At 47.4% G+C, this 71,423-nt stretch overlaps 1 protein-coding gene across 3 annotated transcripts; it reads left to right on the top strand.

The window, feature by feature from the left end:
- The first annotated feature begins 33,077 nt into the window (after positions 1-33,077).
- On the top strand, positions 33,078-66,997 carry SLC25A33 (solute carrier family 25 member 33). 3 transcript variants are annotated; one of them, XM_039508943.1, is made up of 7 exons: positions 33,078-33,262; positions 51,753-51,933; positions 57,943-58,020; positions 60,160-60,260; positions 62,642-62,708; positions 64,220-64,503; positions 66,543-66,997. In XM_039508943.1, exons 1-7 carry the CDS (start codon positions 33,214-33,216, stop codon positions 66,743-66,745), a joined length of 963 nt encoding a protein of 320 aa, XP_039364877.1. In that variant the 5' UTR covers positions 33,078-33,213; the 3' UTR covers positions 66,746-66,997. The 3 variants fall into 3 exon arrangements, with proteins under 3 accessions (XP_039364877.1, XP_039364880.1, XP_039364879.1); XM_039508946.1 differs by lacking the exon at positions 33,078-33,262 and adding an exon at positions 41,754-42,010 and having other exon boundaries at positions 51,754-51,933; XM_039508945.1 differs by lacking the exons at positions 33,078-33,262; positions 51,753-51,933 and adding an exon at positions 55,106-55,227.
- The last annotated feature ends 4,426 nt before the right edge of the window (positions 66,998-71,423 follow it).

The following is a 71,423-nucleotide window of genomic DNA, read 5'->3' as shown; positions in this document are numbered from 1 at the left end:
GGGAAGAATGGCAAGCGGTCCCCCACGCAGTTAAAAAGGCACAGGGCACAGAATGAGCAGGAGCTGGTGCCTGCAGCAGGCAGAAGAGAGGCCACTGAAGGAAGAGCAGCAGAGCACGCCCCAGATTCCATGCACGTGAGGCACTTCTGCAACCGAGAGAGCTTGGCAGCTTTCCGGTGGGAGTCCTGCAAATTCCTGCTGCTTCTCTGCAGCGTGATTATTAGCGAGAATGGCTCCGCCCTTCCCTCCTACCAGCACAATGTTAAAATAACATTAGAAAAGGGGAAATAATAGGGAGAGGGGGCTGGGAACCACTGTACATCTCACTGCACTGAGTCCATCACTGGACAGCGGGAAATGTAGCTGATTGCAGCTTTCAGGGGTGATGTTAATGTGGTGAGCTCCCACGCCCTGCATCCTCCTAGCTGCAGAGGACAAAAGACCTGCCGCTGCCAAACTGTCCTCCCTCGTTCCCAGAGTAAAAGGTAACCATACTGGATACTGACAGCACTAGGCAAACGTACCCTGGTTGCTTCATGCTGCAGTCCCATGTACAAGGTCACCCACTGGGGCTTCCAGACAGACGCGGGGCAGAACAGAACTTCTGCAAGGGGGATCCCAGCGCAGTGGGGCATAATTAGTCTTTTATGAGCTAGTCGAATTCAAGGCAAGAATTTATGGGCCACGGAGGGTTCTGCTAGGAGTGTTTATAGTGCCCCGTTGCATACAGCTGGGCTGCTGTACAAACAACATTTAAAGGAAGCTGTCCCAAAAGTGGCCACGCTGCTTGGATCAAACAAACCCACAAAGGCAGGCGTGGTGGAGAAAGAACCAGAGAACCAGAAAAGGGGAGATGTGAATGGTCAGAGAGAAACTCACCCAAATAGAAAAGCCTCAGAGACAACTGTAGAGAGATTTCCCAGCTGCACAGGGCCACTGCTGGGCCATGCTCAGGGCAGCAGCACGACAGATGATGTTCCTGAACGGAGAAGGGTCTGATCACCACTTCATCCTGGGGCAAAGCGGAAGGACGTCCATGTCTGCAAGGGCTTCAGCTGAGGCGGAGGTGTGTCCTTGTGGTTAGGGGACTGGCCTGGGACTCTGGAGCCCTGAGCTTAAGGGCAAGTCCTCACTGCAGCCCTCCCTTTGACATGCGTTTAGTGGTGTTCTCAGCCCAGGTTAGCTGCGGGGGCTATAGGCTTAAAGCCAGTTACGTGTTTCAACTGGGCTGGTAACACGCTCACTTTCCAGGCTAAACCATGGAGTGCTCATAGTCCTCCAGTGTGTTCCCACAATTCCCCATGTGCCCAGACGCATTCTCATGCCATTCACTAGGAAAGAATCAGAGCATCTCCGTTGACTGCAGCACAAGGACCCCTGGGAGATGCCCCCAGAAGCCCTAGTGACATGCAGGGGAGAGCAGCACCAGTGAACACGCAGTAACGGGGCCTGGGTTTGCAGTGCGGCTGCTCTTACCCAGACTGGGTTGACCTGGGTGCCAATCACCCAGGCAAAAGCTCCATGGGCAGAAGAGGCCCAAGTGTCACTCAGGCACCTTTTGGGTCTGGTCTCGGTTGCTGAGAGGGTCTGGACTAGAGTCACTGTTATGCCCTGATGTGCCCCAGAACAGCAATCCCAAAACACAAGGAAATTGAAGCCAGACACACAGGTAGATGGTCCATCAAAACATATAATAACCATAAACCAATTAAGTCACCAACAGCCTGAACAAAACATAACAACAGGCCTGATGGCAGGTAGGAAGCAGCAGGCCCTGAATAACCAACCCCCACCCCCCTACACACACACACACACAGGAAGAGGACTTGGAACACTGAGTTCAGGGAGCGGGAACTAGGCAACATACAGGAACAAGAACAGGGAGCAGGAAGCAATAATCAGGAAGGCAAGACACACACCAGTCATCACAATCACCCTGACTCCTCCGTCTGAGCAGGGGAATAGCATGTCAGTGAGTCAAAATGGCTCTCTTCCCCTTTAAACATGGGGGTTTCTCTGCCCGGCTCTGCAGGAGTTTCAGGCTGAGTTAGTTACAAAGCCTTGCACATGAGCATTCAGTCTGGAAGCACTTACACCTCCCCACATGCCCGCAGACACGCTGCGGGTCGGTGACTCACTCAGTCGCCCTGTGGTGGATAATTGTGGCTCAGTGTGCAGGTGCACAAGAGCCTCGGCTGACACGCTCCCAGCACAGCTGCTCTCTTGGGGATGGGAGCTCCCTACAAACGTCTCTCTGTGCATCCCTGACTTGGCACATATGCAATGCTAAAGGCGGCATGTGGTGCCCTCTAGTGTATGTAGCAAAGTGTCACAGTGCCTAAGCGGCATGGCCAGGGCTGGTGATTTCTGGTCCACGGATGGGGTTGCCAACCCTCCAGAATTCTCCTGGAGTCTCCAGAAATTAAAGATTAATCTTTGATTAAAGATTATATCATGTGATGAAACCTCCAGGAACACATCCAACCAAAATTGGCAACACTATCCATGGGCCAGAGGCCGCCTCTGCCCCATGAGATGCAGGGTTCCTGTCACTAATCGCGAAGAGTCTCACTAGTTTGAGATGACCCAAGTGATGCTCATGGTTATACTCAGCTGCCACCATGCCTGAGCTCCTCACAGACGTTCACGGTGCAGCTGCGTGTTCACGTCAGGGGGCGATGAGGAGTTGGCTGCAGTGTGGCTACAAGTTTGACACAGTACCTATAGGGAATGCCAGCTGTAACGGGATATTCACCCGTAGAGATGTACCCCTGTATCTGTCCCTGCATCCTCGCAGGAATGCAGGCTATTTGGCCTAAGATACGTAGCTGAACAGTGGTTAAATGATGCCATTCGCAGGTATGGACCAAGGCAGCATCATTTGAGTCCTGGGATTGAGTTCAAGGCCCACACCGGGTTATGGTTCAGAATCGGAGTATATTTCAAAGGTACAGCAATGGCGTGTGAGATGCTTGCAGGAGATTTCAGCTTCAAGTGGTGGAAGTCTGAGATCAGCTGTTCTCGGGAGACTTCAGCAGGATCTGAACTAGGAAACAGACCTCCTCCCCCCCCCACTTCTAATTTGGGATCTGACAGAGTGGAGGCAGGTTTGAACCCAAACCTTTTGTGCTCACACAAACTCCAGTGTGGTTGGGCCTGGAGGTTCTGGTTTTGGTGCATCTCACAGAAACATTGGCAGAGTTTAAGAAGGCAGCATGCTTCTCTCATCCTGACCAAAGCAGGGTTTTAAACTGAGGTGCAGCAGCACATTTTTATGCAGTCACACTTACACAGCATGCACTGATCTTTGTGCAATTAGAAGTTATCTGGTGACTGCCGCGGTGAACAGCCAGTTCATAGGCATTCACTGTTTGCTGGCAGGCATCCTGAGGCATGGTTAATCCTGTTGCTGTGCTCTCCAGGGAGGTTCTAAGCAAGTTCCTGCTAGGTGATGTGGATGGAGGATGTTCTTGCGGTTAAGGGATGGGAGTGGGAAAGACTATATTTGGGTTCTGTTCCTGGTACTACTGCAGCCTGCCTTAGATGCATCAGTGAACCTCACTGTGGCTTAGTTGCCCTATTGTAAAAGAGGGGGGTAATATCCATCTCAGAGAGGCATTGTGAGCACTGATTGAAGTTTGCTAGCTGCTTGGAGATCCTTGGATGGTGAGTGCTATGGAAGTGCAAACCATTGTCACTACTGTATATGCCCACTGAAAGCCAGCAGAAGTCTCCTCTCCACCCAGCCAACCCAGCAGGAGGTGCACTCGCCTCCCCAGCTCCTGCTTGCCCTCTCCCCCTTCTGGGCAATGAGGCATCAGTACCCTCCACCCCCACGAGAGGTCCTCTCCTCCCAGCAGATGCAGAGCTGCTCCCTGCCCTGCTTGGCCTTTCTGCTCTCCTGCCTGTGTATCGTTGCTGCCTCAGGGCCAGTTCCTCCTTGCCCCTGCTCTCAGCTGCCAGGCCCCAAGAAGGGAAATCTGGCAGTGGGGTGGGTCGGGATGGGGCTGTCTCCTTCCTGTCCCCCTCTAGTTGGAGACCTTCAGTGTCAGAATCTCTATATCCAATGGGGAATATTGGAAACAGGCCAGTCCATCAGGTATAAACCTCCACCCCACCACAAGGTTCCCAGAGCAGCTGCCAGGAGACGGAGCCATAGTCTTTCTCATGCTGAGTGACCTTGGAATTGCTGAAAGGAGAGATCAGCCCTGGCAGGGAACACAGGGGAAGGTTCTGCAGGTTTCAGTTACTTTCTGGCCCTGACTGTTGAGCTTTTAGGCAGGGCTGAGTCTGGCTTCTTGCTTGTTATTGAAATGCAAGGATTCCAGAGGCCTTGACTGGATGCTCCTCTTGCATTCAGGGGAATCTCTCTTTGCATGGAAAATTGCAGCAGATGATAGTGCATTGCTGCATCCAAATGCTGCTAGTGCCCGAGCACTTGCTGCCTGCTCCAGCAGTCCCAGCTCGAGCTAGCCCCTTTGGTACCGCTCGGAGCTGCTCCCAGTCATAGCGTTAAACATTGCTTCAGAGCAAGGATTCCGGCAGCGGGACAGTCAAAAAGAACTGCATAATAGTTCAAATAAGAAATACTGTGGAGCCTCCCCAGACTCGGATGCTAAAGCAATGGCAGAATTCCCCAGGTTTGCTTTGCCAGTGACTGATTTTCAGCATTCAGGTAGGGACCAAGTTCCAAGCAGTGACGATTTTTGCAGATAGAGGAAGGATTTCAATGTGTACAATACAACAGGCACTGTCCTACATTCTCTGCACACCTAAAACTATTGAAACCAGGGCATGTCTTGGCTGCAGTCTCTGGCCCTAACTAGGCCTGGTTGCTATTTCACGTGTATTGTCTAACCTTAAAGATGCAGGCCTCAGTCTTGGCTGGTGCAGCAGATACTGGCCAACCCACAGCCAGCCGCGTGCTCGTGGACCAGAAGGTAACTGATGTTACTTGGGCCTCTCTGTAACCTCACAGGGAGGCCACTGCATGTGTTGGCTGGGCTGGTGCTGCAGAGGGACATGCTGGGATGTGGCTTGTTCATTGGCCTGGTCCCTCATTTGACACCACCACTCCCATACGTGTTATATTTGCCCATTTGGGGTGAGGAGGGGGAAGAGGAGGAGGAGCAGTGTGGGGTGGAGGTAGGTCACAGCCAGCGATTGACCCAAGGGTAATTGTACTCGCTCTCACATGCACCACAGCTGTCCCTTTACAGACATCTGCCAGAAGCCAGCTCCTGGCACAGGGATAACAAGAAGCCATCCCTCCATAGGTGCTTGGATACCATGATGGTGTGTGCAGAAGAACCTAGACCAGAAGATGGTTGTGTCTCTTCCTGTGTACTCCTTGCCTGGCCTATTCTCTGGCACCAAGTGTGCCAGTCATCCCAGAGCCGCCTTCCCCCTCCCCACCCCCCTGCCCCTGTTCTGCCTGTATTCTGGCTTGATTTGTCACCCTACTTTGGCTAAAGTAACACCCATGTGTTGCTGGTGCTAGTGTCACACGCAGGACCCTGGAGGCACAATCCTCTGACGGCATCACCTCCTGCCTCCTCTTTATCGGCAGTGATGTGATGAGCTCAGTCCCTGATAGCAGGTGGAGCATGCAGTGCTGGAAGATCTTTGTTTTGACTTGCTAGCGGAACATATTTGATATGGAGAGCTCAAGCCTGACCCCAGTCTCCTTACGCAGGCAGGGCTCCTGTTGACTTCAGTGGGAGTTTTGCCTGCGTTAGGAGTGCAGGATTGCTGAGGGATTGGTCATAGCCGCTGCTCTGGCTAGGTAACCCCTCACGTGGACGGAAGGGTTGTGTGTTGGGCTCATGCCAGTTAGCGGTGTGTGTCAAGGAGAGGGGGACACCTTGGGAGCTGGATGTGTTGAGGGTGTACATACATGTGAGAGGTGTGCAAGGTGGGGTGCACGTGTGCGTATATTTTGGGGTGGTTTGTGCCTCTTAAAGGTGTGTGGGGTTTGCTTGTGAGTGTTGCAGGTTCATGCCTGCTAAAGAGGTGTGCTTTGGGGGTTTTGTGTGTGTGTTGGGGGGGAGGTCACATGTGCTAAAGGGGTTGTGTAATGGTGTGTGTTAATGGGCTCATGCCTACTAGAGTGTGGGGGGAGTGTTGAGTTGGGGGGGGTCACACCTTCTAGAGGTGTATGTTTTGAGAGTTGCATGTGTGTGTTTGTGATGGGGGGGGGTCATACCTGCTGGAGAAGTGTGCACTGGGAATTGTGTATGTGGGGGGTGGTGCTAGAAGTGTGTGTGTGTGTGTGTTGGGGGCTCATGCCTGCTAGGGGTGTGTGTGCATGTGCTGGGGATTGTGTGTTAGGGCCAGCAGGCTGAATGAGATGACTGCCCAGGAAGCTGCCTGGGGATGTTTCCCATATCAGGTCTCTGTCCAGGGGAGGCTGCCGAGCTCATTTCCTCGGCGCCTGGCACTGCCTCTGCTTCCCAGCTCCTCAGCAGCCATGTGAGGCTGCAGGGAGGCCATGAGGTGAGGCATGTTTGAGCCGTTGCCTGGGTGACAACTAAATATTTCCTTCAAATAAGAATTGTAAAATAACTTAGCACTGGGGCCATGGGGAGGGGGCTGCCACTGCTCATTGTTCCAGGGAGCCCCATAAAATCCTCAGTGAAAAGCTACTGATGCAAGCCAAGTTCTCTGAGCCTCAAAGCTGAGTCGGAGCCCTGTGCCTCTAGTCCTCCTGAGGACCTGGACGGGAAAAGCCAGGTAGAGAGGGAAGCATGTCTCTGAGACCTCCGAGCTGCCCTGGCTCTCATCCCCCAAACTGGGGGGGCACCCTGTCACCCTGGCTCATTCCCCCCCCGCCTGGGTACGGTACAGCCTCTGGGCACCCATTGCCCTCTGGCCTGGCTCTAGCCTGCTGCAGCAACCTGGGGCCCTGCGGTCCCCAAGTGCTTTGCCAGCTGTTCACTCTTTTGCTTCCTCCTCGAGATAAACTACGGACGGTACCTCTGAGGCTGCACAGGTGTTGCTCTGATTGATCCCAGGAGGCTGCGTGCGTGCGTGTGATTGTGGGCTGGAGTCCAAGCCTGCCCTTGCTGAACCCAGCCTGGATATTGCACATCCGGCTCAGCAGACACTTGTCTCACTGTGATGTGGCAAGAGAGGGCTGGCTGGGTGGGGAAGCAGCAGGCTCTTCCTGTGCTTGTGTGCCCTGGCTACGCCTGTCTTCAGAAGTCAGGTGGCAGGGACGTGGAGGAGAAATCTTCCTGGGGAGAATGCGGCCGTGTCTTCTCCTTGCCCTTTGTGGGTGTATTCCTGGACAGACGACATGGAGCCTTCTTGCAGCTCTGACTGCCATTTGTTATGCTCTCCCTCTGGCCGTGGGGAGATCTATGTTCCCAGCAGATGCAGCATTGCTCAAGTGGCTGGATGCACTATGGGCATGGATTACGTCTTCCTCTCTAGCACGGGGTGCTGCTGGAGGCATGATGCCAGGCTTCATAGGCTTTGTCATGCCAGACTGTTATGGGGGATACCCCCAAAAGCCAGCTCCTCCCAAACACTAGTATGTGGGCTCATGGGCCACCAATTATCAAGGCAGTGGGCAGGGATCAGCTCTGTGTTCTTTCTTCGTACAGCACCTAGCACTGTGGGGTCCTGCTGCCTGGCTGGGACGCCGAGGTGCTACAGTAATACAAATAGCAAAGGATTATAACATTTCACCAGATAACATACTTGTGGCTGACTGAGCCCCATGTGACTTTGCATCATGAGTGAACCCTGCAGCACAGGACCCAGCGTTTGGGGACTGTGGGTCTTTTTGCTCCCCCCCCGGCTCGGTGAAGAAAGTCTGTGCCTCCCTGACCAGAGTCAGTGTCACAACAGAGAGCCAGGACAGATTGCCTGCCCTGTTCTGCTCTGTGGCAAAGCGGGCCCTGGGTGTGGGATGTGGTGGGGTCGTGCCTTTAGGCAGACAGAGCTACAGTATTTTGTAGTCATGGGAGGGACTGGGCTGTAGCTCACAATCAGCAGAAGGTTACCCACCTTCCTGCCACCCCGTTGGGTGAGATCTATCAGCAGGCTGCCGTTTGCCCTGAATGCAGCCATTCATTTCCCTTTCAAAATCCACACACGTTCCTGCCCCTTCCAGCTTGACGCCTTGTTCCCCAGGTAGGCCCCGTCCCTCCCGATGTGAGCCCGAGCTGGGCCAAAGCTGGAACTGCCGACCCCAGTCTTTGGGGTTCAGATAAACAAGAGGGCCCTGAATCACCCACCGTTTGAATTAAACCAAATCCCAACTGAAAGCAGCTTTGCAAGCCCAGCCTGCTCTTCCCTCCGTCTCCCATTTGGCTGGTTTCCAGTTTGAATTGTCGTTTTCAGTCTCCAGGGGCTAAGTGCTCCCCAGTTACACAAAGACAAAGTCCTTGTAGAGAAATTGGTCCTCTCCTGGGTCAGGCAGCACCAGCAACTGGAGGAAAAAATAATGGGAGAGCCAGAGGCGGAACCAGAATCCACCCCACACCCTGATCTTCTCTTGGCCTCATGTCAGCTCCAGAGCCACACGGTAGAGCTGCAGGTAGGGAGGCCACCTCTAAGAGTGTGATGTTTGCATGGTGTGATATTGTCACATCACAATGCAATGATGCTGTGTTGAATCTGCAGGTGCTCTCATGTCCTGCACGCTGGTTGTAGCGTGTGTGGCACAGGACATCCCCGACAATACCAGACATCATGGAAATCAGGTTGGGTCGCATCCTGAGGCTAGAAGGTCCCTAGAGATCCAGCTCAGGGGTGTCTTGCATTGAAGACACCAGGCTGGGCCTTAGGAAATCTGGGTTCTGTATTTGGTTCTGCCACATGCTCCCCATGCACCCTTGGGGCAAATCATTTAATGCCTCTGTTCCTTGCCTGTAAAATGAGGTTGCTCCTTCCTTTGTCTGTCTTGCTTATTTAGAATGTAAACTCCCTGGGGCATAGACCGTTTCTTACTGTCTGTACAATGCCTAGAACAATGGAGCTCTGATCTCAGTTGCCACCGCTAGGTGCTGCTATTATTCAAATAACAACGGATCAGGCTTCTCATGGAATTTGGAGCCCATCCAGCATTTCCTTACCTCTAATTATTGAACATCTTGGTGAGTGAGTTTGAGGACAGAGCATGCATTAAGTGGCCATGTCTGGAGGAAGTGCAAGTTAATTTGAATTAGAGCTTTAGAGCTCCCCTAAGGGCTTGTCTACATGATCCCTTAGTTTGCAGAAAGCTGGGGTGTAAATCTACCCCGCGCTGGCCTGCTGCACATTAAGTGTCCATGTGGACCCTGCCGCTGCGCACTAACAGTTCCATAGTGCACGATGATCCGCCCCACTTTGAAATGGGAGTAGATCAACGCACGCTAGGGGACATCTAATGCAGGGTCCACACAGGCACTTGGTGTGGGGTAGATTTACAGCCCAGCTTGGCTAAGTGGTCATGTAGACAAGCCCAAAGACTCTAGAAAGCCGTGTACAGAATCCATTTACAGCTGGGGCCCGAGTTCAGAGAGTCTATGGAGCAATTTCGGGGGGCTCTATGGAGGGAAGGGAGCAGGAGGGGGTTTGTGAGGCTGCTACCCTAGCAAACGCCAGTGAGTTGGGGGGTAACTGCCATCACCTAGTGAAGGGGTGATTCAGTGTGAATGGCTAGGACCAGAGCCTGAAATGAAGGTCAGCAGGGCTAGGAGAATGGGAAAATGCAAAAGCGATTGCGGAGCCATGAGTTAAAGCACATTCTTCTCCACCTGCACCTCGGCCCTAGTTTAAAGTGTGTGTGTGTGTGTCTCACACACAGAGTGACAGACAGAATCACCAGCAGGGTAGCCCTGAGCCAAACTGCGATGGAAATAGAACCCAACTCTCCTCCCTGGAGGGCTAGGACTGAAGTCTGACTTGTGGATGGCTGACAGCATCTCACCCCAGCTGGATTGAGACAATAGGTACCAGCTGGTCTGAGTCCCCACCCAGCGAGGTGGCGTATGCTGAGAATAAAGCCACTGTGAATCTCTGCCGCTGAACAAGACAATCTTACCATCTGACTGGAGCTTGTCCTACCAGGTCTCATTAAAATACAACTATTCTGCTTCTGTGTAAATCATGCAGGCTCCCTCCCTGGGGATGGATGGCTCCCAGAATTACACCGGGTCACGATCTCTGCTGCTGAGTCCTCCATATTGAACTACTTGTGGGGAGGAGAGGAAGAAAACCAAGTTAAACTCTGAAGTTAACCATTTTCTCCCTAGCTGGCAGTGTGATTTCTCTCTTTAGCAGTGAAATTCTGAGTGCTGGTGAAGGGTTTGAGACTGACAGTTCCCGAAACTGAAGGCCTCTGTCCCCAGAATAGGTAGTTAGGGCTGGCTGCAAATTTCCCCTCGAAAAGTGCCTGCTCTGTGTGTGGAACATTTTTTTTTCCAGTGAAAAAATATCAAACACCTGAAAACGCAAGTATCAAACACACGAAAACCCATTCCGCCGTCCTGCTCCAGTGTTTCGTGGAAGTTGCTATTCAGTTTCCTCATGTCTCCATTCTCTTCTAAGTGACTGGCTCCCAGCCAGGCCACATCTCCCATGATCTGCCATGGCCAGGGCCACCACTCACCATTAGGGGAGGCTGGTGCATGTTGGGAGAGGTAAGCAGGTGTGCAGTGGGCTGGACTCCTGGGTTCTATCCTCAGCTCTGCCCCTGCTGTATAATTTAAAGCAAATGACTTAACCTTTTAGGCCCTAGTCCTGCTTCCAGTCAAATCAATGGGAAAACTTTATTAGACTTAAATGCTGAGATCAAGACCTCAGTGCTTCAGTTTATCCAACTGTAATAATAATAGCATTTTTATAGCACTTTACATGTTCAAAGCATATCCAGGCATTATCTAATTAAAACAAATTAACCGATTAATACCCAATACAGCTGCTTCAAAGAGTCACTGTGCTGCAGCAAAAGACTAAATTCTCTGTTGTAATATTTTGTTTGCATTGCAGCAATCTTCAAAGCAGCTTTCCTCCCTGGTGGGGGCAGGGGAACGTGAGGGTTAATTAATGTTTGTAAAGTGCTTTGAGATTCTTGGAGGGAAGGTTTTGTAAGTGTAACACACTGGCCAAGTGTGTCTGTGTTCCACTCTGTAGCTGATTCACAGGAGAGAGCCATCTGCGACTGCCATCAACCCCTTAGCTCAAGTGACTGAGGTCTGTGCATTGGAGGCCCTGTGATTAATCCCTGCTGATGCCCCAACCAAGGGGTCATTATGTAAATATCACTATTGACTTTGAATTACCCAGGTAACTGCGAGTGCAAAGAACTCTACCCCAAGTGAAGGTCTCTTGATGTGCTCATGCTCTGCTCTCATGAGGAGAAAGAGCGGAGCGGAGCTGACAAAGGGATATAGGGGCCTAATAGTAAGGAGTAGGAGAAGTGCAAATGTAAAGGCTGCACTGTGTTCCTCCTTGGTTTGATTGCTCATCAGAAGAGAATGTCTTGCCCTGGGCAGGGGGGGGACGAGCGGGAGGTGTGTGCGTGGGTGGGGGAGCCTCTCCCACCAAGAATGGCTGTGTACCCTGTAGAGTTCTCTACTTCTCAGCCAGCCTGTGAGATGGGAAACATGCGAGGGGCTGCTCAGCAGAGCAGGGATTTAGGGATTGTTTCATGGGAGATGATATCAAACGCTTTCATCTGGAGTTCTCTGATGTCTATGTTTCCTCCCTCTATCTCTTTCCCCCTCCTCTTTAACCACATACACTCAGAGGAGAAAGGAGCAGGGCCAGCCCCTTTGCAGCGGCAACATGAGCTACCAACAGATCCCATGTGGCCTGTAACTCGCACACTCCCTTCGATCATGTGACTTTTACATTCATCATCATTCATTCATGCCCGTCACCCCAGTCGGGGTATGGGCTGCCAACAACAGATCTCCAGAGTCCTCTATCCTGGGCCATTTGCTCTAACTGGTTCCAGGTATAGCCCATTTTTGTGCAAGCAGCCTGAAGGTCGCGTCGCCAGGTGTTTCTGTTTCAGCTGGAGGACAACTAAAACAACCGCTAGGAAGATCCAGACCTTCATTAATAGCTGCCTTAGAAGGATTCTTCAGATCCGCTGGCCAGACACCATCAGTAACATCCACCTCTTGAAGAGGACTCATCAACCTCCAGCAGAGGAAGAAATTAGAAGAAGAAGGTGGGGCTGGATAGGACTTTTACATTGGCCATCTGATAAAGGAGACGGAACTGGGTTATGTCTTTGCTGCTGGCACCTCAGCCCATGCTATTTCACCAGGGTTCCCAATGGCCTTGTATAGATGTTGAATAATATGAAGAAGAGGATTTGAGCCTTGAGGGACTCCATTGGTGAGGAAACATCACCCATGAACATCCCTCTGGGTTTCAGGAGAAAGACCTAAGCCATTTCAGGCTATTACTGCTCACTTGCAGCATGTTGGAGGCAGGATGGGAATATCCAGTGATCAGATACACAGGATCAGAGGTACAGGATGAATCTGGATTGTTTTCCCTTGCCAGTCTGTGCATACAAGCTTAACATCCACCAGAACAGCAAGTGTTACCTCTGGACCATGCGCTGGCCTGAAGATTGACTGAAACAGATCCACGATACTGGCAAGGGGTGCTGAAGGCCTCTTTTTGGCTAGCATCTCAATTTGCTTGCTTAGTAAAGGGAGTTAGAGGCTTAGTGGTGGTTTGATGATGTGTCTGGATTTTAAGGGGCACAGATTGGACTTTTAAAAATTAGCTTTACGTGTGTTTAGAGTTGGTCAAGTATTTTATTTCTGTTTTAAATTCTTTTAAAATGAAAAATGGACTTCAAAATATGAAAAAAAAATTCAAAATAAACATTTTTCAGTTTGAATTTTGGTTTCTCCTCTTTTTCAAAGGGAAAAAGGGGCAGAGAAGGAACAAAAAAGAAAAAACATTAATACAGAACATTTGTTTTGAAGTGACTGTTTTGGTTACATTTTTTTGGTGAAAAATTTTGAAATACCAAAAAATATTTCCTTTTCTAATCCCATGGAAAAAACAGGTATTTCACCGTTTTCAAAAATATTCACAAAAACTTAGTGCTTTCCCATCAGCTCCACCTGTGTTACTTAACACCTGCGAATACTGAAAAGTAAAGAATTTTTTAAATAGAATTTACTTCCCTCCAATGGTGCTTCTTCCTCTTTGCGGCACACTGGGCATGGACAGTGAACCTAGCTTGATGTGTTTCCCTTCTTCGTTCCTATATACAGACTCAATGGGGCTCAAGCTGTGCGATGTCTAAATTAAGTTAAAATAAGTTAGACTTTCTGAAACTACATTGAAGCATTTGCCAATGAATAACACATATGCAAATAAACTTGACCCCAGGCAGAATCCCTTCAATTTCCCTTTTCACCCATAGAGGGAGCCAGAGAGCTTCACTTCTCTGCAAGCCCTTTTGCTGTAGGACTTGCATGAGGTACTGATGGTAAGTATCAGAGGGGTAGCCATGTTAGTCTGGATCTGATGGTAAGTAGCCCACAACCAGGTGGACCACACAGGTTAGCTTCAGTGTAGTATCTGGAAAAGAGCCCATTGCAATTTTAACTTGTGATGTTATAGATGTGATGCACCAAATCCTCTGGAGTTTGAGATATGAAGGCTGAGACCAGTTGTGCAAACGCATTGCTGCTGTATTTAAGTTGCGGTGCTTTAGGGGAATTTTTAAAAATTCTGCATTCACAGAAGAAAAACAAAACCTACGAAAACATGTCTGTTAATAGGAGCTTATTGTAGCTCTTACTTCCACAAAGCTTAATTCTAGTCATGGACTACTAAGGAACAGCTTTTTAAGCCATCTTGGACTGGTAGGTTTAATAGCTAAATCATAACGCCAAACACAGGTTTTGATACTCTAATTGGATCCTCATTTTTCTAATCTACCTGGATTCGATTGCAGGACTGGCACCAGGGTGGGTAACTAAAACAGCCCCTAAATAAATCAATCTACCAGCTGGATAATAAGGCAGCTGAATGTGGCCTGATCCATCTTTGACTTTGGATGCTGGAGCCGGGGCAGAAAGAATCAAGAGGATGGGAAGCTTGGAGGGTCCTTTCAAGCTAAGCTAATGATAATGAAAAAGCAAATGGGTAGGGTAATAAATCTGATGGGATGGGCAGCTATTTCACTAAGCGTTTTCTGCCGATATTAGCTAATAAAAACAGCAGAGTGCTTGGAAGCTGAGGTCATCCCCTTAGCACATTACACCCGTCTATAAATTAATTTTTTCCTCCCTTTAAAGAAAAATTGTTAATTTTTTGTAAGGAAACATTTCAATCCAGTGTTGGTGCATAAATTCATCATGAAGGGCACTGGCAGCAAGAAGCACATTTTGGCCTGGGAGGATTTCATTATTTTTTAATTAAGTTGCACAGTGACACAATTGGGAAAAAAGCTCTTCAGATCATTGTTGCATCAGAAAAACATATCTCCTGCACAGCTTGTTGCTGTTATAATTACGGCGTGATGACGACAAGAATTTGTAGGATATCAATCACCATGGCATCTAATTGAACTTTACATGGCTTAAATTGGGAGGAAGCCACATTATTAAAGTATTAGGCCTGGGGTGACCAGACATCGTGATAATATCGGGACAAGCTCAATATTAAGGGGCTTTGTCTTATATATGGAATTATCCCGCCCCCCCTCCCCCCGAAAAAAAAGTGTCCCAGTTTTTCACTCTTGCTATCTGGTCCCCTTAATTAGGCCTGATTAATTTGTATTACACGAGCATCTCAAAGACCCCACCAAGATTAGGGACCCCTTGTGCTAGCTGCTGGACAAACCCATAATAAGAGACAGTCTCTAGTCCAAAGAATTTACACTCTCAATAGACAAAGGGGAGGAATAGCTCAGTGGTTTGAGCATTGGCCTGCTAAACCCAGGGTTGTGAGTTCAATCCTTGAGGAGGCCACTTAGGGATCTGGGGCAAAAATTGGGCCTGCTAGTGAAGGCAGGGGGCTGGACTCAATGACCTTTTGAGGTCCCTTCCAGTTCTAGGAGATTGGTATATCTCCTATTATTACCTAAAGTGTGGGAGGGGAAACTGAGGCAAAATGTCTTGTCCAGGTCTCCACAGAGGTCAGTGGCAGTCAGGAATAGACCAAAGGCCTGCAGAGTGCCCGGCCAGCTCTTTAACCATTGGACCACACTGCCTCTTCTAACCCTTAGTCATGTGAGTATCATTGCTGAAGTGCTCAGGTGAGCAAGGACTTGAAAGCAGTGCCAGGCCCAGTATCTTCATCTGTATTGCAACATCCCTCGCATCCATCGGCACAGCTCTCAGGGATCATGATGGGAAAGGCAATAGCTTAAATGCCATGGATTCCAGAGCCCGCAGTGAGAGGGAAGCTTGGATAAGGAGATGTCTCTTGTGCTGGTTTGTCAGTGTGGCCAGGACTGAGGCATAACAGGTGCTGGCTAAAGCCCCTTTTTCTCAACCAAGTCAGGCACTAGGATTTCAGTTCAAAGGTGTTTGGATCCAGGATTCCAGCTTGGGCCCATTGTAGAAAGAGGTGTAAATTACGAAGTTTAGTTGTGGATCCAAACTCTCTCCAAGTAGGAGACATTTGTATAGTCTGGGCCTTTCTTTGTCTCTCACCCCACTCAGATTTAGTAATTCAGGGCCAGATCCTCAGCTGGTGTAAATCAGTGCAGCTTCACTGCTGATTTACACCAATTTAGGATCAGCCCCGCAGACTTCAAGCCACTTCTCTTGCCCCCAAAATATCAATGCCACCACAATGGTCCTGTTCTTTTGAGTGGCAGCTCTTCAGTTGTCACCTGCGTGCCACATCAGATGCCCAGCTGGATTTTATTTATTTTTATAGCACTGTGCTTTGTTGTGGACTGAGTCTCCATGGCATGGAGAAGGGGAGAAATTGGAAGGAAAAGGAAAGAGGAGGAAGAAAGTGATGGCGTGGAAAAATGAAGGAGAGGCATGTATTGGAGTGCGTGGACTTTGGCCTGTTCTACACTTCTAAGGTAAGTCGACGTAGCTACGGTGGTCGGGGTCAGGGGTGTGTGTGAAAATCCACACCTAGGAGTGCTGCAGGGATGCCAGCCTCACCCCCCGCGCAGACATGGCTAGGGTGACAGAAGCATTTGGCCTTGCTGCTGGCCCATCCCTAGCAAATACAGCTGCAGTGAAGCACCCTGAGGATGGCAGGTCTTGAGGGAAGAGTGGATCAGGGGATCGGAGCCCTGAACCGGGCACGAGCCTGGCTCTACCCGTTTGCTCTGAGTCTAGAGTGAGAGCTGGGGCAGGGCGGAGGGCATTGTTAGGGATTCTCATTCTTTCATTGTTATGGACTTGGAATCCTTTCTCCAGACTGGATTATGACTAATTATTTCACCAGGAGGGTGGGGAGCATTGGAGCTGGAGCCATGTACCTTTTAACCCCTCTCCCCAACCCCACTCCCCATTCGTGAGCTATTTGATCAGTGAACACATTCCTGAATGGGTGCCAGGCTGTTCCTCACTGCCTCAGCTGCAGCTCCTGAAGCCCTGGATCGCAGGCTCTCCTCCCATATGCTTTCTATTAATCCAAGCTTTGCTTGCAGAGAAGCTGACTATGGGGGTTGTGGGGGGAGCTATGAGAGATGCTGCTCCCCTTCTCCTTTGCCACCGCCCCTCATTCTCATCCAGGATTTGCTCTGCCCTCTGGAGTCTGTACTTGCAATGCACTGTCTTGTTTGTGAAATCTGCTCCAGGGGAGTGTATGTGAATGACTCGTTCTAGATCAAACTGGGTGTCCTCTCTGCCCCGCTCTGGGGGATGATGGGTTTAGTGGGGTTTGAGTCAGTATAGTAGCTAGGCTCCAGGTGCTTCTCACAGACCCGCAGGAGCATTCCCTTTACCTGTAAAAGAACGTTGCCCAAGGGCAACTGGGTTGATGAAGCCCAGAGCAGGTGCAGGGAGCACATGCTGAATACAATGGTGCCCTTTGTTCATGGAAGCTGGTGGTGGAAAATACCTGTTAAGTAATGCAGGCCATTTCCTCTTGTGCCCCTCTGCCTCCCGTCAGTGTAGGATTGCTCCCTACAGCACATTCTAAAAGGCTTTGCCCAGTCTAGTTTCACAAGTCCCAAACAATAGGATTTCCAGCACTCCCTTGGGACATTATTCCACAGCCGAATCCCTCTCTCTTTTAAGCAGTTATCCCTCCTAGTTGCCCTACATTTTCCTTTTCCTAGGCTCAGTTTCAGCCCATTGCTCAAAGTTGCATCCCCTTGCAATACGTTGACCAACTCTCCCCCGCCACCATGTCCCTAACCAATTAGCCCTTTGAAACGTTCCTCATAAGCCAAGCCACTTGGGCTCTGTACTACACAAATCTAGTTATCCATATAAGACATTAGTCTGTTTTTGAGTCTTACAAATTCTTAGCCTTAACAACTTCCTGCAGCAGTGAGTTCCACCGCTTAAATGCACATTTCATGGAAAAAGAATTTCCTTTGATCGGTTTTGAATTTTGCCACCTTTTAATTTCATTGAACGCCCTCTTGCGGACAGTCTGCTGCTCCCAATGTCACATCAGCCACCCCTGGGCAGGGTTAGATGATACAGTGCTTAAAACACCTGCAGCTGCCTGGACCACTGTGTATACTAGAACTTCCTCCACTGGTGGAACTGAACCTACCTTAGCAATGGTAGGAAACTGAGTGCACAGCATCCAAGTATAGACAGAGGTGCTGGCATTTAAACCATCATCAGCAACAAGGCATCTAATAATGGGTGCAGAATATGCTAGCATAAGCAAGGCTTGTATGGCCTTTGGCTTAATCATTCCAGCCTCAGCCTCATCTGTCCTAGCTCATTTTGTGCCTGTTGGCTGTCTGCCTCAGCTTTCCCATGCGTAAAATGGGAATAATCTATAATCATTCTGCTTGGCAGGCTTGTGCAGTTTGATTTATTCAAGCTTGCAAAGTGCTGTGAGATCCCAGGAAGAAAGGCAGCTATAGGAGTTAAAATGGTTTGTATTAAATAAAGTCTTGAGTGATTTTTATTAAACCATGTAACATTCCTTAAAAAAAATACATTGACAGAATCTCTACATGACACACAACCCTCTCCCCTCCCATAATGCTCCCCGCTGTTCACCCTGCTTCCACCCTCCCAGACTCCAGACATGCACCTCTCCCCAAAAGTGGACGCCGCCCCAAAACCGACAAGGAATGACCTCAGCCAGCCATTCCTGGGACAGTTGAGCTTTATCAGTTCCTTCTTCACACCATGGATGTTTCCCTGCTGCTGCTTCTGGCAGGGATGCAGTTTGGAAAAGGAAAGAGAGCTTCAGATACACATCAGCCTCCATGAGACACATCACTGTCCAGATTCCTTTCACCAGGTGCTCTGGCTACTCCTAGCTCAGACATTCAGTGTCTTCAGGGAAGCATCATAATTCCGCTTGCTCTCTCCTGGCTCCACTTTGAATGCCAGCAAATAGCTGAGCCGCAGCCATTGATCTGTTCTGCTGGGTGAGTGTTTTGTTACAATAATCCCAGTGTTTCCGCTAACTGAGGTCTTGAGACAGGACTGCTGTGGAAAGGTCAGATCCAGCTCCCATTGAAAGACTGCAGTTATCTTAAATGGGAATTGATTCTAGCCCTAAAACAGTAAGTGGAATGGGGGGATTTTAATGGGGTCACTCTGCCTTTCAGCTGTCTGTGGCTGGGTTGAATCTAACCCAGGCTGGTAGTGATTGAAAAGCTGCCACCTGGGAACTGATGTGAAGTGAGTTGCTAAATTCTCGGTGTAGTTCCTACCAATCCACTTTCCAAAACTGCTGCCCTTTTCCAGCACAAGGATCAGAGTCTGAATAGGCTTGGAGAGCCTGAACTCCCCCTGGTTTCTCCTGATCGGGTTTCAGGCACATTCTGTACCTGTTCTTTAGATAAACAAGCTTTAAGGTCTCTGCAGGGCATCTTTACTGAGCATTAACTTCACTAAAACCACCCCAAGCCCTGCCATAAAAATCAGTGGCTGGAATACAGTGTTTTTCCCTGGATGCTGGTTCTGACCCACACTGCTGCTGCTTTGACACTGTCCTGGGATTACTCCAACAGCTCCCTGTCTCTTTACCTTTGATTGCAACTCCTCGCGCTGCTGCCTGTGGGCCCCAGTGTTCCCTGTTTCAAGTCCTGGGCGTGGCACTCTGCATGCCAGAATACCAGATGCTCCTGAGCATGGAACTTGACAATAGGCCAAACCCACTCAGCGTGTCTGGCTGGCCCAACAGAAAGACTTGGGCACCGTGGGTAGTGCAGGAGTGGGGGCATGCCATGCCTATGATTGCAAAGAGACCCTACAGTTTTTACAGAGCCTTCAATTTCAGAGCAATCCTGAAAGAGGAGGGAAAAAGAAACAGAGCCAGTAGTAAAGCCATATTTGCATCTATGGGATGTGACATGAACAGTGTCAGAAAGCCAATAAATACAGGCAGAGGCAGTAACTTGTTCTCACCATGGTTTGGAAGAGGAAGTGGGGGGGCCAGGATACTGATCTGAAAGGGGCACAGAGGAAGGCTGTCATGGGATCCTGATCTCTAATGAGTTTGAGTGAGAAGCTTGAGGGGTGATGGGGGCTCTGCACTCCTGAGTTTCAGATCGACTACTGTTATCACCTGGATTTTTATGCTGATCTCTCTGGCATGTATCTTGACAGGAGCAGTGGCCATATTAGGGAGCATGCACAAGGAGGGCTCTGAATCCACAGAGGCTGGTGAGACCTGAAAACATGCAGACAAAACAGACCCATAGAGGTACAGGCAGAGCTAATTTACAAGATCTGGTAAAGATCCTACTGCATCTGGCTCTAACTTCTACACCGCTTGGATTTGTCTGTGCTCTTGACTCTGGTCTTAGAGCGCTCTCTGGTGGGGACTGTGCGCTAGAAGGCAGCAGGATGGTAGGCACTCCATCTGCACGCACACTGGGTTGGGAAATGAGCAAAGGAGCGGTGTTTAAATTTGGCTTAGACATTGCTCCAGCTAAGTCGTTCTGCAGTATGGTTTGGCCAGCCAGCATGGACTGGGCTGAACTGTGTTTGAGAAACACATTCTAGCCAAGGTAAGGATGAAATACATGAACATCTGGAGTAATTCTGAATATAATTGCCAATCTCTGCTAGCTTTTAAGTCGGAATGGTGGTGATCTCAGGCAAAACATGCTTCCAGTGTGATTTGGCTGCATTCACACTGACCAGCCAAGCCACGTTACAAAACACTTCACTGGAACCATATGTAAATAGGCTCCTTAATGAGATCTGATATCCGGTATGGCTTTAGAGAGCTGGCAGTGATTCTTACCTGAGCGCCCTACTGCCTCCCTGTGCTGGTGACAAATGGCAATTAAAGTGAAACAAATTAAAGTGCTCAAAATATCTGTTCCAGTCAAGATCCCATTATATTCCGTTGTTCAATATATTCCTCCCCTCTACTTAGTATCCTCTATGGATGTACAGTCCATATCTCGGCCTCCAGGTAGTTACTCCACTGTCATTATAACCTCTGTTTTCTTGGTGGTTTATGACTTGGTGCTAAAAATTCCTACCAGGGATTTAACTCCGGAAATAAGACTTCAAACCATGGAGTGAAAAGCAAAAATCCTCCAGAATCAGCTGGGCTGGGTTTTTTTTGTTTGTTTGTTTGGTTGGTTGGTTCTGGTTTTGCTTTTGTTCTTTGTTAATGTTGAGAATAAAAGGGTGTCTTTAGAGGAACTGGATGGTTCAGAGACTTGCTAATAATAGCTGGACCCTCTAGGCCATGAGTTCAAATCCAGGCAGGCTGGTGGTATCTGAAAATGGATGTGGCATATATGAAATGAGTTGGAGATGTTAGCCCAGTTCTGTGGGGCTGGGTGTCTAAATCACCTCTTACTATTTGTTTCTGTTGGGGTCGTATTTATGATCCCCAGTCATGGAGCAGGATCGCTGGGTGCTGTATAAACAGAACAAAAACATGGTCCCTGCCTTAAAGAGCTGACAATCTAAGTATAAAACAAGAGACGACAAGTGGCTATAGACAGACAGAGCGGGGAAACAGTGAGACAATAATGGTCAGCGTGATAGGCAGTGATTTCACTCACCAGCTGCCTAACCAAAAAGCACCGGTGCTACTCTCAGTGGAAAGGCCAAGAACCGCATGGGCCATTGGACTGAACTGCCCTCCAACCCCTACAGAGGTCTGTCTACCAACAACTGTCCCAAGGGATTTGTAATGTGGACACTGTTCACAGGATAGCCGGGCGGAGATCTACCAACTCATTTCATGCAGGCCACCAAGCAGCCTTCAAGTATCATGACTTTTGGTCACTAACTACCTAGGCTGGCTTGAACTGGCCACCTGGTGAACGGCTCCCTGTGAATCCTAGGGCACTAAGGGAAATCCCTCCGCCAAAGGAGCCTGGGGAAGGATGAACCAAAGTACAAAAAGCTGTGTGCCTCAGTTCCTACCTATGCTGTAGGTGTCACAGGGACAGGGGTTTGGATACAACACCATGAAAATTGTAGCATAGCTGGGACTAAGTACAGCTTCACAATGGGTAGCAACCTTGGCTACCCTAGGGCTTTAACCTGGGTCTGGGACACAGACAGGTTCTGTCTACACTCCAGGGCTGATTCCCAGCTACACTAAGAGGCCTAAAAAATGAGTGGAAATGTCCTCCTGAGAATGCCCTTCTGCACAAAGGGGCTTCCCTGACCAGTGCAGAGCTGGTGTAAGGGTTCTACACCCCGCTTACTCTCAGCCCCCGTGTAGGAGGCAGATCGGGGTATGTTGGGGAGCATAACTGGACTGCACTTTGGCTATTCTCTGCCATTGCTCACCTCCGCTCCCCAGGGCCTATAGGGCACAAAGCATACATTAGAGCAACCCTGAGGCTATTCTAACTTATGCTTGGAGCTGGGTATGTCTTAGATGACTCCAGAATACAAACAGCACAAAGGTGACTTACCTTTATCTGCCCCACTGCATTTCTTCCCAGTGCAGGAATGGGGAAACTGAGAATCAAGCCTACACCTTTTATTGAGGGTGTTGTAACCTGACCTCCCTGATGCATTCTTAGCCCGTCCAGGCTGGTCAGGCAAACCGTGCATGACAGAGCTGTGTCCAAGAACAGCTCAGCTCTCAGCGCAGACGGGGCCTCCGTCTCCAAGTCCTAGGGTCACTTGCCGCCTGCTAGGTCCCCTGCCCAGGGGGCTTTTCCTAGAGCTGCTTGCTGAGTGGCTGTCTTGAGCCTACGCCTCCGTCACATCCTGCTGCATGGGCTGCAGCCCAAGACCTGGGCAGCTGGTGTTCTCCTCATTCCTGTCCGTCACGCTTGCTGGCTGCCCAGTGAACTGAGTGATGGCCGCAGCAGACTCCCCCTCAGGCGTACGGCGCTGGGACAGAAATACAGCAATGGGGCGGCTTCTGGATAAACTCAACTGGGGGAAAGACCCCGCAGACCGAGTCACAGCCCATCTCATCCGCGTACCCTGCTGGGACTCCTAAGCTGGGCATGCTTCTCCCATCCCCCCTGCAGCTGCAGCTTCTGCTACCCCACCCCACTTCACCCCACATCCCCAGACAGGAGCAACTTCGTACTCTCCCTCCCCGTTCTGGCATGAACATTGTTGTCAGAATGCTACTGGTGTGGTGCTCTGCTTTCTCCAATGTTGATATCACTCGGCTGCGTGCGTGCGTGTGTTCCCTCTGTGTGCTGTCCCAGCTCTGCGCAGATAGCTGACACAGCAGACCCGACGAGAACCCCCAATAACCACAGAGTCTAGTAAGATGCAAAGTCACGTTGGCTAGGTTTATTGCGACCTCGGACACAGATTGCAGTTCCCCGTAGATTACTTAGTCTACAGGGCATACTACTAATAGGTGCCTCTTGGCAATGGACTTAGCTCAGTCAGTGGCGGGACTTTCCACTGCCCCCTCGGCTGGACCCTGCCCCAGGGATGCATCTTATACACAGATACAAACAAGTTACACATCACACCTGACGTATTGAGGTGCAACCCTTCTACGCAGCAAGGTTCAACCTCTCTACATATTAAGGTGCTTCCTTTTACCTTGTACATGTTGGTTCGATCAAAACAACTCTATCCATCATTTTACCCTTTTGCCCCTGTCATTGGGATGGGTCGGCCTGTCCTTTTATTATCTATGGAACGTTTCAGTATAGTGTATTCTAGTGCTGTGTTTATACTTCGGTACGCTAGGTGAATGTATGTTTATGCAACATCAGCCCTTTCCTTGCCAGCTTCTGTGAACCGAGCCGGCCTTCAACTCACAGCCTTACGTTGCTTTTTAGCTAAGTCTTATCCATTACTTTAGTTCAGGCCTCAGGCCTAGGGCCTTTATCAGGGCCTGCACTTACTACAAACATCTCCCTCCTTCTCCATCTTCTCTCCCTGCCCCCTGCCAGGGGAGCAGCCATTTCTCCCCCATCCCTGACCTGCCAAGGCTGGTTCCTCTCCCCCATCCCCACCCCATCACCTGGGCATCCCCACTCCTCCCTCCGTCTCCCCCCTCCGTCTCCCCACTCCGTAGTCAGCTGCCTGGTGCGGCTCCTCTGCCCCACACCCTCCATCACCTGGTCATCCTGGCTTCTTCCTCCCCTCTCAGTCACCCAGCCAAAGCAGATTCTCCCCTCTCTCACAGTGCAAGCTACAAGATCCAATTTCCTGTTTCCAGCTTGTGAAAAGGTTACTTGGCACCTCCCCAGGCTGTGCCAACCAGTTCCATCCAGGAGCTGCTCTCCTGAGCTAGCTTCTGGGTTATAGCTAATCTCTTGGCACTGCTCTTGGCACACACTGGTGTGTCTGCATTTCTGTGCATGTAGGAGGGGGACCTTCCCACCTTTGTGGGGGGTGCTTGAGGGTGGAGGGGATGGCATTTGTTCCTGAAATTGGGGCTTAAAAGGTGATTTTTTTTTAACATGGTAATATAGGTAGAAGGGCTAGCCCTGATGTGTGTGTGTACACATCTGTGGTTGTGTGTATATAGGCACATAGCTGTCCCAGCTTTGCACATTTGTGTGTACTGGGCAGAGGTGCGGGGGAGCGTTATGTAGAAGAGAGCTTATTCCACAGCTGTTTGCATCAGTGTGTGTTTGTATGTATTCGTGCACATTTGAGAGCTGTGCACATCAGTGAACTTGGTGCCTTTAGCTTTTTCACCCTGTATCCTTTGTTCTGTGGCAGTAGCTTGAGCTGAGCTGTTATTAAATGCCAGGAAAGCAGTGGATAGTAAAAAGTTCATCTAGTTCTCCTGGATGTTGCTGGTTTACTCATTGGAGATGATGTTTTTATAAGCTTGGACCAGAGCCCAAAAAGTCACCCCAGCAGAAAGAGATGGTTGGAACTCCACTAAACTGGTCCCTACTGGCTCTTTTGGAGCCCAGGGGATTAGAACTGCTTGACCTTTTTTTGAAAAAAAAAAAGTATTTGGGTCAAAAATGCAGATTCAGCAGCACTGAAACGTTTTGCAAATTAGTGTTGATTGCACCAAATTGTTCACTCTGGAAAAAAAAAATCCCTAAAATGTTGGGTTTTTTTACATTTTCTAAATAAAATCTTTTGATTTTTTTAAATTCAAAATGACTTTTTGTTTCAAAATGTCCTTTAATTTTACTTTTAAGTAAAAACAAAAAAAGCTCAAAATCAAACCAAAACTTTTCATGTCGACTATTTATTTGGTTTTACTTTTCAGTTCAATGAAAAATTTAATTTTCAGTTCAATCCGAAACTGTTTTCTCCTGTACTTTTTCGGCCTTGCCAGCACAATAAAAAATTCTGCAATTCACACAGGCCATGGCAGAGGGTCTCTCATATGGAAGCAACTTTATTGCAGCTCTTCACACAAGCTGTGTACAATGCACCCTCCACCTTTATTTCAGTGTTTTCCTCTCGATAGATTTGCTTGTTGACTTGATGGGCAGCCAGATGAGCACCTAGGCCTCCCTTCTTGACTGGACAATGGGCACTCTTCCTCATACCCCCATCCTGGAAGTTGGATCCTTCTTTCTGGGCAGCAGACACCCATGCCCCTTGGGAGTCATTCCCCTCTGGCTGCATACTCACAGTCCCCACCCCCTTAGGAGCCAATCTCTTGTCTCTGGGCTCACACATTCCCAGGAGCCAAGAGATGGAAATAATTGCCAAGTGTAGACTGGAGTCTTTAGCAGAGGAGAGCACTGTCCCTGTGATTAGATGGATGTTACCAAGTGGCATTAGGGTGACCAGATGTCCTGATTTTATAGGGACAGACCCGATATCTGGGGCTTTGTCTTATATAGGCTCCTATTACCCCCCGACCCCCGTCCTGATTTTTCACACTTGCGGTCTGGTCATCCTAAGTGGCATAGTCATGTGCTCTCAATGTATTGATAGTTAACTGCCAAGTTAGGAAAAGTCTTGACAAAGTTCAAGGGTTTATTAGTTGATCAGAGGCTGTTGACCCTAGGAAGATCTTCAAAGATCACATGATGGTTGGATCAATACTGTCAGCAAACACACTAATCAGGCTTACTTGTTCACCTACATTCTGATAAACCTGCAAAGGTCACCAGTTCTGAAGCTGAATAAGCTGCCTCTTTCCCAGACTTTCCTATCCCCCCACACACTCACATGGCCCATCAGGGTTACTCATAGGGAAAAGCACTCCATTATTCTAGCTGATATCATTCACATAGTTCAGCATTCCCAGCACTGGTCCTTAGATATATTTGGGACTGGCACATCTACAGAGCTGCATGGACACACCCAAGATAGCTACACAGAAGATGCAGGAACTGCATGGAGTCTGGCTGGAGCAGACAGAATATTCAGGATCCTGAGTTGCATGGAGACCAGGCAGTCAGTGTGTATCTTCAGAATTTGCCTCTCCTTGTGCTCACTTATCTGCAACCTCAAACAGGCATTTACACATGCAGGGAGTGAGTCGCTGTGCTTCAAAGTACCCAAGTGACAGCCATGGGTCCTGTAGCCACCGAGAAGATACAAAACAATACAAACCTTCACCCGGTGCCCTGTTCAGTCCTTAGGGTATGTCTAGACTGCAGTCACCGGGTATGATTGCTGCTCGAGCCGATATACCTGAGCTAGCTTTAATCTAATCTAGTGAAGCCATGGCAGCATGGGCTAAGCCTAGGAGTGCTGTGCAGCTTTGTACAGCCTGCACCGAAGCTTGGTCGGGTGTGTGGCCCTGCACTGCAGTCACACCTATTGATTGTAGTCAAAGCAAACCCATAGGGCTGGTCTACACTGAAAAGTTACATTGGAGTAGCTACGTCTCTCAGGGGTGTGAAAAATCCATATCCCTGGGAGAAGTAGTTAAGCTGACCTAAGCCCTTGGTGTACTCAGTGCTAGGTCGGTGGAGCTAACGCCTCTTGGGGAGGCGCATTAACAGCAGCAATGGGAGAACCCCTCCCGTCTCTGTAGTGAGTGTCGACTCTGACACACTACAGCATCACAGCTGTAGTGCTGGAGCTGCACCACCATAGTGGTTTAAGTGTAAACATAGCCACAGGCCATGTCTACTCTACCACTTATGTCGGCAAAATTTATGTCACTCAGGGCAGTGAAGAAAACACTCCCCAGAGTGACATAAGTTTCAGCGGCATAAGTGGTAGTGTGGACAGTGCTGTCAGCATGAGAGCTTCTCCTGCGCCAGAGCTACCATTGCTCGTTGAACTGGTTTTATTATGTCTATGGGAGAGCTCTCTCCCGTTGGCATAGAGCGGCTACTCGAGCGATCTTACAGTGGAGCACCTAGTGTAGACATAACCTTAGTCTCAGCAGAGGCCATAAATAAGGCTATGTTTGAGTCACGAGTATTTTTAGTAAAAGTCATGGACAGGTCACAGGCCGTAAACAAAAATTCACAGGCCCATGATCTGCCCTGACTAAAACTTGGGTAGGGGTGGTCTGGGGGTGCTGCAGGTGCTTGGGGACGGGTGGCTCGGGACCCCCACTGGTGCTGGGAGATGGGGGGCTTGGCTGCGGCATGCAGCCTGAGACCGCTGCTGCTGTGTGTACGTGTGTGTGGGGGGGGGATTGGCACTTGGCAGGGCTGGCAGAGGCCAGCTCTGCATCCCTGCAGCTCCTAGGCGGCAGAGGCAGGGGCCATGGCAGAGACTTTGCTGCTCCCACCACAAGCACTGGCTGCTGCAGCCCATGGGACGGCAATGCAGAGACACACACTCCCGCCCCTCGCTGCCTAGAGGCGCTGCAGGGGAGCCATGCCAGTGGGAGCTGGGGAACTTCCCCACCCCAAGGTAAACGCGCCCCCCACCCTCAGTCCCCAACCCCACGCCCCTAGCCCTGAGCTCCCTCCCACACACCCAAACTGCTGCTGCTGGCCCAGGGGCTGCCCAAGCCAGGCAGCCCCTGAGCCAGCACGGGCTGCTGCAGAAGTTGGAGGTCACAGAAAGTCATGGAAGCCATGACCTCCGTGACAGACTCGCAGCCTTAGCCAGAAACAAGGGATGCGCTCACACTTGTCCATGGGGAACTAACCTGACACCCACCAAACAGCTTGATTAAAAAACTGGAATGATACAAAAACAACATGACGCACAGTAACTGGACTAAAAACTGGTGAAATGACAGGTCTTAAAATGTAATTATAAACAGGGGATTGTTATCAAGCCACTGTGTTGCTAGTGGGATCCTGTAGGGAATCAGCTCTTGGACTTACTCTACTTAACATTTTTATCAGTGATTTGGGAGAAAAACCCCATACAATCATTACTGATGAAGTTTGACACAAATATCGGGCGAGTGGTAAATAACGAAGAGAACAGGTCAGTGATACAGAGTGATCTGGAGTGCTTGGTAAGTTGGGTGCCAGCAAACAGTATTCCTTCCAGTACGGCCAAATGTAAAATCGTACCTCTAGGAACAAAATAACATAGGCCATATTTACAGGATGCTGAGAAGCTGGGACTCTGAAAAAGACTTGGGGGTCAGGATGGATAATCAGCTGAACATGAGTTCTCAGGGGGATGCTGTGGTCAAAAGGGGACTGTGATCCTTGAATGTATAAACAGGGGAATACTGAATAGGAGTAAAGAGGTTATATTACCTCCGTGTTTGGCACTAGTGCCACGACTACTGGAATAACGTGCACAATTCTTATGGCCACAGTTCAAGAGGATGTTGATAAGTTGGAGAGTGTTCAGAGAAGAGCCCAAGAATGATTAAAGACTAGGAAAATATGCTGTATAGTGAAAGAGTAAGGAACTCAGTCTATTTAGCCTATCAAAGAGAAGGTTAAGGGGTGACTTGATCTACCTACATGGGAACAGATAGGGTGACCAGATGTCCCGATTTTATAGGGACAGTCCCGATATTTGGGACTTTTTCTTATATAGGCTCCTATTACCCCCTACCTACATGGGAAACAGAAATTTAGTACCAGAGAGCTCTTCAACCTAGCAGACAAAGGTGTAACAAGAACCAAAGGCTGGAAGTTGAAGCTAGACAAATTCAGATTAGAAATAAGGTGCAAATTTTTAACTAAGAGGATAATTAAACCTTGGACCAGTTTATCAAGGAGTGTGGTGGATTCTCCATCGCTGGAAATTTTAAAATCTAGATTAGCTGTTTTTCTAAAAGAGCTGCTGTAGTTCAAGCCCAGCTACTGGACTTGAAGCAGGAATTAATTCATGGAAATCTTATGGCTTGTGTTATGGAGGGCAAACTAGATGATCACAATGGTCCCTTCTAGGCTTAAAATCCATGAACGTGTTCAAGTCATTTCCCGCAGGCCACCAAACAAGGTAGTTCAAATCTAAAGCATTTTTCCAAAATAACTTCTGACTTTTGTGAGCACCATCAGCACTGTCAGTGCGGAGAGATACAAAATGGCCTAACATGACTGCTCTTTGGAGTTTGAGGAGCAGGGACAGAACTACAAATTTGGGACCCCATCATACTGGACTGATCCACACTCTGGATCCAGATAATGGACCTGAGTTCACTACCTGAACCTTTTTGTACAGTGGGCTGAATCCTGAAGTTTGGGGAGGTTCAGATCCAGATCTCAAACACCCAAGTTTGGGAGCGTTCAGACCCAGAGGTTTGGTTTGTCCCATGAGGGAGACATGAAGTTCAACTCTGGATTCAGGCTGCAGGGGCATTAGTTCAGAGCCATTGTCAGGAATAACAGAAAACCATCTTTATGGAAAATGTGCAGAGCGAGGGTCTTTCTGTGGACTTTAATGTTTTCCCCAGGATTAGAACATCAATGTATAAAGCCAGACATTCCTAGCTCAGTATCACCAACCCCAAATGTTCAAAAATCATGAGATTATGTAAAACCAATAGATTTGGTGTTCTTTTTATTTGCCTTCTTCTTTTTGAGCCTTTCGGGTGCACTGGAGTCAAATTTTGAAGCTTTCTCCACAGCCATGAGGGCTAGAAACTTATTTTTTCTTTACGAATGAAGGCTGAAAGCATCACATATTCACTTGACTCCAGGAGCTGGAGCTTTACAGAAAACAATAATTATCATGTGACTCATGACAAAATCATGAGAGTTGGCAACACTGCAGTAGCCCTTCTGGTTGTGAAGTAAACCCGCAGCATATAAACTGATAGCATATTGTGTCTGTCTGCAGAGAGCTGGGTGTAAACCATTGCACTAACATAAGGACAAAGTTCCTCCCTTGACTTCAGTAGGATGTAAACTTTGGAGCTTGATATCATGTGCCCCTGAAATATAAACACTGTTAATCACTGTTGATATTCCTCTTAGAAACATCCAGCTAAATCATGTGGCCAGAGTGCAGCTGTCTGAGCTTTCCCCAGGCATATCAAAGGATGGGAATAAAGCTGCTTGGTTTGAATAGGTAAACAGAACTGTTGACTCTTCCTTGAATTATTCAAATAGCTGAGATGCTTCCCCTTGTTCTTAAAATGTACATAGAAGCAATAAGTTATCTTTGCAACATGAGACCCTGATGTCTCTGAAGTCCTCTGGGGACCTGGAAGGGTCCGTAAGGGACCCACTTAGTGGAGTTCAGTTCCACCCCAGGACAAGTGGCAGCTACAGTTTTGTCAGGAAGAAAAAAGTGTTGGAGATTGTTGTGGGTTTTATATAAGATTTGGGCCAGTGCTGGAAATGTACAATAATGTGCTAACGCTTATTGCTAGTGAGTCTTTGTCTGATAATGAACTATAAGGGCCAAGCAGACTAGGAAACACCTCCCAGGTAGGGCTGTCATTCGCTCAGGATTTTCCTGATTGTGTTGGGGCACTCCTACATTAGCTGTGTCAATGCTAGACTTTTTGGAGAGATCTACGCCTGCTGCATTGCCACCTGTGCCTCTCCCTACACAGGAGCGATGATAGGGATTCTAGTGTAGACAGGGCACTGGAATTTTCACCACTGTGTTGTCTAACCCCCCTGTCCAGAGCCTAAGGCCTGCCTGCATTAGGCAATCCCATCATTGCTACCACTGACGCAGCTCTACATCTACAGGACAGTGCAACTTGGGTGAGTTAGTGAACACAAGGCCATACTTCCAGCAGCATTTGTATTAGCCCTGCATGCATCCCAAAATATGTCACTGTGATGAAGTGGTTTGTAATGCACTTAACTGGTGGTTTGGATGCAATGTCGTCACAGTTCATTAGCTTTGCCCCAGGAGATAAGGGTAGCTGAATTCGTTCTGTTGGACAAGCTCCTCAAGATGGCAACCCTGCTTCCCCTGCAGGAATTCAACTAAGGGTATGTCTACAGTGCAATTAAGCCCTCACGCAGGCTCACAGGGCTCAGGAAAAGGGGCAGTTTAGTTGTGGTGTAGATGTTCAGGGCTCAGGCTTGAGATCCTCCCTGCTCAAAGCCTGGGAAAGTCGAAAGCTTTGGCACCATTCAGGAATCTACCCCTATGATTCTATAGCGAAAACAGAGCCATGCTTTAACCATGTTAGGTGACGACTGTTGTAACCAGGTCCTGCAGTGCAACCACGAGTACAGAGAGGGCCTCAGTCTTGGTGCATGTCTGCATGAGCACTTACTGTGTGGCACGCTGGGGTGTAAATCTACAGTGTGCCAGTGTGCCACACACTACATGTCTATGTGGACCCTGTATCAATCTGCACCTCAGCAGAGTCCACCTAGACACTCTTTGTGGCATGCTGGAGTGCTATAGACGTACACTCCAGTTTAGTGGGAGCACAGTAAGCGCTTGCATTGACATGCCCTAGGTCTCAGGCTAACGCGCTTTTAAAAAAGTTCGGGTTGGCTGCAGATACAGAGCAAGTGGGGAGGGCAGGACAGAGACTTTGGACCCAGAAAAAGCAGCCCTTGTAAATTGCAGACTGGAGGATACTGCCCAAAAATCAGACCAGAAAGTGCAAGAACAGTAGAGCAGCGCCAGATCATCTGAGCCAAGGTTAGATAATGAAATTGAACGGGAGAGGAAAGGATGTCACATTACCTTTGACATTAAGCTGCTAGATGGCATCATTCTGAACAGGCTAGATGATCATAATGGTCCCTTCTGACCTTAAAGTCTATGAGTTTCAATCCTGCCAGGTCAGGCAGGTGAATGACTATAGAAAACACCTGGATAGAGGAGCATGATGGGGATGGGATGTTAGCTGACAGTTTTGTTGAGAGATTTGAAGGAGAGGCGAGGGAGATATTAGGTGTGCAAAAGAGGGTGACATTACACTCAGGGAAAAGATGCAGCATTTAGTTTATTTAGTCTGAAATACATCAGTAGCAAAATACTTTTGGGACAAATCGTGCCACCACTTTCATCCCTCGCAATCCTCACTGACTTCACCCAGGTATGGTAGCTAGCAGTATTATGCACTCAGCTTTAACACCCAGGAACTCCACCCAGCAAGGCAATCATAAGGGAATGAGGATCAGATAAGATTCTCTTATCTCAGGAAGGCTTTGAGTTTATAGCCTGGAACTATCCTATCAGACACTATCATCAACCCTCTGATCTCAAATCTCCACCCATCTCAAGGCCTAAATATCTGCAACCTAGTCACCACATTGTAGCATCAATCTGTGTGAAAGACTGCAAACAACACTCTGCACAGTTGCAAACAGTTGCTCTGTTGTACCCTAGGTTCCAACAACCTGCCCCATTGGAAAAGTCCTGGCCCACTGAACCTCACTACAAACTGATTTGACTGCTTCCTTAATGGAATCAAGCCCCACTGCAAAAGCTGCCTCCTTGGTGTACACACAGCCGCCGTGCATTGCCGACCTGCTTGCTGAAACCCCATTGCCACTGCACAGTCTTCTTGCTGCATAGCTAATCTCAGTGCACCCCTACCTGGTTGCCCCTGCATCCCTACCCCTGCTGTGCTTCCCAGCCCCAATGTGCCAGCCCTAAACTCACACCCTTGCATACCCCTTCCAATCTCATTGCACCAGCCCCAAGTCTTCATTCCCATCCCATGCACCCCCACTGCAGTCCCTGGGATGTGCCCCCCCATCCCACTGCACCCCCCAATCTCCATGCACCCCATCCCATTGCACCCCAATCTCCTTCACCCCCATCCCACTGCACCCCACAATCTCCCTGCACCCCATCCAATTGCATTCCTATCCCATTGCACCCCCCAATCTCCATGCACCCCATCCCATTGCACCCCAATCTCCTTGCACCCCCATCCCACTGCACCCCACAATCTCCCTGCACCCCATCCAATTGCATTCCTATCCCATTGCACCCCCCAATCTCCATGCACCCCATCCCATTGCACCCCCAATCTCCTTGCACCCCATCCCATTGCACCCCCATCCCACTGCACCCCACAATCTCTTTGCACCCCATCCCACTGCACCCCCACTCTCCTTGCACCCCCATCCAATTGCACCCCACAATCTCCCAGCACCCCCATCCCACAATCTCCTTGCACCCCATCCCATTGCACCCCCTCCTTTGTCCCCACCCCACAACGCCCCAGCCTCGTCTCCCCAACCGCCTATTGTAGCGTCAGAGCTTTCGTTTTTCCCTATGACGTCAGTGCCAGCGCCCCCGCCCCGCCCCCCGAAGGTCCCGCCCGGCTCAGCCCCTGGTTGGTGGGTTCACATCCCGCCGGCTTCACGTGACTCCAGAGGCTCCGCCCCCGCCAGGCCCTGGTCCCGGGCCCGGCCGGCGCAGTCGCAGTGAGGAGGCAGCCGCGGTGCCGGTCGCAGGAGCCGGCGGCGGAGCCATGGCGGGCGCCGCGCAGGAGAACACGCTGCTCCACCTCTTCGCCGGGGTGAGTGCGCGGGCCCGGCCGTCCCCGGGGGCCGGGGCTCGGCCGCCTCCGCGCCCTGCCGCCCCCCCCCCCCGGGGGTCCTGGCTCAGCCCCCCGCCGCTTCCCCCCCCCCCGGGGTGTCCTGGCTCAGCCCCGCCGCTTCCCCTCCCGGGTGTCCTGGCTCAGCCCCCGCTTCCCCGGGATGTCCTGGCTCAGCCTCCCCGCTCCTCCCTTCCCGGGGTGTCCTGGCTCAGCCCCGCTCCTCCCTTCCCCGGGGTGTCCTGGCTCAGCCCCGCTCCTCCCTTCCCCGGGGTGTCCTGGCTCAGCCCCCTCTCCTCCCTTCCCCGGGGTGTCCTGGCTCAGCCCCGCTCCTCCCTTCCCCGGGGTGTCCTGGCTCAGCCCCCGCTCCTCCCTTCCCCGGGGTGTCCTGGCTCAGCCCCGCTCCTCCCTTCCCCGGGGTGTCCTGGCTCAGCCCCCGCCGCTTCCCCCCGGGTGTCCTGGCTCAGCCCCCGCCGCTTCCCCGGGGTGTCCTGGCTCAGCCCCGCCGCTTCCCCGGGGTGTCCTGGCTCAGCCCCCGCCGCTTCCCAGGGTGTCCTGGCTCAGCCCCCCGCCGCCTCCCCCCCCCCGGGGTGTCCTGGCTCAGCCCCCGCTTCTCCTTCCCCCCCCCTTCATCTTCCCTTCCCCTCGTGCTGATCTCTCTAGATCAGGGGTAGGCAGCCTATGGCACATGTGCCGAAGGCAGCACAGGAGCTGATTTTCAGTGGCACTCACACTGCCTGGGTCCTGGCCACGGGTCCGGGGGGGGGCTCTGCGTTTAAATTTAATTTTAAATGAAGCTGCTTAAACATTTTAAAAACCTTATTTACTTTGCATACAACAATAGTTTAGTTAGGTATTATAGACTTATAGAAAGAGACCTTCTTCTAAAAACGTTAATATGTATGACTGGCACGCGAAACCTTAAATCAGAGTGAATAAATGAAGACTCGGCACAGCACTTCGGAAAGGTTGCTGACGCCTGCTCTAGATAGTCTCTTAAAAGGTTCCGGTTATAAAGAGGTTTTGTATAGGAAGGGTGAGACTTGAATAGTCTCTCACGTGGGATAGGGAGGAAGGGGAAGTACCCCCCCACACACATACTCGCCCACCCAAATGTGCGTCAGTGCAGAGAGGGCTGGGGGGGGGGGAGAGTATGGGCAGGGATGGGGTTAATGAGGTTCACAGGTGTTAGCTGCACACACACACCTACACACACATGGTAGAACATGCGTTTCATCAGCAGCCAAGGCTGGGGGTTAGGGCAGACCGGCTCATTCTCCTGCCTGGCAATGTACTCTGTGCTGTGTGGACATGGAAGGCACAATCCATGACCCAAAAAGTTCATGCTGTAGTGCAGGCACATAGGATATACCTGCTGACAATACAGGCCAAAGCGGTGGTGATATCTGGAGGTGCCCTGTATCCATGCTGCTACTATTGCAGTTCTGGCTTGTACTGAGTTTTTCATTATAACCTGTTTTCAGCTGCTTATAACCTCACTGGAAACTTTCGCTTTGAGCTGCAGTTCGCCATCCTTTTATACGTATATTTTGATAGTGCAAACACTTGATGTTACAGTATTGTTGCTTTCTCTGTCTCCATGTCACCTGCAATCAGCTGTTGGGTTGCTATTACCTGCTAGTTTGTTTTCCTTCAGTCTTTTAAATCTTCCCTTGTCTCAGCCACCTCCTTCCCCTGCATTCTTGTTGTTTGTGCCATTGCAATAAGGCTGTGTAAGCTGTTGCTGCTGCTGCCTCCTTGCAGTGGAACTGTATTGCATGCTAGCAAAATAAAACATCTTTTCCAAGTATTGCATCATTAGGGGCAAGCAAGTCTAAAGCCTTATGATTGTTAAGGGAATGCGGGTATTTTTGGTGCAGCATTGATGGTGTTGGCAACGGAGAAGGTAGTAGGGAGGTGCTTACCTCCCTTGTCAGCCTTTGGTATGGACTTTGTGGGCATTTTATATGGGGGTCACTTGGCTGGAAACACAACTGCGCTGGAGTGCCCCATCCAGGGATACCCTGAGCAGTAATTGCCATTAATCTACGAAGCCAGAAAGAGCCATGGAGTAGCAACATAGCAATCTGTGTTCATTCCTCCAGAGGCTGAATGGTTTAGTGCTTCTTCCCCCTCCTGCACCTCAGTGACAAAAAGTGTCTCTCTTCCTTGAGAATGTCCCCATAAGAGTGAAGTTTGGACTCTGTATAAATGTCACTACCTTCCTGGAATGGTCAGTGTAATCATCTATTCTTTGGCATTGATTATTTCTGGTAGGGGAAAGGAACATTCTGAGGACATGTATTATGCATTCATGCTGTAAAGCTGGTGAAGGATGAAACAGGCAAAGGGAAAAGAGCAGTTTGTGATGGGGTCACTAGGTCCACGTCTGCACTATAGAAGAGACCATGTCATGAAAAAGTGTGGCAGGGCTAGAATATTTTCTTTTAATGCAGTGATTGAATGCCTGGAAGCCTTAGGTTTCTTTCAGATGCAAGTGCAAGGGATGTAAGGATGGGGTGGATTTTGTTTTTCTCGATCTTAGCAGTGGAGATGAGCGGTGAATGTTTTATGAGGATGACTTGGGAAGAAGGGTAATGGCAGTTGATAGTTGTGGTCGACCACATGCTAGAATTCAGTCTTGTCCAAAGCGAATTTCAATAGCTTTAAGGCTTTGTGTTTTGTTTCTTGATTACATAAGAGCACAGTTCAGAGGCTTTTGCTTGAGACATGAGACCTAAAAAGCAGCATCCTACCCAGTTGTGTTTCTGTACTGACCTACTATTAACATTAAAGCCTTTTTGTGTGTATTGATCAGAATTATAAAACTGTATGTTCTCATTGTCTTCATAATAAAAGCCAATGGAGTCTGTGCCAGGGTTGGCAAATTATGACAGGTTTGCAAGGCTGCTCTTAGGCAGTAAAGGTAGGAGTCTAAGGCCTTGTCTACACTGGCACGTTACAGTGCTGCAACTTTCTCACTCAGGGGTGTGAAAAAACACCCCACCCCCCCGGCCGAGCACTGCAAATTTCAGTGTTGTAAAGTGGCAGCGTAGACAGTGCTACTCCCCTCATGGAGGTGGGTTTTTTTATAGCGCTGGTGCTGCCATGTTGCTAGTGAAGACGTACTCTAACTTGGTGGGTCTTGGGACCAGACTGAGAAAAGTCAGATGTTTGCTCTGATATCCAAGCGTGTATAAGTAAAAAATTGTATATAACTGACGTTTTGCTGAATTTGTTAAACGAATGACTTGAGACTAAATCCTGCCCTTATCTGTGTCTCCTGTTAAAGTCAATGGGAGCTGCAGGACACCATCCAAAGGCAGAGCTTAGCCTGTGGTCTTCAGGCAACTTGACAGACCATCACTTAACTGCAAACATTCTCCCCCAATTCAGAGCATATTTAGAACTTCTTGCATAGGCTGAGATTTAAAAAGCAAGGCTGTGAAACCGCATAACCTAATGTTCCAAAAGATGCCAGAAGATACTGGAGACTGAAGTCCTCTATTTAGCAACAGACCAGTGTTCTGAGATGTTAATAGTGGAGCCTTGCTTACTAGATTAAGATCAGCAATCAATTTCATTTAGTCCACTGAAGTACTGTCAGTTGGCAAGTAGTTTGGAAGAGGGTTCTGCAATGCAGACAGATGAACTATCCAAAAAGATTGGTCAATTTCCATTATAAGCCCAGCTTCATGTAATTACTTAGTGTCAGAATTGCAGGATTTTTCTCTTAAGAATTTCAACCATAAAATGAGAGAGAGCGAGAGAGACACACACACAGTATTTTTTAAACTGATAAGAACAGATTGAAAAGTTTATTAGAAAATGTTTAAAAATAAATGATACAGAGGGTTTGCAACGTCAGTTATTGGTCATCGGAGGTAACATACAGAGTATAGGGGGATGCTAGTATTTTGGTATTGGACAGCACATAATATTTACAGTCTGCAATGTCCCCAATGCGGGGTATACGGTGGGTGAGATCAAGATACAGTCAGCAAGCAGTGAGGGTACATCACTCATACAACAGTTAAAGACAGTTATGGGTATAAATAAGCGGGCCGGGTAATGGGGATAGGATGACCCTCACATGGCGGAGTTCAGTTCGGTTGGTTCAGGGCTCAGGGGATAAAGTCCAACAGGGGAGGTTTACAGGTCTCTTCTCCCTTGTGGGTGCACGAAGTCACGCCGGCTCACTCTTAGTATTGACGGTGGCCGGTGATGTGCTCTGTGTAAATGTCTCTAGACCATCGAATAGTGTCCGAGACCATTAGGTGTCTCATGAGCCGCGCGTAGCGACGGCCCACCCCACAGGTCCGCAGTACGCGTTCATTACAGGGGTCCCAGGCACCCAGGGCCCCAACGATCAGAGCGTCGGTGTAAACCTCGTAGTCCTTTGTATTACTACAGAAAGTTATCCAGGAGGAGAAAGGAGAGCTTTTTGTAGCCTTTCCATCTTGTAGTCACTTTCAGAACATCCAGGATCCTGCCTGTAGTATACTGAACTTTGACATAAAAATAAGTTTAAAAATAGGGAAGAAGTTTACAACTCTTTAAAAGGTGGAGCCCAGAACACTCTGGGAAAGTTATTTACCCAGAAATGCCAGGAACCATTGCAACTTTTTATACTCTTTGTTTTTCAAGCTAGCAATACTGATTCAGCCAGTAAATTTCAAAACCACAAAGCTGTTTTCTGAAGGCACTACCTTTTGCCTTCTGGCTTGGAGTAATACATGTTGCCTTAAGTACAGTAGTATCTGGATCCCGCCATTGAGATGGGGGCCCTGTCTGTTCATTTATGTAGATAATAAAGATGCCTATCCAAGGTTCCAGCTGCCCCAACGTAATTGTACAATAAATATAATTAAATTGATCCTCAGCCGCATTAAAATCAGTTCCACAGGACTTGAGCCATCCCCTTCACCACCTAACCTCAGCTTCTCCAGAGATCCTATTGAACAGGTGTCTCTTTCAGCGTACCTAGAAAGTCACCAAACTTGGGCTGTCACAGGAAACACCCTACCAACCGTCCCCTCTTTTCTAATGAGGGGATCTAGCTCAACACCCTTGTGACCACAGGTTTGGCAGTAAGGCACAGGAGGTGGATTTCAGGTAGGATAGGCTCTGTACGGAAAAGGATCCCTGTGCTGAGGGTCTGTCCTTGCTGTCAATCATCCACGTGACTAACTGTTCACACTCAACAGCAGTAATGGTACTGTAACAAACCAAGCTAGTGCAAATGTGCACTACTACCCTGTATTGGATTGGGCTGGAATTGCTCAACTGTGTGCTCAGTCCCTGTACTGCGAACATATGATGGTGACGAGCACCACAGAAATGTCTATAAAAATGAAAATAACAAAGTAGTCGGGGAGTCTTTCCTTAAGCTCGCAGCCTGCACTCCTGAGGCCAGAGGATCTGTGTGAAATTCATAAAGCTGTTTTATGCAGCATAGTGGTGACAGTGAAGTTCCTAGGTGGTCACAGCATGGTTATCCTATTTAACACTTACAGCTCTTAAGCATGTGACCAACCACTCCTCTTCATCTCTGCCAGAGGCTCCCTCTGCCCTGGTTCATTTGTCTTCCTGCTTTCTTCCATGTGAACTCTTAATCACGGAACTTAAACTCTTCCTCTAGACCTGTTTCTACCAAGACATCCGAGAAATTAGCCAGCTGTAAGGGCTCAATAGGGGGCCTGTTGGGGATAGCTGAGGCGGATGTCTGAGTTGTGCTGTGTCTTTCTCCCACCCATTATGTGTTGCTTGAGGATATTTACAATTAAAGATTGTTAGGTGCTATGTTACTATGGTGACAAGTCCACATGAAAACCTAAGACATGTAGATAGTTATGGGTGCTACTGGGCTATCTGCTAGGCATTGTTCAAATAAACTGTTTGGAAGAGCTCCTAATCTTAGGCAGTCACAGTGGTTCTTGCTGATTTCTTCTTGTTTTGTTAGATGGAGTGTTCCTTCTAAGGGTCACACTAACGACAGCAAAGCAAATCCTCCTGTGCTGTGGATTGGAAGGATGAGTCTGAGGCAAGAAAGATGTAATCAGCAACAAAGAAGAATGAGAGATGAATTGAAAAACAGAACTGTGCCCATTTGAGAGTCTGGACTCCTTCTGGCCCTGTTTCTGCACTATTGAAGTCAGTGGGCAGAGGATCTGGCCCTACAGCATAGTGAATAGTATTTATTGGTGGAGTTTCCTTGGAATCATTCCTTTGAAATGGAGGCTGTAATGCTCCCCTTTCCCCCCTCCAGAACTGGCAGGGGGTCTGTACAACCACCGTGCAGCAAAAAGGCATTACGAACTAACACCCTGATCCCACAAACACATCCCACATGTATAGCTTTACCCAGGTGAATAGTCCCAATTCAAACCAATGAGACCAGTTGTGTGAGTACGTCGCCAGCCAGGCAGCCAACAGGATGGGACTCTGCTTCAATGCCAGGAAGTGTGCATCCCTGCATATCGATGGCAGTAGAAGGGATTCAGTCCAGGCAATGTCTTTTCAGATCCAGGGTGAACCCATGATCTTCCTCGAGGACGGGCAAGTGTATGAACATTTCAGCATGCTGACGGGTTTCCATGTCCAGCAGACACCTGAGGATACCATCGTGGAGATCCTAAGAGATGTGGCCAGGGATCAACTCCTCCCTACTGGCACCATGGCAGAAGATCAATGCCTTGAACAGCTTCCTGGTGTCCCATATCTCATTCATCCTGAGGCAATCTGCCATGGAGAAGGTACATCTGAACAAGGCAGACAGCACCATCCGGCATCTGGTAAAGAAGTGGATGTTTCTTCCTCAAAGGGCCACCATTGAACTGGTGTACATCTCACACAGCAAGGCTGTGCCAAAGTCCCTCAAATGGGTGATCTGTGCGACGTTGCTGTGATCACTCACGCCTTCTACCTTCTGACGTGCCCAGACTCCACAGTGAGGAACGTTGCGGAAAGCACTCTGCAGGATGCCATCACGAAGCGAATCGCTAGGACTCTATCTAATCAAGATGTCGCCACCTACCTGAGCGGCTTGCTGGAAGGTGAATTTGGAAGAGATGGAGAGACTTTGCTTCACTCTGGACTTGTTCCCGCAATGCTACACAACAACTGGAGAAGCGTATTGGCTGCCACTGGACATGGTGCGAGGAATGCCAAGAGCTGGAAATCCTGGTGCCACTGGTGAATAATACATATCACACTATCATCACTCCGAGAGCTAGAACCATGCTAGAGAGGACCCTGAAGGATGCCATCTGCTGCCAATATGTGGAAAACCTGAAACGGAAGCTGGACCAGGGCAAGGCGTTCGCCAGCAATCACTTCCTCCCCAGGGGCAGCTTCATCTGATTTGCCGACTGGAGGTTCATCCACAGGGCCTGGCTCAACTGCGTCCCACTGAATGGAGCCATCCACCACGGGAATTGGGACAAGCGATGCTGGAAGTGTGGCTACGACAATGAGATGCCACCCCATGTCCTGTGTAGCTGCAAGCCCCATGAGAGAGCTTGTCAGCTGCAATACAACGCCATCAAAGATTGCCTGGCCAGAGCCATTCCGCCACCCCTGGGGAAGGTTGCCGTAAACTCAGCCATCCCTGGAACCAACAGCCAACTGCGACTGGACATCGTCATCATCAGCGAGGACCAGAAGAAGATCATCATGGTGGATTTCACAGTGCCATTAGATAACAGGACCCTGGCCTTCCACGATGCCCGAGCTCAAAAGGTAGAGAAATATGCCCCTCTGGCCAAAACCTTGAGAGTTAAGGGTTACCAGGTCCAGACACACGCACTGATCGTTGGAGCCTTAGGCGCATGGGACCCCAATAAGAGCAAGTGCTGAGAGAATGCGGAATCAGTCAATGCTATGCTCAGCTGATGCGGCAACTCATGGTGTCGGCTGCCATCAGGTGGTCGAGGGACATCTATATAGAACACATCACCGGACATCGGCAGTACCAGGAGGGATGAGCTGGAGTGCAGATGAGAAGTGCAGTCAGAAAAGGAACAAATATTTTCCTCATGGATTGTATTTTCTAAATGGACAACCAACCTAACTAATTCTCAGTCTCCACTCATTGATATATGTGCTTTCCATAACCAAATCTCTGTACAACTTTTCATGAGTGATGTACTCAAGTATTTGAATTCTAATATCTGAACTGTATTAAATCTATTCACCTAAATTTGGGTTATTGTTGATTATGTACTCTCTGTATCATATGACTTTTTAAAAAAAACTAACTTTGTATATGTGAAAAGAATAAGTAGACTAACATGGCTACCACTCTGAAATTTGTATGTGGATAATCTAAGCACTATACCTAGATGTACAGACACTCTTTTCCCAACCTATATATTATATTTCTTTTAACATTAGCTTTAATAAAATTGTGTGTGCACCTAAGTGTTTCCAGGATTGGGGCCCAATTCAAAAGCTCCCCTGCTTCGCAGATTCCAAAAGAAACAGCCAGCGAAGAAGCCCTCTTGAAAAGCCTGCTGGAAAAGATTGGGTTTGCAGTATGCCCTGGAGGTCAACCAGCTCAAGCTATTTCAGACCAAAGGTGTGCGGGCAGATTCCAAAGATGAGGAAGATACAAGGATTCATCACAGAGAACCTTCCTGGCTACTCTCAGTTGCATCCACAGTTGCTCTAGTTTGATCACTGCCAATGTTTTAAATGGCATCACTGCATCTGCAAGAGGTGTTTCAAGCAGGTGAGCCCCAGGCCATTTAAGGCTCTATTGATCAAAACCAACACCTTTAAACTTCACCTGGGAGCCACTGGGTAGCCAGTGCAGGTCACAAAACATTGGTGTCGTGTGTTCATGGTGGAAAAACTCTATTTAGAGGGATAGCTCAGTGGTTTGAGCATTGGCCTGCTAAACCCAGGGTTGTGAGTTGAATCCTTGAGGGGGCCACTTAAGGATCTGGGGCAAAAATCAGTACTCGGTCCTGCTAGTGAAGGCAGGGGGCTGGACTCAGTGACCTTCCAAGGTCCCTTCCAGTTCTAGGAGATAGGTATATCTCCAATTTTATTTATTTATATATATATATATATATATATATATATATATATATATATATATATATATATATATAAAGCTCCATGTAGAGCACTTGCCGTAGCAGGTAGATTTGTGGGGTTTTCTTAAATCAATAAGTAATAGGGCAGAGGAGATCTTCTTACAAATTGCTCCAGCAGAGGTTAGTGCAGCGCAAACACTAATCCTTACAACACCCTCTGGGAGGAGGACAATACTAATTCACCTACCTTACAGATGGGGGAAACGGGGAGACACAGGTTAACATGACTTGCAGGTCCACATAGTAAGTCATGGGCAAAATCCGCATTAGGACTCGAGTTCTTGGTTCCCAGTCCTATGCTTGTCTACCGGTCTCTGATAAGAAAAAGGTCTTTCTATTTCCTGACTAGTGTCTAAACACAACACTGATCTGAAGAACAGGAAAATGCTTTGCAAGAATTCATGTACCTGGTAACAAAATTATTAGCTGGAACTTTATTGAATGCTTAATATAATTAAAGGGCTTGTCTGCTTGTCCTTATTTCATTACTTATTTTAATACAAAATCTGCTTCAGTCCCTGAGTATGCATCGGCTTATTTCACTCACTTAATGCAGTGCTCAAACATTGAAGGCATGACCTGCTTAACTGTCCCCACTGTGTGTTCATTGCTGGAGCATGTGGCATGTTGCAGAAAAACAGACTGGAACTTTGCACTGTGAAATAAATCTGAGGAAAAGCCCTGGATAGAGCATTCACCCCAGGACCCCCTAGCTTTGAGATGACTCAAAATTTAGCTGGTGGGGAAACTTTTCTCGGTGCTTCCAGTTTTCCTAGGATGAAGATGGGCACACAATGAAGCAGTAAGAGCTAGATTGTGAACCCCGTAATTGTGTATATGAGAAATTATTTACCTGAGTGGTCTCACTGAAGGGAATGATTCTATTCCTGACTCTGCCATTGACCTGCTGGGTGACCCTGGGCAAGTCACTTCCTTTCTCTGTGCCTCAGTTTCTCAATATTTAAAATGGGGGTAAATGACACTGGCCTCCTTTGTAAAGTGCTTTGAGATCAACTGATGAGAAACGCTATGTAAGAGTAAAGTGTTAGCAAATGCTCGACAGTGTGAACAAGGGGCTTCCAATCTGGTCCTCTCACAAATTATCCTTCATTGTAGCCTTGGCTGTGCTTGTAGCCGTTTTTGTCCCATTCTGTGTTTTTTCTGGAGTTACACCATTGATCATTCTTAATTTTCCGCAACCATTATGTTTGGTCTAGGAACGCTGAGTTCAGGTTTCTCTTTCTGGTTGAGTTTTGGTTTTAAGTTTCGGGAGTCGTGCACATAGACTATGGCTATGGCTACACTTGCACTTCAAATCGCTGCCGCAGAGCTCTCCCAGCGCTGTCCATACTCCACCTCCCTGTGGGGAATAACGTTTAGACCACACTTTGACCACACTGGCGCTTTGCAGCGCCGCAATTTGCAGCGCTGGGGAAGGTGTGTTTTCACACTCTGCTGCAAATTTGCAAGTGTAGCCATGGCCTGAGTTGTTGGGCTGCTGACAGCTTCTTTAGAATAAAGTCACTGTGTACTGGGGCAGACATTAAGTATGAATCTCAGGGTCTTTGCAAATATAGAAAGTGGGAGGTAAAAAGAGAGAAGCACAATCGAATGTTGAGCCTAGCAACCCAGACATTTTTAAATAAAAGCAGCAAAGAGTCTTGTGGCACATTATAGACTAACAGACGTTTTGGAGCATAGCTTTCGTGGGTGAATACCCACTTCATTTTTTTTCATTTATTTTTAAATAAAGCATTTGCAGCTACAATAAATAAACAAATATGCTTATGTAGTCATAGGTGTTGGAACTAGAAGTGTGCGGGGTGCTACTGCACCCCCCAGCTTCAAGTGGTTTCCATTATATACAGGGTTTACGGTTCAGTTCAATGTCTCTCAGCACCCTCACTATACAAATTGTTCCAGCCCCGCCTGTATGTAGTTACATAGGGGTTCCCATCAGTTCTTGTCATAACTGCTTACTAGCTGCTTTGTGGCCCTTCTGGCACTGATGGGAATTCTTCACATCATGGGAAAGATCCACTTCTGTTGTGATCCCGTGTTTCTGCTGCCTGTAATACGTAGGTGAGGGTGGAGAGAGTAGACGATACTTTTAGCTATCAGACCTTTCTGATTGTGGACTGCTTTCCCTTTCCTAATGAAGAACAAATGGATTGAGAACCCCTTTTATTTTAATTTTACAAGCGGCTGAAGCAATAAAAGCTGTGTATCTTGTCCTGAGAACTAAAGTTTTGCAACTGGTACATGAAAGTAATTTTAACCAGTACAGTGTCTTGGTGGACACGATAGCTGTAACCTTTACGTTTAAAACTCTGGTCTGGCTGCATATTCATAATCCAGTATTGCAAGGTTTTGGCTTTGTTTGCATAGCTGTTTAAGGTTGTTGCCTTTTTTTTCCTTTTCCCAGATGTAGGCGTATGAGACACTCTGGGAATACTAGAAAGTATTTCCTTTATGCACAGCAGGCTATTTTCAGCTGTCTTCCCAGGAAACAGCTGTCTTCCCAGGAAACAGAACATCACAGGGAAAGATGATGCAAGGAAACCTCACATGGAAGAAAATCAGCTGATCAGAACAAGATGTTAATGCACTGAAGTACTTACTGGAGCTGACCTGCAGAGTATTTATATTATGAACAGAATTTGCTCAACCTATTGAAGTCCAGAGATTTGCTCTGCTAGATAGTGTTATGTTTAAAATCATGTTGGTAACATTTGCCCTGAGTGGTTAAAGCTGATGATGCAGGTACTAACTCATGCTGTGTATCAAAAGGTTACACACTTTATTCCAGGAAGTACTTACACTTAAATGGTAGAGGCTGCATACGTGTCTGAGGTTACTGAATTAATGGCAGGATGGAAGGGCAATTCATGTGTGGGAACAGGGCAGGATGGCAAGGAGGAGGTAGCTGGTGGCTGGAGGAGAATGGCCACGTGTCTGAGAAGGTTAGGAGATTGCATAACAAGAGATGTCACTCAGTATAGGAATCCTAATGTTCTCATGTCACAGTCCTGAGGGCTGTGGTAGTAAACATACTCACGTAAAACCCTAGGCCTTTATTTTGTACAGCTTGCTTCTAAAAATAATCCTAGACTCGGATAACCTTTTCATATTGTGTAATCTGTTGGCTGTAAGTAGTTAACTTCGTTTTTATCATGCATATGAAATAAACAAGATGTAGCTAGATGTTTGGCATGGTGCAGTGTGGGCTATTCCTGGTTCTAAGGCACACTTCCTGTGTGAACTTGGGCAAGTCACTTAATCGCTCGGTGCTTCAGTTTCCCCATCTGTAAACTAGAGAGAATGCTGCCTTTCTCTCACCCATTATCTGTCTTGTACATTTAGATTTGTAAGCTTATTTGGGCAGGGAAAGTTTCTTACAGTCCCTGTATGATGGGGCCCTGATCCCAGTCTAAGGGCTACTGTAATATAAATAATTAAAGCATAACATTGCGTTCTTACGTTTAACAGCACGAAAGCGCAGATTAGGCAGCAAGTGCTCATGCTATTTGCACTGCCATCCATTTGCCTCAAGATGCAATTCAGAGTTTTGGCTGCAGTCCTAAGGCCCTGAATAAAAAGGGACCCCAGTAGCCAAGATTGCCTTTCGCCTAGCACCCTGTTGTAAGGTCTGAAATTCTCTGATGGCTGATGACTTGCCAGGAACAGCGAGAGGGCTTCCTCTGCTCCCATTGCAGCCTGCCAGAATCCTGAGGGTATTGCCGAGCATATAAACTCTGGTTTGGGTTTTTTAAAATATTTGTATAACCGGATGCTGGTGAGACTGATGTGGGTGACACATTGCAAAGATGGTGGTTATGAAGCTCTGTCTTTTTTGAGTGGCTTTACATATAATTTTGTGTAGCTCCAATTTTCCCCCCGGTAATAGCACCTAGCACTTAAGACGCTCTATAAAGAAAGCCAGGAAAGAAGATTGTATGACTAAAGCATCTGTCACGTTATTTATGTAAATAGGGAATGATGACTTTCTTTGGTGAAAGCAGAAACCTACTACTGTGCTTATATAATCTTTCATTTCAAAGGGAATTCATTAATCACCTTGGTTCCTGCTGTGGGATGATAAATCCTTTAAGATGGGGGTGTAGACAGGCTGAGTCAAGTTCTCCTCTCACTTACACCATTGATTTCAGCAGAGTCACTTGTGATTTGCACTACCATAAGTGAAGGTAGAATCTGGTTTGTTGTGCCAGTGTTGGATCCAGGCATTCAGGAGCAGAGGGAAGGACTCGAGGTAACTGTCAGATCCATGCTCAGAATGCAATTCCAACCCCAAACTATTTTAAACTCTGTACTCTGGGAGCGGAGGAAGGTTTTGTTGTGAAGGGTTTTCCCTGCCTAGGGACCTGGTCCCTTCCCCCTCCACCCTCTGTGTTCAGGTGAGCACATGGACAGCACGAGCTGTGCGTGCTGCATTGAGGAAGATGTGCTAAAGCCTTGTACTCCAAAGTTGTATTTGCAGAGCAAATAGCTAATGTCAGGCCCAGGTTCTGTACACAAAGCACTGATAATAGCCAGGCTGCTTGTTCAAAGTCAGTCTTTTGTTTCAGCTCTTCTGTAAATGTAGCTCGGCCTCCATCCAGGCAACAGAATTTCAGCTGCTGTGTGTGCGCCGAGCTTCCTAAGCGGCTTCAGTTCTTTATTCTACAGCCAAGGTCAAAATCAAGTGGATTAAAATGGCTAGTGGCAAAGTTTTCTCTCAGAATGCCTGTTACTGTAAAATGCATGGATTGCCACTGGTTTAGGATAAACTCTTTCTGTTTGTGGTAGGAAGGAGCAAGAATCAAGAAGTTGAAGGAAAACACACTTGATTGAAGTTATTACTCATAGTTAAGGGCTCTAAAGTTTTCAGATTTTCACGGGGTGGGGGGCTGTTTGCATGGGGGAGAATTATTAAGGGTAAAGGGAGGGAGGAATCTTGCAGCATATCCAGCAAATGCAAACAATAATGGGGAAACTGGAATTAAAGTACCCTCTTCCCTTCCAAATAGTCCTGGATGTTGTGATCATCTTTACAGTAAGGCCTAGTCTACCCTTAAAAGTTTTGCTGTCCAAACCCCTGTAGTGTAGATAGATGCAGCTTATACAGACAAAAAGAAATGCTTTTGCCCTTATAGTTTATATCAGTTCAGCGAGCAAAATTAGCTCTACCACCAGAAGCACATTTATGGGCAGCTTTTCTCAAATGCGGTCACCAGGGGATTTTTCTGCGGCCACAACAGCCTCCTGGATGGAGATTCGGCGGGGGGGGGGGAAGCGCAGCAAAGGAGTAGCCCCTCCCTGCAGCACCCAGCTGTTGCTCCTGGCTGCCCTGCCATTTGCTAGCACCGCCAGCAGGGGATCAGCAGCCCTGCACCATGCAGTGTCCTGGAGGCTCCGGGTAGTGCCTCTGCAGACGTGTGTGTGTGTGTGTGTGTGTGTGTGTTCAGTGGGCTTCGGGCTTCAGACCCTGGGCAGTGGGGCTTGGGGTTGGAAAAATTGTCAGGGCGGCCACCAGCAGGAGTTGGTGGCCGCACTCTGAGGCCACCAAAAAAAATTGTTCAGTGAATCCCTGCTAGGTAGGGGCGTGTGCAGTAGGGGGCAAGCAGGGGCACAGATTCCCCCCCCCCCCAATCAGCAGGGGCACAGAACTCCTCTGGTGCCGGGGTGGGGAGAGTGAGCTCCACTGGCCCTGGGGCAGGATGGGGGGAGAAGAGCAAGCTCCACTGACTGGGGGGCGGGGGGGGAGAAGGAGGGGAGCCAGCCTCAGAGAGCACAAAAATGCCCCTCCAAAGGCGACCAAATTTTTATTCTTGTGCATGCCCCTAACACTAGGGTGTTTGCCTGGATAGAAATGTCAGAGAAAATCACCCCTAACCAGCCTGGCTATAGCAGCGAAAGTTAGACCTGTGTCAGAGGGGGAGCCGTGTTAGTCTGGATCTTGTAAAAAGCGATAAAGAGTCCTGAGGCACCTTATAGACTAACAGACGTATTGGAGCATAAGCTTTTGTGGGTGAATACCCACAAAAGCTTATGCTCCAATACGTCTGTTAGTCTATAAGGTGCCTCAGGACTCTTTATCGCTAGTGTAGACCTGGCATTAGACTTTACTTTGGTGCTTCTGAGTTTTGCCAGCAAGTACCTTGTAACTCTAGCAGGCACTGCTTTGCCTGCGTGTAAGATGGGGGGCAGCTTTTTGCCTCCTTCTAATGGAAAACACCTAAATTGCAATTTCACCATAAGATCCACTGAATTAAATGGTGGTCTCCAAAGAGAATCTCATAAATGTTATCACTTCAAGAAATGCTAAGATGCTTGTGCTAAGATGCTTCCATGGAGTTTAGCTGTGGAAGATCTCTCCTGTTTAAGTTATAGAAAGCTGAAGTTTTCAGTGTGGTCCTTCTACATCCTCGCTAGCTCCTATAATAATATCTTGTAGCACTCTTCTTCAGTAGATCTCAAAGCACTTTACAAGGGAAGTATCATCCCCATTTTACAGATGGGGAAACGGAGGCACAGAGGGGTGATGAGTCTTGACCAAGGGCACTCAGCCAGTGGAAGAGATGAGAATAGAACCCAGCTCTTTTGAGTCTTAGTTCAGCGCTCTATCCACTTGGTCACACTGCCTCTGTTGATCGCTGCTTTACTGGCAAGGGTTAATTCCAGAGCAAAGAGCCCCAGCATGGTTGCAAGAAGCAGCACATATGTAAGGTGAGGTGTGTGCAACACACTAGTCCCTTGTGGCAGCTCTGGAACTGCTTCATACAGCCAGTGAAATTAGTCTGTCTGCAAGATGTAGAGCTTCCTGAATCTCCATCTCCCTCCTCCCCCAAGTCACTTATATAGCAATAGAACCTCTCTGAGCCACAGACTTGCATATTGTCCTAACCAGCAGCCTTGCCCCACTTCTCAGTAAAGATGTTATAGCAGAGTGGTGGTGGGAGCTTACTGGAAAGGTTACACAATGTGTACTATGGGGGGAAAAACAGTTGCTAGCATGCAGTGAACTGTTAGGATAAATCATTGTAAACAACATTTGTCAAAATAAATGAACCAGCTACATCTTGCAATCAGCTATCCTTGTTTTTCAGTCACGTACGTTTGTTTTAAAGTGCATTAATTTTCAAAGGGTTTCCCAATCGCTAGTGTGAGTTAGCGTTGTTCATTGCTCAATGTATACACAGTAGATGCTAGTCCCTTAGGGCAGTGGTTCTCAGCCAGGGGTCTGGGGCCCCCTGGGGTGGGGACATGAGGGGGTCTGCCAAGCAGGGACGACATTAGACTTTCTGGGGCCCATGACAGAAAGCTGAAGGCCCGCCGCGTGGGGCTGTAGCCCGGGGCCCTGAACCCTGCCACCCAGGGCTGAAGTTGAAGCCTGAGCAACTTAACTTCACAAGAACCTTTGTGACATGGGGCTCCGGGCAGTTGCCCTGCTTGCTACCCACTAATGCTGGTCCTGGCTTTTATATGCAGAAAACCAGTTGTTGTGGCATAAGTGGGCCGTGGAGTTTTTATAGCATGTTGGGGGGGCTCAGGTTGAGAACCCCCCTGATTTAGGGTATTCCTGCATTGCAGCTAAGCCCAGGCTCTGATTCAGGGTGAGCCCCTCCTTTCGTCCGCGCACACAAATCAGTCCAACTCCTGTCAGCAAGCACTCAGGACCTACGAGCCTGCTAGGCTTCGGGCTCTAACCTGCCCCCCTATCATTTTGCATTGTGGATGCAGCTCAAGCTGTAGACCCAAGTCACAATGTCTGTGTAATGCAGGATGGACACACGTTAGCATGGCTGTGATACCGTGGTCCAGCAATTGTAAACTCAGGTGTACAATACAGTGAGGATGCTCAAGCACAGGCTTGGAAACACTGATCCACCAACCTGGATCCCACTGATCTGGATTTATGATGCAGTGCAGACACACTTTTTAAGGGCTTGCCTGCTCAGGGACATTCAGGAAAGAATTTCACACCTTTAATTGATTTGGAATTAAGAGTGCATTAGTTACAGCACATTAATCCCTGGGTGGACACCCATTCAGAATTTAAGTGGCCTTAATTAGGTTTTGTTCACTAGTGAATTAAGCTAAATTGAGAAAAGGTCACTTAAATTCTGAATGAATGTGTCCACTCGGGGATTTAATGCAGTTTAACAAATCCACTTTAAATTCACACCATTAGTTAATTCAGATTAATTTTCCTTTGTCCCCAAGTAAACAAGTCCCCTCTATACCATTTGCTAACAGGAAGAAACTGTTAGTCAAAAAAAGGAAGAACAGTAGTAAAGCAGGAATTGGGTTTTGTCAGCATGCAGATAACAGTGGGAAAAGAAGGGTTGAACAACAAGAGCAGCAACCGTAGCACATGATGTTACAGTTGAGAAAACAATAGACAAACTGAAATAAAACTAAATGTTTTTATTACACTTTTTTGGTTTGATTCTTTCTATCAGGTGGCAACAGTTTGTGTCAAGGACAAGATTTTCTTGACCCTTGTGAATAGGAGCTAATGCACAGGCTTGGAATCCATGGTGTTTTGTTTTGTTTTTTTGTTAGTAAACATGTTATAGTTTTGTTAATATATAAATTACATATGAGCTTCCCAGATCAGGGTCAAGGACCCATTTGATTTGACCACATAGCTTGTCCTTTTGCCCCTGGTCCTCTTCTCAAATATTCGCTAGTTCTTCAGGGCAACTGATTAACTTGGAGGTCTGAGATTCCTCCACCTACCACTTCTCAGAAGAGAGCTTATAAACGGCTTTTTAAAACTTGACTGACAGAAGGAGAGAAGGCTTTGTCACATCACTTTCCGCACAAGGCCTCCCAGTCCACTATGGTTGCTATTTTTTACCGTCTCTAACTAGGCTTTCTTCATGTAAGAATTCCCCAAGGATCTAAATCTAGAGCCTTGTTTATAATAGGGCCAGTGACCCACTAAAAACTGGAATTACCCCCACTCCATTCAAGAAAACCAAATTCTCTTGCACAGTAAGATCAGGTGACATGGACAAACAGGAACAGAGAACATGGGACGAAGAGCTGATTAGTTGCTATTGATTTGGGTGTTCCGCTGACCTTCAGAACCCTCGTGCCACTGGTAACTTATGCAAGCATTGAGTAGAAAATGATTCACTAAATTTTTTTGGGACAAGGAAGAAGTTAGTGCTCCTGAATCTCTTTCTGAACCCTCCTCTTTTATCCCATGCCAAAAGTTCCCCTCTCCCGATATTGACATAAACACAATTGTAACTCTTCCTTGCAGTGGGGGAAGGGAGGGGAAAGGACTTCGCTTGTTACATGTGGTGTTTTGATGTGACGTTCTTTTGCTGACCCTGTACTCTGTTTGCATTGTGCCCTACAGGTGCGGGGGTACAGTTGGTGCCATTGTTACATGTCCTTTAGAAGTAATAAAGACCAGGCTCCAGTCTTCAAGGCTAGCGTTCCGGACTGTCTACTATCCTCAAGTCCAGTTGGGGACGATCAGTGGCGAAGGAATGGTCAGGCCGACATCTGTATCACCCGGACTTCTCCGGGTTCTAAAGTGAGTACAGCTCTTGGCATTCGTAGCATCCTATGCAACCAATGGACTTATCTCTGGTTTCGTTGGCACTGGTTTTACACTTGAATGGTGTCATTCTGGATTCACACTGGTGTGAGATGGGAATTGGGCCTTATGTATTCAGCAGCAACTGAAAAGTTGAATTAATCTTTGCTTCCACAAGATGTATTTTTACCTTTGAATTTTCAAAGGAACTTTATTTAAAACTGCACTGAGAAGTTTTCCAAAGAGTATTGGTTTGGTTTTTAAATAGACTTATTGGCTCTAAGCTTCCTGGTAAGTATTAAGCCTCAAGGATCCAGAGTCGGTAGTATTCTCTTGCCAGGTGATATGTATGCCAGCTTGCAGGAGCAGTACTAAAAATATGCCTTTCCTCCATAGCATTCCCTGTAGCTCAGAACATGTGGATTCTCGCCCTGTTCATCTTTCTGGATTTCTCGTGTTTCTCAGACTTTTGCACCTGAGCAGTGTGATGGGCAAGTCCTGCTGGCTAGGCCCCTGTCTTGGCAGTGTGACTGAAAGACTGAGTGAGCCACGGAGACAGAACTCCTTCCTCATCTCTGGAGCCAGTGTCAGTCCTTCTAGTTTAGAGTCGGAGCAGCATGGGAGAAAAACCTTTCATTGCAGCTGTCCGTGCTGTGGACCTGTTCTGGGGACCGTGGGCTCCAGGACTGTCACTCTAACTGGGGTCTGCCCCTCCCCTGTTTCAGGAAGCCTGGTCCCTTTTGATGGGCTGTACCCACCTTTCTAAGGTTTCGTACGACTTCCGCCTGCCTGTGTGGGTGGGTGTTCAGTTGCTTTGATGGGCAGAATCCATCAACACCGGTCATCAAATAGGCTGGGGCCTTGGCCTAAAACTCACTTTAAAACACAACAAAACCCCAAGAGCCCATCAAGTGGTGAAGAAGGGACGAGTGTAAAGGCCATAGCGTGTGGTGCCTTTGTTTAATAATATTGCTGTGGTCCAAACGAACCTCTGACCCCCTCTATGCTGGAGGGTGAAGGGGTGTGTAACGCGTCACTGCTCTGGGTTTGCAGGGCAGTAGCGCAGTGCTATACGCTTGGGATTGCTTTTCAAAGCAATCTATCCCTGCCTTTCTTTTAAGGCTCAGATCCTGCCAAAAACTGCAGAACTGGCAGCTTCAAGACTGAGCTTTTCCAGTGGTGCCCCGGCTGCCAGGTATCCTGTTCCCAGCCTCTTTGAAACAATAGATTGATAAAACTAACAATCCATTTTCTACATTCAGAACAAGCTTCCTATCTTTCCCGTTTGCCACATCATTCATGCACATCCCCCTTCTTGCATTCCCAGCTACGTGCTTCAAATTAGATGAGACTTGGTTTCTGTCCAAGAACCTGAACTGATGCAAACAGGATCCAAGTGATGTAATCTTAGCTCAGTACCTGGGGGTTGGAAGGTCTAGGGTGATCTTTTGAATGTGGAGGTCTTTCTGGTACAGGTAGGATGCTGGTGAATGCGTGTAAATGAGGGCTTCTCTGCACTGTTGTTATGAAAGGTGCTGATTGTGACATTCCACCCTGGAACTCGTAGGGGAGGAGAAGGAAAAGGAAGGAGACAGTGTCTTTCACAAAAGCAGTCCAGCTAGAAAACATGGCATGAACAGTCCTCAGACAGCCCTATTCTTTCCTCCTCTTGTGCTATTTCTGACTGAATGAGCAGTCGACTGTCTGCTATTAATGTGTGGTTTTAGCCAGTGCATGTTACATGGTCATTCCCATACAAATCCTCAGCTGGGAGTTTGAACTCCCCCTGCATGTCCCTGTTGGAAAATTGCCAATGTTTGTCAGATGCCTCTGCAGACTGGTAGGAGCAGCAGTTTGTTTGTGACATACATTCAACAAAAGAAGATTGGATCTAAGGCAAGGCAGTGCGCCCGAGCTAACGGTTTTGTATAGCCTAACCAATAACCCTGAGACCCAGGCCTAGGTCTCTGCTGCTGCATTTCTGAAGAAAGCAAAGTCAAAGTCTAAGCTGCACCAAGTTTGTGGATCTTTGCAAATAAATATTTGCACTTTATTTTAGTGCCACGATTTTTTGTTTGCATCAGGAATTTTGGTGCAAACCCCTCCCCCCCAAAAACCAAACAAAAACGCAACCAAAAAAAACCAGCAAAACACATTGGTTGATTTATGTAATACTGATAAATTTGGCACATTGCCCAGTGAAGTGGCATGAATTACATAACAATACAGTGGCAATCAAGTCCTCTGCAGAACTGTGTAGCTTGCGTCACATCACAACTTGAATCCCATATTCTAGATAAGCAATTCTTTTCCCCGCCCACATCCTCCAAATGCCAGGCATTCCCTTTATAACATTTTTTGTCAGATTGCTGAGTCTAGAGCAGTACACGATGCAAAACCAAGGTAATCGGAGCAAATCAGTGCGTTTTGGATGCATCTAACTCCCCTCCCTCCTGTGACACAAAGCAATCCTGATTAAAAGGGAGTCCAGTAAAACCATTTCAAGGTAGCCAGCTCTCGTGATAGGGTTCACCCACTCTCATTTTCAGGGTTGTTCTTTGGGGGGAGATAGGAAGTTGGATAAAACTCGGACAGCCTTTTACCATCCTTATCGACTCATTAAAGTCAGTGTTTGTGGTCTTGATTCATTTGATCTCATTTCATTTCAGCAACTGCTCAAACTCGGTCACTTGCCTGACTCCTTTTCCAGATGTCTGTGAAGCAATCTTGCAACTCGATCATACTGTTTGTCTTTCACGGACAATAAATTCTTCGGTGTCTATAATGATTGATTTCACGTAGGACCTCAGTGCACCCTCCTAAAGCGATCGTGTACCCTTGCCACTGGCTCCCAATTCCCAGTTTGATGAAATCAGACCCCCTTGATGCTGCAATTAACCACGACTTTGTGTAAATGGACACATTCTCCAAGGAAAGTGTAAATGCCTTGCATGCTGCCACCTCCACCAAAGAAAGTTTTCAGAGACCACATTTGAAGTGTGATTCTTATAGATAGAAGTGCACTTTCCTTCCAAGACTAATTGCCTTCTCTACAGCTATATTGGATGAAGGAGTCTAGTGGGAGCATGGACTTGTTCAGCATTTTTCTCAGTTATATCGTTGGAGTCACACTGTTCAGAACCTGATTCTTCATGACTAAGGCTACGTTGAGGTCACAGAAGTCATGGAATCCGTGACTTCCAGAGACCTCCATGACATTCTCTGCTTCAGCCTCAGGGGCCTCGGGACTGGAGCTGGCAGCCAGCGGCCGGGGCAGGGTTCCAGCAACAGGTGACAGCAGTGACAGGGGGCCCCCTGCAAGGTTCCCGCAACAGGCGACAGCCTCGCATGGAGGGGTGTGGAGGGGAGCGGTCCGCCTTGGGCAAGCAGCTGGGGGTGTCATTTTCTCTTTGGGAAGTATGATCATCCTGCAGCTCCCAACCACTGTCGGTGAGAGGGGGCCCCCTTGCAGCTTCCAGCTGCCACAGGCAGAGGGGGTACCCCACAGCTCCCAGCCACCACAGTGGCGGGGGAAACCATCGAGCCGCAGCAGCAAAAGTCAGACAGGTCACGGCTTCTGTGAAATTTTGTTTCTTGTCTGTGACTTTTACTAACAATAACCATGACAAAATCTTAGCCTTATTCATGATTGATTCTTCAGCGAAGACGCTGTATTAATAGCTTTCGCCTCAAGCAAGCCTTCTAGAGGAGGTAATGACATTTTTGGGCTCCTCTTACTGATGTCTCAATGCGCTCCAGGCTGCGGAATACTAGGGGTTTGGGGCATAGACTGTCTTATTTTTATTGTTGTAGGTGGTGGCGATCCCTCCTGCTGCTGTGAACTTGAAACCTTAAAGCAGGATGAAGAGCAAAATTGGGTCTTTTGAATTAATTCCTTCCGCCCTTCTCTCCTGAAACTACTGAGCTGGGGATGGGTGAACTAGGTGCTTTGAGGGGTATCAATAATTCCACTGAAAGGGGGAAAGCCTCCAGAGGCCTCTCTGTCAAATGGCTCCCAGGGAGTTGTGTATTGGCTATGAAAACACTGTCTGTTAAGGCTAGAAAGAAAATAAATGCCCTGGACAGACCCGGTTAAACTTGCCTGTGGAACCTTTCAGAATCGAAAATGTTCCCAGAAGGGCAAGCTGCTTGTGTGTAAACCAGATTTTGGTGAGTCACCTCAGCTGGAAGCCACAGTCGTGACTGTTAAAGTGACAAAGAACAAGCAGTCCCTGGGTCTGTTTCCTAGGAGACACTTAGCCTCTGAGTTTACACAGACTATTCGGCTCCACTTTGGGGATGCGTTTCAGAAGCTTTCTAATGAGCTTGTTTTTGGGTTCTGCAGCAAACGTTGCCAGCAGCATTAATGACCTGAAAAGTAAACTTTGCAAAATGGGAGATTTAAACCAAAAGAACGGGCATGTGTGAAGGACCTTTGGAAGCAGGAACTGTTAGAATTTCCCCACGTCTTTCACATAAAGATTTTTTTAATAGGCGGGCTGCTACTGCCTTGCAGGCCACCATACTGAAATCCAAAGCCACTCCATGGCAATGTAGGTGGCTTTTGCTATGTATGAAATATGATCCATGGATACCTACTAGGGCTCAACCATTATTTTCTTTTTTGTAAATGTCCCTTTGTTCCAAGGCTTCTTGCTTGGAATCGAACTCTCCACTAGGGATGCTGTTGAACCAAACGTGTACAAAACTTACAAGGTCCCCAGGGGGCCATCCAAATCATTTACCCTTTTTTATATTGGTGCCAGCTCATCTCACCCATTTGGGTTTAAACCATGGGAGGGGAAAAATGACACTCAGATCAGTCCAAATTTTTGACCCTTGAGCAGTTTTGCCAACTCTCACTATATTTGGTGTCTGTCTTAAAGCTCCAGCTCTTAGAGTCTAGTGATTGTGACAATCTCAGCTTTCATTTTAGAAAAATACATTTCTAGCCATCATAATTGCAAAGAAAAGCTAGAAAACGTGATTCAGGTGTAACCTAAAGGTTCAAAACCCAGAAGGCAAAGAAAATGAATCCAAACATTATTATTTTTTTTTTTTTTAAATCTCATGAGTTTTAAGGCAAACTTAGGCTCTGCAATATCAAACACATGATTTTTTCAGTGCTCGGAATTGACAATACCGTAACTGCAGCGTTCTGTGCTTCCGCTTAGGAGGCCTAAACCAGAATGTGTAATGCCTGGTCAGACTAGACTCCCAGCTGCATAACAGGGGTTATGTGCTTCCCCTTGGAAGTAGGAATTTGTTCCTCCTTCTGGAAACTAGTCCTTACCCACCCCCGCCCCATGCTCAGACCATGTGTTCTTCTCCTATCCCTCTTTATCCCCCCCAAAATACTCTCATGGTCATCCAAAAAAGAGTGTGGGGGGCAGTTCCACTATAGTCTGTATCTCCCCATTCCTCCCATTTGGGGAAAACTGCCTGGTTCTCTGATTCTCACAGGGACCGGGCTACACCTGCATCAGTGACTCCAGACTAGGAAAGGGTCCAAAGCTCAGTCTCACTCCCACACAGCCCCCACTGGTGACCCATTTGAAGGGGGGCACCGTTTAGCAAGGCCTCTCAACCCCACACACCTTTGCTTCTCAAGGAAATCTCCACTTCCCCTCAAAAGCAACCCCCCGAAGGAACAGCTGTGAGAGAATGAACACTTTTTTTTGTCTTTCAGAACTGACTTATCTTGTGATCTCCATTAACTTTAATAACCCAGTTCCCAATAGCTTTCAAGCAACTGAGCTATTAAGCTGCTCTCATATGACACAAATGCAGATTTGTCTGTAATGCCCCTAAGTTCTATTGCATTAGCTTGCTTTCTCAAGCCAATAGCTAAATCAGCCAGCTTTCTGCCAAAGAGCACAGCCTGATCGCTGATAGGTTTGGTTTTTTAATACTGTGGTAGCTTTTACCACAGTTCTCCTGATCTGTGACTGATGGTTATTGTCTACCAGGAGAGGTAGTCAGCGAACTTGCATTTTATTTTTTTAGGTCAATTTTGGAGAAAGAAGGACCAAAGTCACTCTTCCGAGGATTGGGTCCAAACTTGGTTGGAGTGGCGCCATCAAGGTAAAAATCTTAAAGGGTTCAGTTCATATTAATAAAGTACATTTTAAGGCTGTGGCACAAAGATTGTACGATGCATATTATAAATGCTCTGTTTTTATTAAGCTAGTTTAAAAAATGCCCAAATGGTTCATTTATTAACTAACTGCTGGCAAGTGATAAGCACATAGTCTAGTAGACAGGAGACCTGAGTTCTAATTCCAGCTCTGTCACAGATGTACTCAATGATTTGGGACAAGTTGCTTAACTTTTGTATACCCATCTGTGAAATGGGGCTATTGAAGCTCTTTCCTTTTTGTAAAGGAGTTGCAGATCTATGGATGAGAAAAGTGCCATGCAAGTGTGACACAAATAAATATATTAAATTCAAGCCATTATTTTTGAGGTGTGCAAATGAAAGCTGAGTGCGAATTAATCTTATTTAGTACTTGCCTAGCACTTTTCAATTCCTTGTCTGTTTCCTTCTCCTTCTCCCTGGGAAACGGTGTACCAGCAGACTGAAAGCGAGTGCCTCTGTGTACAGTGCCTAAAAATCTGCCTTTTCCTGGCCTTTTTATTGGCTTCTGTACATTGTGTTTCTCTCTGTGTGTATCTAGGCTGCTCCTTATGATCTTTGCTTTTCATTATCAGTTTCACACACTATTTTCACAGAACTGATCTGCAGAGAGGGAGCTTGAGATTGGTGGAGTATTGCATTGTTCTGTTAGTACAAGACAGTCCATTTTTTTAAGTATGTAGACTGAGCCAGGTATTTAAATGAATATCAGGAATAGGTGACTTGCTGGGCATAGACTGGGAAGATAGAAATATGGGGGTGCAAAAAAATCTGCCGACTCGCATTAACACATTATTTAGCACTGCCCTGGGAGTATCTGAAAGTACTGTTTAAATATGGAGTAAATTTCACGGCACTCCCAGGAAGATGGCATCTAGGGAAAAGGGTGCAGATTGGTTAAGCAACTTACCTAGAGTCACTCAGTGTGCTCGTGGCAGAGCTGGGGTTCGAAGCTAGCCATCCTAGCAGCTGGGGGGCATGCCTCTCAAGCCTGGGCAGGGGGAGACATTCCCAGATGCAGTGTAGACGTACCCCCTGACTCCTCCGTCCTGTGCTTTGTGTGCAAGACTACACTACTTCCCATTCAGGCTTTAATTGGCCAACCTCCTGAGGCCATAGGCTCAGCCTGATGGCATTTTCTTTGACTATGTCTGTAATGCAATAACTGGTCGACACTGCATCTAATCAATTGCAAAACTTCTATTTGGGGGGAAATTGGAAAACCAAAAGGGGGAAAACGAGAGAAGGTGGGAGCCCGACTGTCTGTTTAAACTAGCCGCAGCTTCAAGCACCTCTGCACTGATCTACAGATAAAACTGATCAATGGCCTCCATTAACGCTTTCCAGCATAGCAATACCAGTATTTCATCTGTTGATACCCTGAATGATTTATCTCCCAGACAGAAAGACCAACAAGAAAGGGGGGAGAGAATCATGCATGCACAGAGCCCTGGCATGGGGGAAAGAATGGGGACCCTGGCATAGGGGAAACGGGGAGCACACCACATCTAGTGGAAGGGAAATTGGGGATCCTAGTTTTGGGAGATACGGGTGTACACAGAGCCCCTGCCATGGGGGGGCAACACTGAACCCCTGGTGGTGGGGAGGAGGGAGTAGGAGGAAAGGGGGGCAGAGCCTCTGCCAAGGGAGGAATGGGGGGACCCTCAGAGCCCCTGGTTGCAGGGGTGAGATTGAGAGAGGGAGGAATGGGGGGCAGGCAGAGCCACTGGCAGTGAGGAGGTGAATGAAGGACATGGGAGTTACAGCCCTACACTTAAGGGAGCAGTGGGGACGTTGCAGGGAGTCCCTGAAATAGCGTGGGTGGAATGGAGGAATGCAAGGAGTCCCTGATGTGCACAGTGAGCTCGGCCCACAGAAGCTATGAATTGCACGAGACCCTAGTGGCTGCACAGGCAGGTGTCCCGGTGTAGGTTGGCAGGGCGAGTCTTTGCCGACGGAAACAATGTTGTGGCCCTTCTGAGATCTACCTCGTTGATCTGGACTATGGGAGGAAAGCAGTGACTGGTTTGAATTGCATGTCTGTAGATTATCCTCTGTAGCGAGTTCTTCTCTTCTTCCTGGCACAGGGCGGTCTACTTTGCATGCTACTCCAAAGCCAAGGAGCGATTTAATGGCATTTTTGTGCCCAACAGCAACATTGTGCACATTTGCTCAGCAGGCTCTGCAGGTATGTGATTGCATGGAGGGTGTCCCTTTGTCTCCCAGGCTGTCTTGCCATAGTACAAAGGTGCCCAGCCATTCTGCTTCCAGAAATGGGTTATCTGTGTTGATCCTACTTCAGAATCCGTCACGCACCATTTCCACTCCACTCCCAAGAACCTCTCTTTATAGAGGGCAATGAAGAAATTTTATCTATCAGATCCTTAATTCTTTCAACATGCTACTCTGTATGGTGTAGGTGCCATCGAGGGCTGCCTCAAGCACATTTCCCAGCTAAAGCAGTGGAAAATGTTGGTAATGAAGCATAAAACAGGGAGTGATGTTTGTATTAGTACCCTGCACAGTGGCGCTTGATCTGATTGATACCTCTGTATGCTACCATAAGACAGAAGCTGCATATTATAGTGCAGAAATGCCCGGATCTTTCTGAAAATGTTCATTCGGTCTCCCTGGGTTTGTGCACCCACTGTATTGCTGGGTCTCGCCAATGATCTCCATAAAAGATTGAGATCAGGAAAGGTGGCTGAGTTCATGAAACAATGATGTTGGGAAGGGCACCTCCTAAGGAATCAAAGTTCAGGGATTGTTGAAAATCAACTCAGCCGAACCGGAAATGTCCAGTTCTCTTCAAAACAGGGAGGCAGGAGACAACTTGGCAAGCTTCTCTACGGATTCTTAAGGAGCCCCTCTTTGCAGAACTAGAAGTTAATGTTCATGCAGGAGGCTTAGTCAAAACCTTATTTCTGCAGCTCTCCACTTACACAACTGAGTGTCAGTTTCAACCAGGGAGGAATTAATTCCAAACAAGGGTTGTTTTTACCGGTTGTATAACATAGTTGTGGGAAGCTTTGACAAGGACACTTTTTCAAAGTCACCATAAAGCATTTGGGGCGGGGAGAACTAGCACTCTAGAGGAGCCTGCCAGGCGAATACCCACATAAGATTTGTACATGCTGTAGTCACCCCACATAAAGAAATGCCTAACCACTGACATACCACAGAGCGTCCAATACGTCTCAAATTCTGAAGCGTACTGGATGGGTTACCCAGTGGAACAAGGAATTTAAGCTGGGATTCCCAAATAAGCCTATGGGGCTTTCCAAGGGAGTTGGGCACACAACTCCCTTAGGCCTGCTCTGTCAACAGTTACACAAGTAAAACAATGTTGCGGGGGGGAGGGGGGACAGTTGTAACTATTTACTGAAATACTTACACTGGTATAGCTCCTAGTGTAGACACAGTTATGCCAAAATAAAGATGTCTTATTCTGGACTAGTTTATTCTCCTTCCCATACGGGAATAAGATTTACCAGTATAAACACTTTTGTACTGGTATAAATGCATCCCACTAGGGGGCTTGTAGTGCTAGACTATACCGGAATAGTTCAAGCAGTACAGCTAGTGAGTAGACTCCTTTGACAATACTAGTCTTAAAGAAATTTTACCCGCACTGCAGTTCTTGAGCAATGACCAGCAATGTGTCATCGTCCCTTCCACTGGGGAAAGAAACCATCTGCATGTTGTTATAATTATAAGTGCCTTTCAAATTGAGACTTAAGGGGTGGGAAGAAGTGAAGTTACAGTATCGAGTGAGTGTGCTAGTGCTGAAGTATATTTCATCTTGCTTATGTAGGAGCCCTTTTACTATGGAAAACTTTGCGTACCTTTCTTCTGAAAATAAGTTGGCCATTTGCAGACCAGAAGGAGGAGGATGTTTTAATGATGCTCCTGTGAACAATAAGGAAATGTGCAATTTAATGGAAATTAGCCAATCCCCAAACATAATGGTTTTCAGACCGACTATTCTTTTTAGTCTCTCTTTTTGTCCATGTTGGGAAGGTACTTTGCTATTCTGGGAAAACTTACTGCAGGATGACTGCACCAGCTTACTCAGACCTGTGTCACCAAACTGCCCATTAAAAACCATTCTCAAATTATCTCAAGCGTGGATGGGTTCAGTTAAGGAGATGGCTCAACAGCACCACCTAGAGTCTTGGACTATCTGATATGGATGATTTGTTCATGGATTTCCCTGCATCTCTAAGGACAAGTTAATAAATTATTCTAAAATCCATCAGTAAATATTAAATCTCATAGAAGGCTGTTTACAGTAACATGGGCTACATAATCATACCATTCCTTAATGCTTCACAAAGTCCTATGGTAGAGAGAATGAATACCTCACAAGGGGAACTTGCTTTGATTCTGTAGCAATGTGTTGGTTCCAAACCGACTCCTTCCCTCCCTACACTTCCTGTTCTAAAATCTAAATAGAAACTCGCCTATGGGACTACAGAGCATTAAAGCTTAACAATTGTCATGGTTATTGCAGCAACCAATCCCTCTTAATTAACGCTGTTTTTTTGTGTTTTGTTTTCTCTCTTTCAGCTTTTGTCACAAATTCCCTGATGAACCCTATATGGATGGTGAAAACCAGAATGCAGCTGGAACGGAAGTAAGTGACTGAGAGAAACTGATGCCATCTTAGTTAAGAGGGGCTACAAAACACACATTCTTGCCCCACCATCTGTGGCCCTGGCATCCCTGGTTCCTGTTCCCTGTCCCATTCAACCCGCATATCCTTTAAGTCACCATCCGGTTAGATGACCAGGGTACAGCTTAAGCCTATCAGTGTTGTACCTTCATTGGACAAGAGGGGTCACTACTGAGGAGGGGAAGGATGGTCCAGTTGGTGTTAGCTTGGGACTCAAGACCCACATTCAGTTCCCAGCTCCACCCCAGACTTCCTGTGTGGCCTTGGACAAGTCACTTAGTCTTTCTCTCTGCCTCAGTTCCCCATTTTCCCCACCTCACACACAGTGGTGGTGTTGAACCTAAATACATGAAAGATCGTGAGGATACTTTGGTAATGGGGGTCACACAGGTCACACAAGTACCAAAGTGAGAGTCTCAGGCAGGGCTCAACGAGGGAAAGGTCAGGACTGAGGAGCTGCGTCCCCTATATGACAATACAAGGCACTAACGTGGGCTCTAAATCATACAGAAGTGGGGTTTATATTCTCTTCAGCTAGTTCAATAATGCAGGACCCTCCGTAACTGCCCGTTAGCTACGTTCTGAACAATGTAAAGTTTTTTAAACTCCTATAATCGAGGCTGTTTAATTTCATAGAACACTATAATGGCAAGAAAAGGGTCCCCTTCAGGGGTTTTAAAGTCCTTTGGCTCCCCTTCAGTACCACATTACTCTCAACCAGATGTCCTAGAGAGAAGGACAGTCTTATGTAAAAATTTATAGTAATAGCTTCAGTCACTAGTGGAAAGCTATGAGGGATTATACCACAGCGAGAGCTCTGCTATAGTTAAGGTTACATTAATAATGTGACTCTTTAAAATGGCCATTTTTTTTCCCTGGGGATATGTTGGATGATCAGAAAGATCCTTAAAATCCCGAGATTACTCACCAAGAAGTACTTGAAAATATGTTGGTTTACGCAGCTTATAAATGATTTAAAAAGCCAAACTCCAGTAAGTCACTAGGTGGCACCTTTGAACTAAATGCTGCTTGTTACCTGAAGAATCATTCCAGGTACAGACCTTTTGTCTCTGGCCCTGCCACAACTAGACAGGAAGGAACTTGCTAGTTCAATAAAAAGCAATACTCCTTCCATAGTGCTGTTATTAAAGCACTAAACTATGACAGGGGAGCCAGGACTGGAGCTGGAAAGATTAGCACAAGCATGTATTAGCTAATTGGAAAAGCCACATGTGCACACTTAGCATTACAGTCCAGCTACTGGCATTTGAAATGTGACTACAATGCCAAAAGCAATGAAAGGAACATTACAAGTCTCTGCACGGCATTCCTAGAAAATTCCGGCAGCTACACTTAGCAGAGAGCCATTCTTGTTTCTCCTGGGTCACTTTTCATTTGTAATGTCCGTGCAGTTTTTTGAACCTCTGAGTTTTTTGCCTTGTTCTAACCCTGTTTTAATTTGCTCCCTTTAGAGTCAGGGGTTCAAAGCCGATGAATGCTTTGCAGTGTGCTAGATACGTTTACCAGACAGAAGGGGTCCGTGGTTTTTACAGAGGCTTGACGGCCTCCTATGCTGGGATTTCGGAGACCATTATCTGCTTTGCTATTTATGAAAGTTTAAAGAAGCACCTGAAGGATGTCCAGCTGCCCCCTTCCCCTACTAATGGGACCAAGAGGAACTCCACAAACTTTTTTGGACTGATGTTTGCTGCTGCTGTTTCTAAGGGCTGTGCCTCCTGTATTGCTTATCCGCATGGTATGTTAAACTCTCCATTTACCAGCGCAGTAGAACAGCTGTTGATTTTAGTCTGTATCAATCTATGGCTGACAGTGCTGTAATAGTTTTATTAATCTGGATGTCTACAGATGCTATGTTACTTCAGTGACTGTCTATCCACCCAGATCTTCAGCATTGTTCCCGTTGTTCCTTGCTGGCTAAACAGCTAATTGCTGTGACTTCCTGAAGGAGGTTTGCTACAGAAAGCTAACTCTTCTCCCTCCCTTCCCGCTTTTCACTAGTAGCCTCTTCCAGCTCCTCACAGATCTTTGGAGCATGAGTGTTTGTTTCATTTTTATTACCTCCAGTCATTTATGCTGCACTCAAAGTGAGCTAAGTGTTTTCCAGAACAAGCAGGCTATTGTTTCTGTCCTGAAGAGATGCAATGAGGGAGAAAGGGCTGGGGAATGACAAGGTTGTGGCATTTTGGATTATGCATGTTGTCATGCTTAAATAGGTGCCCATCCCACCTCTTGTAGGCAGCTCAGCAGAGGGGTTTAGCAGGGATTTGGCCAAGCCATCACTCTCCCCTCAGACAATGAAAATTGCTGGGCATTCCACACCGAAGGGGTAGCATAGAGAGAGCTGCTGAAGTGAGAGATGGAAACAGGGCAATGAGGCTGGCTCTGAAATGCCAATGATTCTCTTTTCCTTATCCAGCAGTATTTCTTTACTCCACTGTACGCTGTGCTTTATGGAAAAATCAGTCCGATTCCCTTGCACACCTCTCTGCCAACTTCTCTCCTTCCTTTTAAAATCAAAGCCCTAAATACTGGCTGTTAACATGGCTTGAATTCTTAGTCTGATACCCTTAGATGCTACCATGAAAATGCCACTCTGGGCTTACACCTCATTTTCGGCACTAACTTTTAGGCAATAGATCACATCACAAATGGAAAAGAGTGGGGGAGAAAAGACTGTGAAATCTGATTCACCAAACCCTTGACTAATTCTATTCCAGGCCTTCCTCTTCCTTTTTAAATTGTCCTCGGTACCTTGTTTAATGGATGCAGCTACATACAGATTTCATAATGCCATCAATGCTCTGAATCTATAAGAAGCTTTTCTCTACCATCAATCTCCAGGCAGATTATATGGGGCCAGATTTTCATTGCAACTGTACAGAGACCGTTTTTGACTTCCATCATACCTGAACAGTATATAAATTTATGTGCAAATGAAAAAAATCTGACTTGGCCAAAGAGAGCCTGCCTCTTGGAGAAGGCGTGTTTTGATTTATACAAATTACAAGTGGCTTCTCTCTAAGGCAGTAGGTGCTGCTGCCATAAAGCTAAACAGCCCACACACCATGCAGATCTCCCCCCCACCATCTGATTCCTCTCCAGAGCTGCCTGCCACAGCAGCCCACACAAATTGATGCACCTTGCAAGGTGTTCTGAAGTTCAATGGACCCCAGCGATTTTGGAGCAGAGGAGGAAGTTTGTTTCAGAGTTCCGGGCCCCTCACAGAAAGCACTGTACTGCCAGCCACCTCTCTTGTTCCATCAGTTGGAATCCAGCCCAAGTGCATCTGTTGATCACCGCTATGGCCTTGAACAACACTGTCGCTGTGCCAAATCAAAAGTGGCTTCCCTCCGTTTCATGGTAAATGCCACCAAGCCCCAGCACGCCCCATACGCCAGTTTGAGGGGAGCACAGACCTACTTAACTGTGTACCCTCTTTCCAAAGCACTGTGTGAGGAATGTGAACAGAAACAGAGGAGGTGGTCAGCTGAGTAACAGCCCTCATAAGCAAGCCATCCCTTTACTGTGCAGTTTGGTGTTTACATGGAAGTGGAAAACCAATTTTAACTTCCTGCCTTGCCTTGCAAGCAGTGCCTACTGGACTCCAGGGTTTGTAAGTGTAGGTGAGCGGATTATCCAACAGGCATCTCCCTTGTCCAGGGTAAGGTTCTGATTGCCCTGAGCTATGCAGACTCTTTCCTAATCTGTAAGTGTTTCTGGGCTGAGGGATTTGACTGGAGACACTAACCTAGTGCTCTGTTTGTTCCCCCCCAGAGGTCATACGGACAAGACTGCGAGAGGAAGGCACAAAATACAAGACTTTCTTTCAGACGGCTCGTCTGGTAGCACGTGAGGAAGGCTACATGGCTTTCTATAGAGGACTCTTTGCGCAGCTCATCAGGCAGATACCAAACACAGCCATTGTGTTGTCCACCTATGAGCTAATTGTGTACCTGTTGGAAGACCGCACTAAGTAGCAGAGCCAGGGAGCATCCTCTGGAAAATAAAAACTGACATTGAGCAAATAGCCATTAAGAGACTGATACAGGTGATGAAGATGGAGAATAGCTATGAGTCTCTGATCACCTGCTGGACACTTTTCCTTTTGGATTCATGCTTTCTGGAAGGTTTCAACTCATTAACGTTAATAGTTAATTACAACTTTTTAACTTAAGGAGAGATGATTCAGAATTAAACTGCTACTAAATTAAATCATGCTATTTAATTTATGTATGTTTTTGGTTGTCCTTTTCTTTAAGCACAGGTATATGTGGCATATATGTACCTGTGCTATTTGAGATACCCCTGGGATTGATAGTCATTAAAACTGTATTGAAGTGGGAGAGGAACTGGTTTGGAGTCTGAAACTGAGACCTCCTACTACTGGTGTCACAAAATACCATCTTCCAGGAGCCCTGAGACCTTTCAGTGTGCTTCATGGTGTAATATTCATCACCCACGTGAGCTTTCAGAACGGGGTCCTGAGCACAGTGAGGCAGCTTTGTAACAAGCAACTTGACTGGTATAAAATGTTCATGCCGGAATCTCCTGGATAAGCCACTATATTGGAAGACATTCCTGTAAAGGTTAAGCAGAATAGCTTCCTTGAGAGAAACTTAAACCATACTTGGGAGGGCACCTAATGTTTGCATCATTTAAATCTTCTCGAATCTATTACTGTCCTCCTCTCCAGTGGTGACTTCTTTTCTGAATGGCATGGGGGGAATCAGAACAAATTCTTCAAGGTATGAAGCCAACTCTAGAGCTCCACTTTCTGGTGCAATATCTAGGAGCTAAACAGGTTTAATTGGCCATCAATAATTATTAATCTGACTTACCAAGTTATTGTTCCTCAGGGGCGATTAGAATGCAATCATGCACATCTTACCTCCTCATAACCCTTGCTACCTCACTGGGCTAAGTAAAAACCATATAAAGTTATATAATGAGACTTAAGGAAACCATTTATAAAGTTAAAAATGGAGAGAGACAGATCTCCTACTCCAGTACAACCTATTGGACTGCTCTCACCCCACTTCATGTAGGTTCAGTAATCTCCTGTGCTCCAAAGAGACCAGATTGAATGGTTCCTCCCCCACCACTTTGGTCATCTTTCACCACTAGTCAATGACATAGCTCCTGCCTCTCAGTTTCAAACTACACATCCTGCATAGCTCTAATCCTGTCATGGGGCTATTGAAATGTGCGTATACTTAAGCAGTCATTTATATTCTAGCACCCAGTGGCCTAGATATCACTGTCCAGGTATAATTGCTGGGTGTTTCTGGATAATTTTGAGGGGACGTAAAGGGTTACATTTGGTTTTGCCTTTTTGACTGGTCACTGTGTTCTTGTACCCATTAGTGTAATTTGCTTTGACAGCTGAGACAAATGCTGCAGTGCAAGAGAGATCATCTTCTGTCTTTTTCTACAGCTGAACTGAACAACTGAGCTGCTCGTGATTTCAGCAGGTGTTGAATTCTTGGGCATATCCAGTGTTTACTTTTCTAACTTCACCAAGAAGCAAACTCGGACTTGGGAGGGTGTTACAAATTGTTAGGATTCTAGAGCCCTAGCCTCACTCATGGGCTTTTTCCTGTCTGCTTGTAAAAAGCTAATGAGAATAAGCATGATGGTTAGAAATGTGATTACTGACCCACTCTGTATCTAACAAAATGCCATCTGGATGCTAACAGTTAAGCCCCCATTGAGGACAATTGCAGAGGTAGGAGGAAAGTGAAGCATATGTACCCTACAGATGAGGCCCAATGTGACTATAGAAGAATTTATTCAATCCTGCAGAGGCTCATTGGAAAGGAGAGAATGTAACATTTGTTTGAATTTTAAAATTAAAAAAAAAATTGAAAGTTGAATAAACTAGAAATCCAACACTTAAAATAGTTTTGCTTCTTGTCTCTCTTTAAAACCTTTGTGGGACTCAAAACTGTCAGTTCTGAAACCAAAAGATTTTTGCTGCTTATTCCTTCAAAACTTGAACCTGAGATCTGCTTTCTTAAACTGTTCCTGTTTTTCATGTACATTGGCTCACTTTTACAGCATTAGTCAAGTGTCTGGGCTGCTGGTGCCTCCCTTTTAGAAAAAGGGAAATTAGTGGTTTGCTTGAAAGGCTCAAAACTTGAGATTATAAATGGGGGGGTTTAAGAATATCTAAGCCTGTTCAATAAGGTGTGTTGGATTTTTTACTAATGACCCTGGCAAATAATTTGATGGGGACTGAACATACTATATTGACAGCTGTTGGAAGATGAATTAAAGTTTAATTTATTCCCTCTCCTTTACACTAAAATCCAAAACGTTCAATAAAAGTCTAAGGCCCTAATCCTGTAAAGATTTAGACACATTTACTGTCAGGCTTTGTGAGTAGTCTCTCACTGTTTGGGCAATGAAAATATACTAGTCGATGTCACTTGTGTTTCACTTCCAGGTTCTTGCTTCCTAGCACCATGTTGCAAATACTGGGTAATATCCTGGCCCCATTGAAGTCAGTGGCAAAACTCCCACTGACAACAGTGAGGCCAGGATTTCACCCATTGTAGAATGGTTAAAACAAGCTGTACAGGGGTTCAGGATGCCAGTTTCTGTAAGTCTAATTTTTGTGGTAGCTCTGATGGAACAGATAGGGGCTGTTTGGGGTCTGAGGGGTCCAGCTACAGGTGAGAGGATGGATCATGGCTCCTCACGAGGCTGTTGGCATGAGTGGTTAGATATTATGGTAGTGCCTAGAGGAAGTGGTCAGTCTTCACTTGTCATTTCTTTTTCCTCCGACTTTGAAGATTTTTAGTCTTTATTCACTCCATTCTCTATTCCCCTTTTCTTTTATGTTCTGCCTTATCCCCATCTGTCTTTGTGGTCCTGCTTCATTTGTAGTAAGTACTCACGTGGAAGCAGCCTTGCTTCATAATTATGAAGCAGGAATGTATTTCTTGTACAGTTGAAGAAAAAGGAGGCAGAAATTATAAGCGACTTGACCAATGCCAGAAGGAGGGAGTGTGTCAGAGCTATGATTAGAATACGGATGTCTCAGCCAAATTTTCTGATTGTCCATTGGTTCTGGGTGCCCAGTTTTTGAAACAGCTTGGTCTTTGGTTATCAAAATTGCTCACACCTGGGATTTCATTTGATGTCCGTGGGAACTGTGGGTCCTTAGCACCTCTGGAAAATTAGGCCCAATATGGGTGTCCAGAAGTTGAGAAACATAAAACTAGTGCCAGTTTCTTAAAAGCAGCCCCTCTTGTCTATCCTAGGCTGCACCTCTCTATTGAACTGACCCTCTTTAGAGCTAAAGGCACAACATTTGCTCAGCCAAAGAGCTGTCCCACTTGCAGCCAGCCAGAAGCAACAGCCCAGGTGCTACTTGCCTTTCACAGCCGTAAACTGGGCTGAAGTACTGTGACAGAGTGCTGGGCAATACCAGTTTGGGGAGAGGGGAGGGGGAAGGAAACAAGCCTGCCTGTATCAGAAGGCCCCTCCCTGAGCCTGAGAGGAGGAAGCACTAAATCCAGGGTTCAAGTAAAGGCAGGGGACAAGGAATGATGAAACAGGGTCACAAGGTCAAAAGCAGGGAGCCAGAGGGGTGCTGGGAAATAGCAGCCGAGCCAGCACTCTGGTCACTGCTGCTGTAATCACTGACTCCAGAGCAGACCTCATTAAGAGGGGCTGAGGAGGACAGAGACTAATCAGGCCATTAGGCAGATGGTACAAAAGGCACAGGAAGAAAGTGGGATGGGAGAGTCTGTTCTTCCCTGCTCACCTTCGGAGCTGAGGGCTCCATAGGACTGTTGGAGGGAGAACATAGGTAGGGGTGGTGCAGATTAATAGTGTAAATAAACTGTACTGGGGGTGTTTTACCCAAAAAAGGTCTCCCAACTGTGTGTGAACTTGAGCAGAGGCGGGAGAGAGAGGGCCCTGCCACACATGGGGGTTTGTCTGGGATCTTAGCCAGCGCAAAGGTTTGGCGGCCTGGATGATGGAGGAGACCCTGCAATGGCTGATAAAACAGCAAGAAGAAACTGAGAAGACCCTGCAAAGTTTCCAACAACCCTATCACATGGAGAGGCAGGCCTCGCAGCAGCAAAGCTTGCAGGATTTCATGAGAGAACAAGCCAACATGTAGCAGCTCCTACAGAATGGTGAGTCCTATGATGGGGGAATGGTAACCAGACACAGGGCCTAGGGCCTATGTAAGATGGGCCCTGCTGATGATCCTGATGCATTCTGGGCACCTTTGAGAGGGTAGCTATGGGTGCAGGTTGGAATAGGGGAACCTGGGCCCTGAGGCTGGCTCCCTATCTGTGGGGGAAGCCCAAGCGGCCTATAAGGCTCTGAATGAGACTTAGGCCAGGAATTACAAGGCAGTGAGGGCAGCCATCTTGGAGCAGATGAGGCTGTCCACTGAGAAGTGCCACCGAAAGTTCTGATCTGCAAGGCGGGCTGGGGGTTTATGGTCCTGGGCATTCACCCAAAGGCAGACGGACTGGGTCATCTGCTGGCTGAGACCATACACCCAAACTGGGAGGGAAATAATGGGAGCTCCAGTGCTAGAATAGTTCCTTCAGGGCCTTCCTGAAAACATACAAGTGTGGGTCAGGAAGCATCTACCGGGTTTGATGGATTTGGCCGTGATATTAACTGAGG

This window comes from Mauremys reevesii, linkage group 21 (genome assembly GCF_016161935.1).
Source record: "Mauremys reevesii isolate NIE-2019 linkage group 21, ASM1616193v1, whole genome shotgun sequence".
In the NCBI taxonomy this organism is placed as follows: domain Eukaryota; kingdom Metazoa; phylum Chordata; order Testudines; family Geoemydidae; genus Mauremys; species Mauremys reevesii.
This window is presented reverse-complemented; position numbering and strand designations above follow the sequence as displayed.

Bases quoted from the DNA above. Each gene is read 5' to 3' on its own strand.
- SLC25A33 (XM_039508943.1), top strand. From the start codon at position 33,214: ATGGCGGGCGCCGCGCAGGAGAACACGCTGCTCCACCTCTTCGCCGGG. The intron at 33,263-51,752 runs TGAGTGCGCGGG...TTGTGCCCTACA, and splicing joins GCTCCACCTCTTCGCCGGGG to GGTGCGGGGGTACAGTTGGT. The intron at 51,934-57,942 runs GTGAGTACAGCT...TTATTTTTTTAG, and splicing joins GGACTTCTCCGGGTTCTAAA to GTCAATTTTGGAGAAAGAAG.